This window comes from Trichoplax adhaerens, genomic scaffold (genome assembly GCF_000150275.1).
Source record: "Trichoplax adhaerens TRIADscaffold_1 genomic scaffold, whole genome shotgun sequence".
NCBI classification, from domain to species: domain Eukaryota; kingdom Metazoa; phylum Placozoa; class Uniplacotomia; order Trichoplacea; family Trichoplacidae; genus Trichoplax; species Trichoplax adhaerens.
Window position 1 is genome coordinate 11060550 of NW_002060943.1, and position 72089 is coordinate 11132638.

Here is a 72089-nt window from a genome sequence, read left to right on the forward strand (position 1 = left end):
CTTCCAGTTGCAATAATCAGAAGTGCCTGATAGGAAAATGGAAGGTCCATTCTTGGGCAAAGGTGGAAATGTCATAGACTAAAAATTTCGTTTTTGTTGACCTTATTAACTTCGATTTTTACCCTAATTTTTTTAAATTATTGTATTGTAGTGCAAAACGACTAACCAAGGATGTGCTCAAACTCGCCAACTCTACTGTTACAATCCTCAAAATCATGAAGAATTACGATTTACAGACTGTGATAATTCCATTCGTCCTGAACGTATTCGTTTATGTCAGCCGATGGCTTGTGGTTAATTCCTGTAATGGCAAATATTGCGGCTGTAAAATGAATCATTATTACCGCTAAATTACGATTTCGGATGTAATTTTTAGAAATTAGAATTTTGATGATTAGCAGATTTATATATACCTATATATATTAGAATAACTGTATTACCTTGAATTTGTAATGTATACGAGTTTAGCGGACGAAATTTAAACTAGAAGTAATACACTTACTTTGTATTAGTGATATTTTAGTCATTTTATAAAAAAAGATACGTTTCGTTCCTATCCTATTGATGTTATAAAAGAGTATACGGAAATGCGACATGGTTTTAAAATACGTAACACATTCATGTCGCCAATGTTATTTAGCACTATTGCTCTGTTACGTTAAACTTACTACAAGTACATTTTATCGCTGAACTTGTTTTATTAATCGTCTGTTTTTCGCTATTAGTGAGCATCTTCTATCGAGCTATTTCTTAAAGATTTACAGAAATTGTAAACATTTCACTGTACTAACGGTATTGTACTACAATTGTAAATTTGGGGGATACTAAAATTGATTTGTAAAAGGCACTATAGTCAGTCAGTACCTGCATATTTTTGTAACTTCTACATCAAGCAAGTGAACCATTAGAAAGTGTTGTAGTGTTTTATTATCAACAGAACTTTGACTAAACTAACTGCAGGTACGTGATAAACATCTTTCTTCATGATTTTGTAGTTAATTTTTAATTAGCTCAGTATAATTATGAGTAACGGTAATGTAATTTGATAGCCGTAACCGCATCTTGTCAGTAAAATCTCGTAAGTGATGTGATGTCAATATCACAAGTTGAATAAATCATATCATCCATGCCTTGATTCATCTTGTACTCTGCGTAATAAGTATTTGATACATTTGAACAGACTTAACAGAATAGTAGTTGTTACGATGGTTGTCCAAGTGTTTTACCTCCCTAGACGAAGGGCGATGAAGTTCAGTAGTGAAATCGGAATTATGAATACGATTATATATTGTAGCTCAATGAAGGGCTTGCATTCGTTCATGATTCAGCATAGCCCTATGGATTGCTAAATTATCGCTATTATTATCATCCATGATAGCATACACTGCATTGCACTGTAAATATCTTAATTTCTTTGTATGGTGTTCCACTGCTCATGCTATGCCACAGTGAGCCAACATATCATCAAAACACTTTGTAAAGATTTTGAAATTTACAGTTAATAATTTTAAGTAAATTTATAATCTTTGTGTTCACCTGACTAATGAAATAAGTAAATGCTCTTATACAGTGCAAATATCTATTCAATAATCATCCCCTATAAAATCAAGTTACAAGTTATGCTGTAACTGTTTCTAGTGAATCAATATCGTTGACGACTATGACTATGCATGCACAGCACATGTTGCAGGTGTTGTACCAAAATTTGTAGTCATAACATAGACATAGACATACTCTATGCGTACAGAAATAGCACTTCTCTTTCGTTGAACTAATTTTAAGCGAGACATATCAGTTAATATATCTCACTCGATTAATAGAGTCCAGTTGTTATTGAATGGATTTATTTGTCGGTATTTGCATTACCTAAGTTTTAGATATACTTCTATGGGTTAATAATCACTATTTCAGGGATATTTGGACGTATATAAGCGCCGTTAATTATTGAATATTGGTTACTTTTATTAGAGTCAGGCAAACACAGTTTATATCCAAATCTTTAATTTTAGTAACTTGGCAAAATGATTGACCATGTTTTGACAAGTTGGAGGACTATCGTAAGCATTGGTAACATGGTGCTGCTGAGACCTTCAAGATAGACTAGTGATGGTACTGTACTGTACACCGAGTGTACCGTATTGTATGAAAGTAAGTGACTGTGAGTACTGTACAGCCTGACACATCGTGCTGTAGCGACCTGCAACTGTCATCTCCATGATAACAATGGTTACCACTGACTAGTGACTGATTCGTACAGTTCGACACAGTGAAGAGTACGTTGGCAGTATGCAGCAGCAAGTCAGTAACATCAGTCCTTACTGCCAACTCGATCCTAAGAAATCAATATTTCACTGAACATTTCTGGCAAATTGCTGAAAAGCTCTTGCTGAAAGTACAAATTCAATCCCTGTAAGTATCTTCAATTTAGGTGCGCAATATATTAGAGTCTACGAAAGAAATTGCCTATAAAATAGATTGAAATAAAGAACTACTAGTTGCGTGCAAGGAAGAACTATCAAAATAATGAAGTACTGTACTGTACTGTAAAGCAATGAATCATGGAGAGATGACCTCGTGTCATGGTGATCAAATCGATAGTCATGGACTTTACTGCCTATGTAAATTGATCGCAACGAATTAGAATTCCCTTTTTAACCGGCCATGCAGTCATGACTAGTCGTTAGGTAACTTTCTATACGAATTTTTCTGTCATTGGGGCAGGCGGTAATAGGACTAACTACCGTATGTTGTCAGTACAGTAGTTTGACGATCTAACAGAGCGAACGAATATAAATCGTGATTCATCCGTACTGTACGAATGTCAAATTTTCCACTACTGAAAGTGTAAACTTGCATAAACGAGGTTAAATACTACCCAGTATGAGCTAATAGGTGGAGGATCGAAGAATCTATGACGATCGTATACAACTACTAATTGTACATAGAATTTAGTTCATTTATAGGTACAATTTGCTGTCAAGGCAGAGCATAACCAGTTATGCTTCAGTAATTAACAATCTTGTTTGTACTCCTTTCTGATAGTAGTCTCTTTCTGAAAAAGTAATCCTGCATAGACCTAAAATGCCCAGGCACAAGGTATGTAATAGGTATATTTAACGTAATCATTTACATTTACAAATATGATATACTTGCAGCTTTTGAGGAATCATGGTTCAAAGTCTTGTTACGTTATAGATCATAGCTATGATGTATGACTCTTGTACACAATTAATGAATTTATTGCAGAGAAAAGCGCATAAAAACGACCGCAGGAGAGATAATAGAGGCCAGCATTTTGAAGCCATAGTGAAAGAAAATGAAAAATTTTTAAGTTACTATACGGTAATTGCATGATTAAGATAATTATTCAATTATAGATTCTAACCTTCGTCAACAATCATCCAGCACGAATGGACCGTAAATTCTTTGCGTACCCTGCTGCAATACAGTGCAGTAATGTTAATATTTTTATCCATCTTTTATAAATTTTACGCTGGATACAATTAACAGACATTGAAGTTAATAAATGAAGATGATACTCCCGCTTTCCTGGCTACTCTACGGGAGCCATTGCCAGCAACTTTTAGAATAACTGGAACAAGAAAGTATGCTATGTATAGTATGCCATCGTTTATTGGATGTTATACTATAGACTAATAAATGGTATTGTTCTTATATTGCTTAACAGTCATGCTAAGGAATTGCTGCAATGTGTACGAACACATTATTTCGATAAAATGGAAGGCACCATGATTGAAGACAAGGCAATTCTTCCTCCACAACCAATACCTTGGTATTATTATCAGCCTATACTTCATTCTATCGAAAAGAAATTAGCATTAATATTACTACCGATACTGTAATATATTTATTTCCATAGTAGTGCTGCCCGTTATATCAAAATGAATAAGAGATTTACTTATATATGTCTGACATATACTTTCTTTCTTTAATTTTTCTAGGTATCCTGATGAATTAGCATGGCAGATAAATTTAACTAAAAGCACTATTAAAACATCGAAGGAAATGATGAAATTAAAAAAACTACTAGTAGATGAAACTGCATTGGTTAGTCGTGATTCTAATTTCTCACATAGCGGTTTTTCTACGAATGTTGATCACGATTATTATTTTCGCTTAGTATCGAGTTAACTACTGTTTACAATCCTTACAGGCATAAGTTTTATGTTTAAAAGTCTAAATCTGTATCAAAACAATCTCATACTGTAACTTCATAATCCAAAATCTTAACATTTTAACCGATTTATAGGGCAATTTTAGTAGACAAGAAGCTGTCAGTATGATTCCTCCTTTGCTTTTGGATGTACAACCCCATCATTATGTATTGACTATTACAATATAATAATTTAGTTAGCACTTATATATATATATATATGTTTAAATAGATCTCAACTCTTCTGTTCTATACTGTATCTGCTATTCATAGATTTTAATATTGCTGTATCCTAGGTCCTTGACATGTGCGCCGCACCAGGATCTAAAACTGCTCAGCTAATAGAATTCTTGCATCAAGACTCAAGCAAAATTATTCCTGGTAAGCACTATACTGTATTGTTAATCTTATGTACTACATACTGCATTGCATAACTTCCAAAGGATTACCAGCAAAAATTCATTTTATACAACCATAGATGGATTAATTATAGCCAACGATGCTGATAATAAGCGATGTTATATGCTGGTCCACCAAAGCAAGCGATTAAATAGTCCATGCTTTATGATCACAAATTATGATGCGTCAACGATGCCAAACATCTACATATCGAAGGTAACTAACATGAATTATTTACTTCCTGCCATCTACTATTAGACTGACATTTTTATACTGCTGAGGTCAGGATGGTATCAGTAAAAACATCCCGATAGTGTATGATAGAATATTATGCGACGTGCCCTGCAGGTTGGTACATTTATTCGATAAGGCATAGTATACATACAATGTGCATAGCGAGAACCGTGCAATTAAATTATGCAATCCAATCGTTAGCGGTGACGGTACTCTACGAAAAAATATCATGTTATGGAAACGCTGGAATCAAAATAACGCTTTAAGTCTCCACTGGTAAGTAAAGACGTAGTCAATAGTGTATTATAACTAATAGAAGATTACGTAATTCTTGATATTAATCAACAACATTGTTTTATGACTATATTAATAGTCTACAACTTAGGATCCTAATAAGAGGAGTAGAGTTATTAGCTCGTGATGGTATCTTAGTTTACTCTACATGCTCGTTTAATCCAATAGAGAATGAAGCCATTATTGCAGCTCTTTTGAAGAAAGCTGGAGGTAATATACGACTGTGGTCATATCGTATACTTAAGCGATTCTATTATTACTATTAGCTTTTAAATTGTGCGTTTAGTGGTTGTTATTATTTTACTCTAGGCTCAATCAAACTAGTGGATGTATCTGATAAACTACCAGCTCTTAAAAGACGGAGTGGAATGAATACTTGGAAAGTAATCTTCTTGACTAATGATCATATTTCAACGTGGAATCGTTTTTCCCGATATTAAAATTACTCATTATCAATTTCTGTTAGGTTTTAAGTAAGCAAGGAAATTGGTATAACAATTTCAGTGATGTCCCAGTAAGTGATAGTGCAATGATCAAGCCTAGTATGTTTCCTCCGTCTGAAAGCGAAGCACAAGAAATGCATCTGGATAGATGGTAGAAAAACTGAGTCATTAATGATCTTTTCGATCTCAAGAATGTTAGTTAATATATGATTTTAATTTTATAAGCTTAAGAATCCTCCCACAAGATCAGAATACAGGCGGTTTCTTCGTTGCCGTACTGCAGAAAGTAGACCATTTGACATGGCTGTCAAAATCTAAATCAGTTCAGGTAGTACTGAAACTTTAAGGATTGAATGATTTAATTTCGAGCGATTTTATAATGGAGGTTGTAAAATTATAAGAGTAACGTCCAACCACATTCATGAGTAGGCCATTACTCAGATCCCAGAAGTGAAAAGTAAAACAGAGGACGTAACAGTAGATGATCCGGCAAAAAAGCAACCCCCACAAGGGATGACAAATAACTCCGAAGACGAAGCAAAAGAGTAAATATATATATTCGTATGATCGCTCCGCTAACTAGGATAGCAATCGCAGTCGGATCTCAAAGATTGCCAGTCTTAATGCATCACTTATGCTGTACAATCATCAGAATTTAATATTGTGATTTAATTTGTAGACCTCCGTCTAAGAAAGCGAAAGGTAATTTTAAAAATTCATTCAAAGAAGATCCTTACGTATTTATCTCTGAAGCCGACCCTATTTGGCCTGATATCAGGTTACAGCTTAAATTATTCACCTAGGATGTTCAGGCTAATATTCTAAATATTTTAATCAAAATTAAGCTACTCGTAATCAACCTCTGTTTTACTTTTTTATATTTATAAGAGTTACAACCATCATGTATCTCGCATTCTAATTGTGGTACCTTCTTAAATCACAGTTTATAATTAATTTTCTAACCACTACATTGCTTCCAATTTTATAGTCGTTTTATATTTGTCATTTATGCAATACACAACTAAAATTTTAATAATTTATACAGAGACTTTTATAAAATGGAACACCCCTTTCCGATAGACCTGGTATTTACCCGTACAAAGATCGGCAAGAAACGTACGTTGTACCTTGCGTCATCTGCTATCAAAAATATTTTAGAAAACAACGATACCCTCCGTGTAATGCTCAGCTGAAAATTTATGATTCATGACAAAGGAAATAAATAAATAAATATGAACTAACGTCTTTTATAAAAATTGCGTTGTTACCATGCAGGTTATTAATACTGGAGTAAAGATATTTAGTCGCAGTGAATCTCCGCATGTCCACTGCAGTTTTAGAATTAACCAGGAGGTACAATGCTTCTTCCTTTCATATGATCATTATTAATTACCTAAGGTGTAAATGTCATTGAGTTTTTTTGTATAGGGCATCGAATACATTTATCCTTATGTCCAACATCGCAAGATTTCTTTAACTAAAGAAGATGTGATCGTATTTTTAACCCAAAATAACCCATTAGATGTTAGATTTTCTCCAAGTACACATGGCCAGTTACTAAAAACAAGTATGAATTGTTTAGACCTATCACAGTTTTAGATTAATTGGACTGTTTAGTTTAAACTATATCGGCTGGTAATCTTTAACATGATATGTACTGTCTATTATAGGTCAAGGGTGTTGCTTATTTTCTTGCAATAGTAAAAATGAGTGAGTAAAATGATCTAAAATATGATCAGCTGATAAATCTAGAAATAGTTTTACGATTTCCACGAAGCTACTATTTTAGCGATAATTTTTAGTAATAATCAAGATTTTACTATCAATTGCGGCATTAGATCAGAGGATGCTACTGAAACTAATGGTTTCATAATATGTGGATGGAAAGGAAAATTTTCTGTAAGGCCTCTTATACCGAAACCTGATCATACTCATTATCTATTGTTATGCGGTGAAGTAGGATTGGCTAATGAACCAAATCAAGCTATTTTGGAAAGCTCGACAGAAGAAGCTGCTAATATTTCAGCTCTAACTGAAGTATCATCAGAATTAGATGAAATGGTGACTCCGGAAAGTTAATTCCTTTAATGAGTATCAACTATAATTTGGTTGCGCAATCTCTATCGATAGTGTCGTATGTATAAGCAATAAACTTCTATTCATTACATGTTATCTTGATAGCTTATGGAACTTTGACCTAATTCTAGAATTTGTATTTCAATTTACATTACGACATCACAATTCTCTCATCAAATTATGTAAAATTAGCGATGCTTTGATTTATGTTTGTGCTAGAAATGCATCATATCAATGACATCAATTCTGTAGCACATGCACAGTACTTCAATGCGGCAAATTCTAAAAATTTTTAGCATTACTAACACGAAATTGAAAGAATTTGTAAAATACTGTACTATATTTGCTTTTTTTACTAGATTGAAGCAATTTTTAAATCATTTATGGTTAAAAGAAGCATTTACGTAACAATGTGTATTCAATAGAAAATGTAACTATCATTGATAAATGATAAAAATATAAACTAGCGATTAAGTATGAACACCCGTAGAATCTACCAATATTGACACTTAAAAGGAAATAGGATGAGAGAGCTTCTACCTACTCATTGAAAAATCATTTCTGCTGATAAATATAAGTACGAAAGGTTTCAGTTAAATAGATTGAATTATTGATGAACGCATTTACGGAATTCTTGATTCTTAACCGATAATGTCGGTACATTAAATTGAACTGAACGACATCCTATAAATCTGTAAACACTGTTACGACGACAATGAGAGGTCTTTAAATCAACGATGTTCAGTTAATTCGGCTTCGTATAATGAATAACTTACTATTTCTATTCGAAAATATTCCTCTTTATTATAATATCAATACAGCGAATATTAGATCTAATGAGAAAAGACAAAAATTAATACTGACGAATATTTCAAATCCGAATGCCTATAATAAATCGTATAAAGTGAACAAGTATCCATTGAATGATGTTAATAAATGATGTAAATGCTGCTTTCCGTAGGATTGCATCACTTTTTAATCCTATTTACTACTATAACTATGAAAATCTGGACATTGATATCAACATAATTAAAATTCGTACGGCACTAATACTAAAGATTACATCCTGCGAAAAATATCTTTCATATGGCGTTAATAGCCAACATAAATACTTGCTACCATATAACCTATAAGCATTTCAGTAATCCTGTTTAATATCGTAATAAGTAAGCATTATTCTATGAATTTGTTATCCTATGTTTAAAGTAGCTGTGCATTTTTGGCAATCATAAACCGTAGCCTGTTTGACCGTCTTAATCGTAATTACATGCACCCAATACTACAAACAAGATGGAAAAATAAAGCTGTTGACGTTCCCATTTTGTCAACAATTATAACTATTTTAATACAGTATTGTCGAATACGTATCGATATAAATGAGTTACAAGGCTCCGTAGTTAAGATAATTTTAAACAAACGTGGTATTAGTAGATATCAAATATGAAATTATTTATGCTTGCATGCACCATAGCATCCGCTCTTAGTTCTATCATCGATATCAGACATATTTGCGAAGGTTGGCTACCTTAATCTAGTTATTTTTAAGTGTCCTAAATTGCAAGTTATGACATTTTCTATGGTTGTAGTCCCCAAATAGAAGTGTCAGCTATTCCTTTAGACGATTGTCACGGTAGGAACCACTGTGAAGAGTAAATGACTAAATTTAGTGGTAAACGTTTATACATGAACTAAATTTCATGAATTGTTATGATTCATGCATGATAGCTGCTGCCGAAGGGTATTTAAGCTCGGCAGATTGTTGAATAAAAGGAGTTCTATAGTTGTTTAACTTAGAAGCAAAGGCATCAAAATTTTAGTGAGGTAGTTGAGAGATACTGAATCCCAGAGATCATAGTAATTTAGAGATTCGTTTTACGTTAACTTTGTCACGAAGTTAGTTTGTGACAACGACTTGAAAGTTCTTCCAAAAAATTCTTATACCCATCTACTATTCCTGGTACCGTTTGGAAGACATACTGTAGATGGGCTATAAATCCAGTACTCTTGATTTTATTCGTTATACTTATGCTATGACGGTATAAACTCTACCCGACGTTATTAGTTATATTCATGTTATGATATTTACTGCTAATGTGATGACTAACGTCAGTCTTAATTGTCAAGATTTAGATATAGCTCCTTATTTAGTGTAATTACTTTAAATTAGCAACTTGTACTTGAATATAAGTACTTAAAAAGGGAGTATTTAAGGCTGTGTAAGCTAAGCACGAGCAGGAGGAAGGTTAGCGAAGAGTTATTGATTAGATCTGATCTCGTTACTCGTTGGTAACATATCGCTATTGATTTAGTTGTAGTACAGTTACTCGTTGATAACTTCTATTTTCTTGCTAACAAATTGAATATATTGTCGAATCTAAAGTCTGTTTGTTATTAACATTATTCATGACTAAAGCGAACCCTTTATTATGTTTTATCCTTACATTTAATATTCAGTTATAGAATCTATAGGGCAAATTCATTCATTAATGAAATGGCAACTATGCTGCGTCTCTTTTATCTTTTCATATAAGTAACGTAAATAATATCTTTGTAATCTTATTAGTTATAATTAATCTTGCAATTAAACTTAGAACTGAGAGACTGTATAATCAGTATATTCATTGCGTTTACAATAAATTTTAAGTTTCATCGTAAACAGACATCTGTTTTTTCTTATTGATATTTACTTTATTTGTAATACTGATTAAATCCTATTTAACCTTTCTATTAATATCAAGCGCTATAAAAAAAACATTTATCTTTACAGTCGCTGCATAACTATTGCCCCCCATTGATCATATTTTAGTTATGTTTTAGTTACAAAAGCAGTAACCAGGAAATAGTTTATACGAGCCTATTACTTACTTTTGCACATTATTCAATTTCCATTATCCCAGTTCATTGAACAGCAGCAAACTTCTAATAGGTAAATTTCATGATTTAGCAAAATATTTTTGCGTCAATATTAATTAAAAAAATGAAAATTTACTAATTCTATTTATTAACACGATCATAATGACCAATTAAATATTTTGATCAAATTTTCTCTTCTATAAATAAATCATGTATTACTCTTAAGCTAAAATCAATTACTAAAAGTAACCTTATTGCCTCTATATACAAAATAAAAACAATGCTACACCACATTATATATGCGGATAGTGTAATTAATGATTTCATTATAGCAATTTCTACAAAAAGCGACGGCAGATACAGAAGTATCTTTCTTTCAAATTACTAATAGAAGTATAAACACATTCAGAAATATTCACCTTCCTTTAACTAGCCGAATATGGTTCCGATCTGCTCATCCAGTACTAAAATCTAAGCTTACATTTTAATTAATTAAGCACTTATTATTCATCGATGCCCTTTTTTCAACATATGAAATTAACTGGATTCCTCATTTTAGTTCTACTTGCTAATTTTCCTGCAATTAATCTTGTATCACTTTTACATAGTCTAATCATAATTAGTTACTATACTTTAATGGAAGCAATTAATTTATAAGAAATATGTAAATCAAATATCAATAAAACATTTTGCGATATTACTTAAGGCTCAAATAGGCTCAGTCAAAAAGAATTCTAATCTGCTGGCCAAGCACTAAAAATCTAGACCCCTATTCGATCAATTAATACCGTTCGTGAGTTAGTTTTTTTGCTATATTCCTAATTGAAAAAAACAGCAACTACAAGATAAAATAGTATGTCAGTAATTTTAAACGATAGTATGATACAAAACTGAAAGCTCACCGACAGACAAATAGAATTATTGATGTTTATAATCTTGGAAAACGTAAATAAAACAATCGGCGATACAAAATGTAGGATAAAATCTAATTTAAACAGATATATATAACACCGTTAAACCCTTGTATAAAAAGTACACTAACTTCTTTTGCAACAAAGGCTTGAACATGTATCGTACACAATAAACTATTCCTGGATCGATAACATTCATTCAGGATAAACGATATTGAAGGTTCGCAATTCTACTATCATGCACTATTGTAATATTACAAATATCTAAATATGCCCGCAGGAAATAGAAATCTTGTCTATGACAGTCAGGAGTCATAATTTTTGACATATCTGAACTAGACATTGAAAATTCTCGAAAGTGAAAGCCTGCCTTGTAGAAATTTAACTTTAAACGTTGTAGTCTTGAAATAAGTCATTCTGATGAAGAAGAAAGAAATAACAAATGCTGTATGATACCCATGTCATAATAGCTTTAGATTAAGGCAACCATTGACGTATTATACTGTAGCTGCGTTAGATGAGCTCAATCATGTAGAATAAGCACAGCATCAGCTCTATACCTACCAGTATACCATAGAGAACTGAAAGAATGATTATGCTTTGAGATTAATCATCAATTATTAGATACTGTAGTATTCTATGTCAGTTTCTATTATAATTACAGACAATCGATTTTAAAAATCAAAAACTAATACGGAAGGTATACTTAACAAATAACGGTCCATTTGTTTATTTCTTAAAGCAACAACGTTTTGATTGAATAACAGTACAACAACCTAAATCTAAGATTATTACTATGCTATAGCAGTATGATAACCTATACAGCATCACGCTAGGTTGATGATGATCAATAATTAGTCAATCTTTATCAGGCTGAATTTCGCTGAGAATACGATCTCTTTAATTCTGTAAAGCGGTAAGCGTGATTGCTTTAATATGATGGAATGTCAAATAGTATTCGGTCAACGGGTATCTCGTATACCTGAATTAGCATAAAAAAATTCTCTATTGATTGGAATTCGCATTTCCAATGAACATCTAGTTTTCAGATTGTTCCTATAATTTAAACTATCATCTAACTTGTATCCCTACCAGTTTGTAATCCCATGGTAAATTATTCAACCGATCTAAAAATTTCGACAAGCACTTGTACCTATCCAAATCTATGAGAAGGTAATGGCTTGTTTCTCCTATTGTATTTTTGTCATCATAACTTAAAACTCGTACTCTTTAATCTTAATCAATCATCTACCTTTGTGAAGTGAAATACTCGACAAGTTCTCGTTTGATTCCACCCCATTTCATATCAATGTTTCAATCTCCTAATTTTTTCTCTTGTTGTAGTCATTCTAAATTCTGAACTACATTAATATATCAACCCTAATCCATTCTATTTTAGTGTAAAGTAAAAATTATCCATACTTTTACTAAAGACTGCTAGTATCATGTTTTGTAAAATATCTACGGTATCCTACAGTAGCCTATATCATGCAGAAAGCCTATGGTTGTTGCGTTTTATATCATTTTAACGATGTGTGTATATCGCTGCAATCCTTGCAACTATTAATTGTAATTGAAGCACTATCCATATTTCACGAAACAAACATAATCAACAAAGAATTTGGATCTATTTCCTTACTAGTTTGCCTCAAATGAATGCTTTCTATCAGTTAAGCGTCCAAATTCTTAGGCGTGCAATGCTGCCTTTCCAATCCGACAGTACCTATAATAGTTTATTTTTAAGCGGATTTTTCCTATATCATTCAACCGTATTAATCCTTGAAGTATGAACATGTTTCTTGCAGAATAAAAAAATATTTACAAGAACTGGTATCTATGCTTGTCTACTTCAAGTACCGTGGAGCTTTTGTATTGGTGATTGCATATTCTATCTTTATCATTCTAACGATTAAGTATCTAAAATTCCAATCTCAATTTATTCTTAAAATAAATTACATATTTAAAATACTATTCATACTTTCATAATATAAAAATAACTAATAAAATACTTGTATCTACTCTTGTTTGTTTCAAGTGGATGTATTGTGCCTATTTTTACATTTCTTACATTGCAGTTATTTTAACTCTAAATTAGAAATGACTTTCATCTTAATCTATTTTCTTATGCTGTTTCTTAGGATGTAATTGATATCCGTGCCGAAATGAAAATACCGGAACAGGTATTTAGATCTGCTTAAGTTTAATTCTTGTAGATGTTGATGCATATTACAGTTGTTATATTTTCCATCATCTTCGTCATTTTTATTCTTAGAATATAAATAGATTTCGCACATAATGTAGGCAGGTTAGCAAAGATAGAAAATATACGTAATATTATAATATTACTATAGCTTCTTCGTTCAAGCTGATCGAATTCAATCTACCAACCATGATGAATCTATAACAGCTAAAAATCGATCAGATTATAATTTAATTGATTCTGTGCTTTAGTGTAAAGAAGTTAAAGATTGGATGGCGCCTGAATATAATTATAGACAAGGAGTAAATTTCTAAGGATCTTTTGTTGACTATTAAAGCAACACTAACTTTAAAAGAATCTGATATCCGTAATAAATTCCATAACAAGTTTAAAAGCTATGCTTAGTCTTGGCAGTATGGCATTAGAAAAAACGTTCTAATTTAAGCCTTAATTGCACTCTACACAATGGGCAATCTTAATTCAGAAGAATTATTCTAATTATATTGCCATAAAATTGAAATGTATAAGAGACGTGTATGAATATTGAATAAAATAAAACTAATTTATCCCTATGCTGTATAGATAGAATAAATTATTCACAATAATATCAGTAAAATATAATGATAAGCATGATGGTCAGGAGCAAAGAATGAACAGATTCTAGCCAATATTCTTTACAATGACTTTATTTTGAAATCAAAAATAACAGTGGAAAATAAGGATCTAATAACACTTCTATACCGATACCCTTATTGCATAATATGATGATGAAGAAAAAAATAATTCTTAAGCTTGAGGTCACAATCATTCCATTCCAATATAGCTTCATGACGTCTACCAATGATCACAGATGTCAACAGTAAAATATTTATAGTTCTAATCAGTCCCTGCTGTGAAGTATATGAATCACGGTATTAATCAAAATTACAATTCAATCATAATTATTTATGATAGATCATCAGTTTATTTTCATCATTCTATCCATTTAACACAGTCATCGAAGATAATTGCCAATAAAATGAAAGAATCTCCTATTATGTTTGAGTTAATAGCAATTAGAATTCATTGCATCGAAGAAAGGGAATCGCGAATAACAATACTTTAGCAAGCAAGAGGTGTATCTAATTTCAATGTCCTCGTAGTTTTATGGAAATAATATAAAACAATCTCACCTACACCATGATTGATTGGTTAGCATAATAAAGATGGATAACTTGAATACACAAAATGACAAATAGAAACAGCTGCGAATATACTTTTTAAATGATCTTCTCTATCAATTTAAAATCGATCTCATTTACTAAATATTCTTTTCAATAGGAAAACGTCAAAAAATCGATTCCCGTAATAATCTTGTTAATTGAATAGAGATATGTTAAAGTTATTTTGTTTACCTAGTCTTTTACCACGGTTACGTTAGTCAATGGTTTAAATAGAAATCTAAATTTGATACATATGTATATGTTATGACTTTGAATGTCTTTTTTCATAATAAATGGAATTACTTTTTATAGATGATATTTAAGTTAGTTATCTTTATCAACTAGAATTGGGGCGTTGATTATACAAGAAATAAAGCTACTTATTTATAGCGACGTAAATTTACTCACGTTAACATTTCATGATTACAATTGCAGGGTAACTTATTTTAAACACTCTTACTCGATATCGTTGGGCGAAAAAGATATAATTCACAATTGTTAATCAGTCTGAGATTTGCAGTTGGCAAACTTTCACTTTTAGCTCTACATTACCATCTTTTAATTAAAGAAGCAGCTTTATTGCGATACCCTATAAGTCCTAACTATGTGGAAGAATTGTATTGCAACCCTGATTATGGTAAGTTTTAAATAGATTTTTAATATAATAACGTGTAAATTGATTATTGAAATAGAACGAGTTGCCTACAGTTAGTTACTGGGAGTTCTCGATGTATTCAATTGACAACCCGATTAATTTTTATTTTCTCCACTATCCACTATTGAGTGGATAAACTGTACTACTCCAATCAGTCGACTATTCGTACAATAGAAATCTCAACTAACTGTAATGAGATACAACTAAATTTACAAGATACGAGTATATATAGAAAATGCTATTGATTTTCTTTAGCATTGAAAAGCAAGCATTAAATATGCCTTACCTATTTCAATCGATCTGCCGCTCATAAAACCTAACCTGATGGCTGATGCTTATGATTTTCCAACTAAAATGCCCAAGTACATTACCGTTAATTTTCCTAAACACCAGTTAATAATCACGATATTAATAAAATAATATCGATGGTGATAATTATCAAAATATTATTCTCGATGAACATACCAGGTTAATACTTATTGAACTCATATTATAGATTTATAGCCCAATCTGTTAATAAAAAAAACATTACGAATACGGTACAGCTACTCTCAGCTATTTCTTATTACTCGTTTAGCTTTTTCAGTTATCTTGTTATTTAATTACGCAAATTTTCGACCAAACTATAGAAGTGTACGTATGCTGCATACTGTACTATAGTAAAATTGAATGCGAATAGCTAGCCAAACTATACAATAATACTTATTGTATTCACAGTAGATAGATAATATTCTAATACAGAGCTAATTCTGTAGCATCGCTATAGAAATTCAGTAGCTCTGATCATCAAAGTTTAATGATTAATTGATAGTTCAAGGATTACTTTTGGATCAATCCGGATATACTATATCATACGCCTATGGATACAGTATGATCGCATCATTTTTTACATTCTGGTTCACATAGGCAATAATACTATTGTAATTTATTGTCGATTACAAACCAATGATCGAAATTTGTTCAATAAATATATGAGGATGTTGACCAAATTATCACTAAAGGTTTGGTCAGTACCAACTCAAGAATGATTCCTGGATCATTTTGGATATGCTGTTCTTAATTTCAATAGTACGATGGATCATTTTTGCAGTATATGTCTATTTCATCCTAATATGACGGCTTCCTTATTGACTATAGAATTAATCCCTAGCTTTGAACAATATTTATATCATTACCTTACCTTTAATATACTATCGATTAGACCATAAACAATATTCTTTCCAACCGCAATATCACCAATATTTGCTATTATAGCGAATGATGGTAACATAATTTTGCATTTCTGTTATTAAGATATTAACTATCAAACATTTCGCTCACCCATCTCGTACTAAAGCGAACTTTTCATGTTCGTATAATAAAAGTACGGTAACATAGCAATCATCTTAATAGGCCAAAAATCTGGGAAAGTCTTAAGCTGGAAGTAAAAAATCTAACACAATCCCAATATTCTATTTACTATATCAGGCAGCCCTGCTGTCCTTTTAGGTTTAATGAGTCCGTTGGTATATAGAGAGGGAAACTAATTGTAGGTGTAAGTTTTACATTACAATCATTAACATGCTAAAAACGAACTTCCAAATCATTTTTAACCGACTGGATAGACTAATCACCTGTACACCTAAGACTATCAATTTCAATTTTTTATACGACTTATACTATAGCAACGGTCCATAATATACGCTAGTTGAAATACTGTAATGATTGCCATTCTTATTGGATCTATTTCTTTAATTAATTATTGAAATAGAACGAAGAAAGATTAATTATACATGCTTTAATCCAGGACAGAATTTCCTAGTAAAAGTTACTTGAAAACTCCTGATTATGTGATTCTACAGTGTAACAAGAAAGATTAGTCTATATCTTTCATTGACTGGCATGTTTCATTGTTGTATAGGCCATAAACATCCCATGCCTTCACAACCTGTCGAAAACTAATGAACTTAACCATTAGGATACATGACAAGTTTTATTTTTTCAAGTGTCCTTCAATATTGGACTGTCGTCTATGATCAATAAGGCACAGGAGCAAATGATAACATACTTGCACACGTATTAATCAACGCTGTTGTAAACTGTCAGCCCTGCGATAGTATAGTAAGCCCAAGATACAGATATTTCTACGGCATCACTTATAGCCAGTAATAAGAATGGCTGTACTCTTTCTCTCCCTAATTAACGCTACATCCTGTAAGCACTTGTTTGGCTATTTTAAGGCCATTACCGACTAGAATTGAACTCCAAGTAGGAGCAAAAAGTGAGAAAGTAACTTCTATTCTATCAACATCATCGTCCTACCTCTCAGCCGGCACTAGTCCACTAGAACTGATCTAAAGTAAAAGTCACTAAGAAATTGACAATGAAGGAACTGCGCTAGACAGCGTTTCATAGAAAGAAATCCAGAAAAAAATGACTAATCTTTTTATTAATTTAATTGAGATCCGCTGGCATAAATAGGTTTTCAATGTTATTACAACAATAACCGCGTGAAGAAATATCGTATAACTTTCGTCAATTTTTTTCCAATCTAAATACCAAGACATGCAAATTGTTTCGTTAAGGACTTCGTAAATACTCAATCTAGTCATGAATATTGCAGTATTTCTAGAAATTAATGAAGCATTACACGCTAGCTATGATTTTAACAGATTTTCGAAGAAAGACTCATTAATCATTTTCGATCATAAATTATTAATTTTACACAGGATTTGAGGCTAGCGGTCAAGATTAATGCAAGCACTGACAAATTTACTATTTTTTGTATCTCGATCAAGTTCAAATTTAGGAATAAATCCAATAGAATCAGAGAATAGTAAGTGATAGTAGAATTCCGACGGAAATAAAACCCAGTAACGGTCCACCTGTAATAGTTTCTAGGACTCTACTATTGAGAATAGCATTAATTAGTCCAATACTATACATCCTCCATTCTTCATGATATTTTTTTACTATAACAAAGGCCAATTTTATTAAAATCGCTGGATTGCGAATTGCCAAGAGCTAAGCGCTAGGAGCTATTCAAGGCATTAACAATAAAAAGTTAGATACCAACGAACGTTATGGCTTTAAGCATACTGATATTAACATTAATAGGCTGAGTGATATAATACACGGATGTACGCTATGCAACTGAGATTAGTATCGAAGATTATAAAAGCTAATCAATTACAGAAATCGAACAGCTATGCTAATAGGGAGGATACTTCCTTATTCATTTTAATTTAATGTTTATTAATACGATAAAAAAACGATGTGGTAAATCGGAAAGCCGTTAACTTTCAATTAATTAATTATTTATTACGGTATCATACAACAATCACTAACAGATATGCGTTGTTACTGTAAACTTAAGATAGATTTCAAAAGGGATCTAAAAGCCATTATGTCTTTTGATGAAGAAAATTAATAAACGTGGAGATCTCATAACTTGAAATCTACTTTAATGCATTGTTGGCTACCGTAAATAAGTGTGAAGGGAGAGAAAACATAACAAGCCTCCTTTCATGTTGCTCTATTTTAGATTGCTTAGCTATATAGGAATATAAAAGAAAAAAAATCCATGAACAGCCTAACTAAGCACAGATCGCAATACTTGGATACAATTCACTCAACAGTCTGTGTTGGAATCATTTTAAACTTCTATGCTTCTAACAGCCGTTTACTCTAGTCTAGTCTGCTATCAAACTGCTATATTTTAAATTAAGTAGTAATAACTAAACTTGATGAAATTCACAACTGAAGGGATGATCGATTGTCTTGAAGTAATTAGGCGCTCAATTCGAGGTAATTATGCTTTGAGTTGCTTCTTTTGGGGGTTGCTAGCAATAAAAGTTATTCATTGATAATGAAATAAAACCACGTCAGTAGGACTTCAGTAAATTTCTTTCCTCCTACCTAATACTTTGAGATCGATTGCTCTTGATATAAACCATATTTTGTTTGGTTTAGTCATTCCTACTTGCCTCTAATTTAAATTGGCAAGCCCACAGTGGCTATCGCGAAGTAATTTTACCGCCATTTTCTCCCCCAATTTATTATCGACAAGAATGATATAGAATCATTGATGACATTCGAACCGCCGTGAAAGAGGCGCAACGAAATTCACAGCCGAACACGGAGATCAGAACAAATCTTTCCCCTCCCCTCTCTCCCTTTTTGTTTTTTACTTACATTAAGTTCTGTTACGTTCTTTATGAGGTTTTTAGCATAGTAATTTCATCGATACAGCATGAATAAGAATCGATTTCCTATTAGAAATACCCGTATAACGTATTTATCCCTCTTAAAATATTATAACACTTTGGAGCAATTAGTCACGCCATTAATATAACCGAATAGATCAACAGTTCGGTCTCAAAATAATCAATAATTAATTGCATTCTTTCAATCTCCATGTTCAATTTGCAATATTGTACAGTATACTGTAATTTATCCCTTAAAGCACAACGGTGTCTCAAACAGATCATGTTACAGAGATGCTGTATCAGGGCTACTAAGTAATCCATGGCTATACCTTCCATTCGTTTATTGTATCGCTATGGCTATACCATGGCTACAATAACGCCATCACAATAATTTACTCGCTTTTTCTGATCCTGTTAATTAATTGTCTGCCTTCTCTCTTCTCTTGGAATGGTGCCGCTTTAGTGCACTGGCCTATCCTTTATTTTTGATTTAATTTGATACTTGTTGTTCTTAATCACTGATTGCTATCCCTGCTTGCATTACTAAGACAACCATATTTGTTTATATCGTTGAATCGTTCATCGCAAGCAAAACAGTCAATATTTATGGCTCAGGGGAATTTACCACTTGCCGAGAGCTTGCTGTACAATTCTACCTTTCCAGTAATTTTTCCTCATTTTCTTATCATCACGGCAATGGCATACTACGGTAACATGCTTTCTACACCATATTCGGTTTGCTAAAGCTAGCTACAGTATTGTTAGTTTAAAATACACGGTGATCAAGTTTTGTCGTTGACTGATGGCACATAAGCAGCTCGATTTACCTGGACTTACTCTATTTCGTGATGGTCTCCTAATAGGATACTTGTTCCCATATATCTCGTAGTATATTACTGACTTTCGTGCTAAATACACATACTTAATATGTCTTAGCCTAATAAACTGGCCAATCACAGGTTGACGTTTATTGGCACTATACTTGCATACAGTAAATATATATAATATATGTTGACATTTCTTCGCTTACTGGATCATTCTTTTCTTTTTTCTACCTTTTTCTTCTCTCTCATCCTGCTTGTTAATAAAGGTCTATCTCTTACACATCACCTTGTGCTAGCTCTCTATAAGACCACAGGATATTATACTTGTCATGGTCCTCTATGAATCCATCTTGACAGGAACTACAGTACATACTAACGTAAAAATAACAATTTCCAATTTTGTATGAATTTTAGTGATTTTAGCAATTGAAATTGGCCTTGTTACTTTTCATTTTCTGTTTATCAGTAAATCGTCTCCATGTTGTCTGCGTATGTAATATTCTTACACTTGTATGCTGTTTTGTTTTAATTGCTGCTATGTATCCCTCGACTCCGTTATGGAGAATCTACATAACTGCCGAATAGACCAAAACGTTTTAGGTATAAAACTCCCTGTCATAAAATTGCATCCAAAGTTATACAAGCAACACTTTCCGTTTTTACAATCAAGGGGAAAATGGTGTGATAACTTGATTCTATTCCAATTTGAAAGAAAGAGTTGGCAATAACTGCAGTTATAACAACGATAATTCTGATGCATGAGGCGGTTAACATGAAGTTTATTGACCCTTAATAGCCGAATTTAATGATAGAATATTTAAGCTATATTAGCAATATTGACATACTGTGCATAAATAATAATGGATTGGATTTTAATACTGTATATCAAATCGAGTTCACTGCATGGGCGTAGACTAGAGATTCTGCTATAGGCTATCTCGATTTCGGACAGTTTGCATAATCCAATACATACTACGATGATTTATCTCTTATTTTACCACCAATTTTAATCAACAGTTTCAATCATGTACTGTATGTAATTGCGAAGTTGTTTCTACTGTGTGTCTTAGCTATTTAAAAATAATATTTTCTTAATCCAGTATGCAGCTAACGATTGAATGATTGCAAGAGTTGACAAAAATTATTTTTATATCACTACTTTAGCTAGCATTTCTACTCGGATTTGTTCAACTTCAAAGCCAAGTACCAGATCCACCAGGTCAGTATTGGAATTTGCAATCGATAGCTATAAGGTATAATTTAATCCATTCGTCCATTTAGTGCGTAATATTTCTAGACATGGATCATGATCGCTGTCTGTCTACACTTTGTCTTTATATTGCGCTGTTGCTTTATGCCATGATAGAATCTACTATTAGGATAGGCTGTTGGAACTTTGATTAATTAGTATGCTCTTTTAAATTACAGTATATTCACATTTTAAACACCTACGTTCTTATCTCCCATTTTCTTATTAGTCATTCGTTATATTCGGGGAAAGAATATTTTATATTGGGAGAACTTAACATTGCATTGTGCCGTATCTGGCGCTAAACCTCTCACAGTCCAATGGATGAAAGATGATCATGTTATTCCTTCAAAAGGACCTGTTCACTTAGATCAACATACAACCAATTGTCTGGATGATATCAATTGCACCATTGCAACCCTACGTGTTGATTCTCTAAGTTCCAAAGAAGTAGGAGACTATATTTGTGCTAGTACCAATAAAGACAATAATGCCTCTGCTCGAATTTACGTCAAAAGTAAGTCTAGAATAGAGGAATAGACAAGTATACTGAACACGTAGAACGCTGGTTATAAGATCTTTCGACATTTACTTTAGAACAAAGGATTTTTAATGGAGTCTCACAAGTATCAAGTTCTGTATTGGTAGAAAAAGCATCGCTGATTCATATGCAAGCTATCGTAAGCCTCTATAGCATATTGAGCATAAAAAAATGCTATAAGACGAGCAAATCATTCTTATTGAAAGATAATCAATTGTATCCATTTTAACTTCTTTTATAGAATTATTTAACCGTCGTTCTATTTCATTAGGTTCGCGACTTATGTTCTAGAAAAACTCATTTTCTATTTTGTAAATTAGATAATTATCAGATTATACCAACGTAAGTATGTTCAATAAATGTATTAGATATACTCGTAAGTAGAATTATCGTCCACGTTCCTACACTTTTAAGCCATCGTAGTTACAAAAATACTATATAGAAAGCAGATTTACTTTATCTGTGGTGCTTATTCAGGTAGTTAACTATTCTATTACTTAAAAAATAAACTGTATATGATGCATATATATAACATAGGTTACATACATATCTCTGGTTGTTAGATAGAATCTTTTGATACCTTACTTAGCTATTAGAAAAACCAGCAGAATGAAATAGTATTTGAGGATTAATCTACCTCATTAAGTTGAGTCCTATTACATTGCACCAGCACTATTAATAACTTTTACTAAATGAAAGTCAGCACTATAAGGTAACGCCAAATGCATTCATTAATAATATTATATGCGTTAATTATACTATTTTTCATAGTGAGACAGTCATCATAAACTTTATTGCTTTAACGCCATTTGAAGTACGAAAGGAAGATTTAACCAGAAGGGACAGAACTACGCAAATTAATGGCATTTATGTCAATATTGATAGCATAGGATATCAAGAGATTTACGGTAAGTTATTGATCGCCCTCCTTGGATATGCAGTATACTACTATAAATGGGTATAAAATTTCTATCCTATCCGATACAATAATATTTTATGGAATCTAACATTTGAAAATAAATACTTGATAGATTTATATGAAGCAGAAAAAAATATTTCCATCTTTGACTTCTGGAATGCGATATATGTCCCCGTGCAAAATTTTGAAGTAGCTCAGGGTTTCACTGTTAATCTTCGCTGCCAAACACAGCCAGTACGCCATGGCAAATTGACGTGGTGGAGAGGAGATACACAATTGCATAATGTGCCTAATAAAATCGATATTTTCCATGGAGAAAATCATACCGTTTTGACTATTCATCAATTTGAGGAAATAGATGACGAAATTTACACATGTGCTATTAAATCGATGAACAGAGTAGATAAAATTCAAGTTAAAGTAAATTATAATCCTGAAATTAGGCGTCCCATTGTTCAGTCTTACCCTGCAACCGTTTTTGAAGGTGAAACTGCTACTGTCCGCTGTGATGTTAATAACAACGTTCCAGGTGTTACTAAAGTTTTATTGCCAGTCCAGTTTAGCTGGTTTATTAATGGAGAGGAAATTTTTAACAGTATGTATGAGATGAGCTATATTATACAAGTATCATTTTGAGTTTTAGCTCTTTTAATCAAACTAGTCTATAACAAATAATAAACATATCAAACAATTCAAAAATGCATTTTTTATTATACTGTAAATTAATAGAGTATTGCATTCATCATTATTCGATATATATGTTTCGTCAATTTTGTTCGATTTCTACTGACTCATATTACCGAACATTTAAAATATAGGCCGTCAATATATTATAAAATATGAAAAATTGTCATCAGAATTAAGTATAATAGCGATCCAATTTTCTGCCCAGCCTGTAAACATAACATGTGAAGCGAGCAATAAAATTGGAGGTTCATCAATTAAAACTAAGATAACCACCTTAAGTAAAGGTATTGCTGATTGCTATGATATAGTTTGACAATGCAAAAGCTACTAGCTTTATATAGCAAAACATCACTGTGACCAGATGTCTCGGTTAATCATTTGTGTTATAAGCTGTCAAAGAAGTATGCCAACCGTTAGAGGAAGATAGAGTAATTTGGCCTCTGACCAGGGTAGGGGAAAAGGCTTCCTCAAATTGTCCTCCAGGAGCTGCTGGTAATAGTTACTGAGATATACGAGTACTTAAACTAGTATGGTTTAACATCCACGTTGTCATTGTAAACTAATAAATCATCAGGCATAATATCGGTTAAAATATATTGCGCTATTGTAATATCCAAAAGTCATTCTTAATATCAATCACTATAATGGCTAATGATAAAATCTGTAGGCGTTGCTGTCCGTGAATGCATTAAACGGTCGGATGGAGAGATTCTATTTGGTGATGCAGATTTTACCGATTGTGTATCAGCCGAGTTCGCGCAACTGCTATCCCAGGTATATGTCCAAGAATATTATAATTATGCTTGTAGTACTTTATAATTTACACAAATTAGTTACTGTTGCTATTCGAAAGTATTGTAGAATGTCCTTACTTTTATCTATTATAAATGATCTTGAAATTTGTGTAATTGTATTGAACAAGTAAACTTGATTACAGACGGATAAGAATTTGACCGTAGAGGCTGCTGCTGGAGCCGTTAGAAAACTTGTCAATATTACTGAGTCTTCGAATTCTATGTTGGGTGGCGATCTAATCGCGACCAATTCAATAATGAAAAAGATTGCTGACTCTGGAAACAATAAAAATGATATTCCTTTAGAAGAGAGCGATGTGAGTTCTTAAAGTTTATGATTGAGTGGCACTTTTAAATTACATTACCTTAGGCAAATATTCAAAGTTCTTTCAATTGATAAAGACCCTTACTTTATTACATTTATTTGGTTGATGATAGAACATGGTTAAAGTTGCAAATAATGTTTTGAACCTCAAGAACTCGATTGCTTGGCAAAACGTTCAGAAGGTAATCTCCATCTAGATTTTAATTACAGTATGATTAAATGATTAATTCAAGATTATTAAAATTTTTCTGATGAAACTCTTAGAAGATGGGTTTATAATCAGGATAACGATCCATTTAAGCCAGTATTTGTATAGGTTTTAAGAAGTTATATTAATCGTACAAGTTTATAGCTCATTTCAATGAGCTGTAAGAGAGTGTAATAGCCAACATTTCGTGAAAATTCCGAGTAGAATTTGTACTAATACAAATCATAAAATGTTGCTGTTACCTTGAAGTCATTTGCGTGTTACAAAATATCAAATGTTACTCTATCTTATCGAGGCGGATAATTATTTGCGGACTAAAAATCGCGCAGCACAACCGTTTCAACTAATTTAAAATAATTTGTTTAGATTATCATTCACTTTTATTCTATTACATAAGTAGAAGATTGTATCATTTAATGAAGGTTTTATATTTTCTATTACGTTATGATTTGGCAATTAGAAACAAGTAGGTTCGATGACGGTGACTGAAAATTTAGAAAAATTTGGATTCAATATCAATATAACTGTCAATAAAAATGTAACTATCGATACAGAAAACATAGGTAAGGGCTTTCTTTCCGGAAAATGAGCTTGTTATTCTAATAAGATATTTATTTGTATGTGAATAACTGCTACACATAAGATAATATCTACTGCTGAATACAAGCACATATCATTCACATTTTAATTTCTGTGATCAATACAGTTTTCAATGTCATGCTAACGATGAAATCGTATCTCAATAGTAGATTCTTGCTACATTTTTTATCAGTCTTTCAGGTTCAGTCGATTCCGGGAGGAGAAAATTCCACTGTAACTTTTACTAATCCTTCTAAGGATGATAGTACTCAAATGGCAAGCATCAAATTACCACGGGAGCTATTCCTAAATAATAGTAAATATCTCACTACTGCTACTATGTAATGAAAGTCGTATACGTGATAGTGTGTTTTATTCCGTAATTGAAAATAATGAATTATAAATTTTCATCACTGTAGTACATAAGTTATTATTAGAAGTACCCAATTAGTAATATTTGGTATTTGACTTATTTCATTTAGGTGATAGAAAATCCGTCACAGTTGTTAACGCAGCTTATAAATCACTAAATAGGCTTCTGCCAAACAGTGTAGCTTGCGATGATAGGTATATTATGTTTATGTGTAAGATCGCTTTATCTAATATCTTCAAAACAAATTAGATAAAAAATTATTCATATATAAACAATCAGTGATCTGGGATTCTTTATTATAAATTTGACCTGTAGCCAAAACTTAGGGAACGTAAAAACGTGCGTTAACTCTATGATCATTTCAAGTACCACTGATGCACCTCAACACGACAATTTTGCTGAACCTGTGGAAATTACTTTGTCTCACAATACAGTAAATAGCTCGTGATGGTTTCAGACAGTTTTTATAGATGAAACTGTTTCAAAATACAGCGTGCCGCCTAATTTGCTACTACATTTTATTTCAACATCTAGCTTTATACTAAAGATCGTTTCGAGAAAGTGGATTGTGTATTCTGGGATAAGAATTTGAAGTAAATATCGAACCCTAATCTCTATATTCTAATTAAAAATCTTTGCTTGTGATATCGTATCAATTTCAATATTTCTGTACTATTTAGAATATAGAAGCAGAATATGTATACATAAAATACGGGTTATGAATTCTGACATTGCTATAGTATAGCCAGTATAGTTTATTAAAATTAACCAATATAATTTAATAGTTCATCTAGATCTGGTGATTGGTCAACTGAAGGATGTGAAACTGCTTATTTCAACGACACCGTCACCATTTGTAAATGTTACCACTTGACGAATTTTGCAATATTAATGAGTCTTTCACCTGAAAAGGTCGTATAAATCATTAGAGACAACTTGAGTGACTTTAAATGTTCTTATATTGGATCCTTAAATCACTAATCTTAGTAAATTTACTACATAGGTACCAGAAACCATTGCAAGGGCTCTTACTATTATTACTACTGTTGGTTGTTCCTTATCAATTACCGCATTAACAATCACAATTATTGTTTTTATATATACATGGCGGTAAAGAGTCTTATTTTAATTTTGACGATTTTATTCTACATCCACATCTACATTAATGTACATAGTAAGTGATTTAATAGTAACCATCCTTATAATACAATATAGATACCTTAAAAGAGTCCAAGCTGTATTCCATCTTAATCTATCTTTAACATTGCTACTGGCAAATTTACTTCTGTTAACTGGGTTGGATAAGGTTAACAGTACGGTAAGATGTTATAAAAAAATGTCAATTATCTGAGTTGCAGCTAGATTAAACCCAGTTTTTTTATATTAACGGAAAAATTGACCAATAATGATCTTCGCTAGATATAGGCTATTTACATTAACTTTAAGCTTAAGTTAGATCACACAACTGTGATATTTCTTATTATTTTAAACTCTTACCATCAATTATTGTTATACGCGCATTATTAGAATTTCTGCATTGCTGTAGCATTTACGCTACATTTCCTGTTTCTATCGGCGTTCATGTGGATGTTGATGGAAGCTGCCAATATCTACTTTATGGTCAACGACGTTTTTAGTAACCGAATGACTAAATTACGCTACTACATCGCACTTTCCTACGGTGAGCTAAGCTACAAATCTGAGTGTTATGATAGCAACTCGATAAAATTGCTTTAATTGAGGCAGACAGCAACATAGAGACGTCGTTAATTTGCAATTTTACTACAAGGTTTATTTATATTGATAAGTTTTTTTAACAACTATACTCAGCTTCCGTTAATTATTTTGATATTCTAAATTAATAAAAAAACTATGTATCAATACTTTTGCTAGGACTTCCGCTGCTAACGGCCACTATTGTTATTGCTGCTATTGGTTCAACATTGGGTCTAAAATACTATACAAACAAATATGCGTAAGTAAAGAGATTATCTCAATCATCATAATCATTTTATACTATTTCTGTAATGCGACAGCCATTTTAAGTCGCAAACTGATAATAATTCATGCTTAATCTAAATGAACCTTGAAAAGAAACTAGAATTTTAATCCATATATGAATATAATACTTTAATGGACTTTGAAATCGATATTTGATGGTGAAGTATACCACCCAGTACCGTATCCATTCAGTTATATATTATCTGAAATACATTTACAGCTAATAATTAAATCTTATAATCTCTATATACAAGTTAATATTCGTATAAAAGGCAGCCAATCTACCGCATAGACTTCATAAATATAATAATTGACATCTAGTAAGAGATTATATATTATAAGTTGTAACCTTATCGTAATTTTTTATTTCCGAGACATTTAAGTGTATAAGTAACGTTTATGAGTGTAAGTGCAGGGTGCTGAGTTACAGAATCGGCAATTAAAGTTTCATTGATCGTTTTCAGGTGTTGGTTATCGGTGAATCCTCCAATAATAGTAGCATTTATTGGACCAGCTGTTACTATCATTCTAGTAATTTCTTATCTATTCCTGTCTTCATTTCTATAATGTTATACTTTTTCTTACATACTTTATTTATTCGGTTATAAACATATTAATTACTTGCAGCTAAATACCATAGTATTGATTATGACAGTCAAAGCTGCTTTATCAACAAAGAAAATTCAGTCATCAAAGCAGAAATATGTTAAGGCAAGGTACGTCGTATGCTATAAGAGTAAAAACAGAATTTAGTACAATAAGTAAAGCTATATCCGTCTTATTATCTTCGATAACTGCTGATGATTATTGTAAAACAATACTATTATCGCAATATACTTTCTGCTATCGTACTATTCTAATGCTATGATAATCCCACTATAATTTGACTGCAACAAATGAAAGAGCCTATAGTATTAAACCACCTCAAAAGAATACGTCCAGTGAAATATTAAACTATAAATAAACATCTAATATTTACTTTTTTCTCGGCCCATTTTTTATGTGTTGCAGGACTGCAATTAAGGGTGTGTTAGTGTTGACACCGTTACTAGGAATTACATGGATTATAGGTCTGTTCTCCTTCAATAATGATTTGATCGTCTTTCAATTCTTGTTTGCAATTGCAAACTCACTACAGGTAATTAGCAATGTTCATACTTCTACTGAGAGATAGCATCTTTCATTATCGAATTGAAATCATCACAATGCTATAGATTTTATTTAATTAAGTATTTAATATCATCTTAATATCAACCTGTATGATTGACTCCGAAATTTCTTTTCAGGGCTTTTTGATCTTCATTCTGTACTGTTTCAGAAACCCTCAGGTAAAAATGTCATCGTATATTCTTTCTTCCTAAACTTAAGCTTTTGCATATATATTTCTCGTTTCTGAACGTAAATCATTTTATAATTACTTTGCGTACTGTAACAACCAATATAGATAGTATCAGGAATATTTAATCATTACTTTATAATAATTTATATCATAAATTTCATTGCAATCGGCTATCAAAATTCAAATGATAGCTAAGACGAATAAATGCATACAAAGCCATAGAGCTTAACACAGCACTATACCAGGCATGATATAAATATATTCGACCCTTCCATTTTTGTTAAAACCTGATGTGTATCTGTAAACGAATATATATAACTCTTAACATAATGCAACGTTACGATCATAATTTACACAGATGCTCGTACACCTTCGTTTAAGATCGAGCTTGTGATTAGACATACTAATATAGGTAGTAGGTCGTATTAGTCAAAATTGGTATGGCATGCATTTATCTGCAGTATAGTATAATTACAATATTCGATTATGATCATACTGCATATAGTTATCGAAGACTATAAAATACATTAAAATATCTACGACAATATTTTCATATAATAAATCACAAAAGGGGTTACTATTGTGCGTAATTAATTAATTACTTCGACTTAAAAGTTCTTATTTATTCGGGTTTAAATCGTTCATATATTACCTCTATATATTAATCCTCGTAACTGAATACGAGCTGTTAATTTTTGATATATACGGGTATGACGATATTCTCACCATTGTATTGCTAAATCAATGAGACAAAAATCAGTACCTGTTTACAAATTACATTTCATCTGCTTAAGATAGATCATCAAAAATTTTGTATATAACACGCGTATATAGTACAGTATTTGTAATCATCTTTAACATAAACTCTTGCTGCCCATTAAGGTTATGTGAAATGATCATGGTACGATTGGTGCATAGCCCACTCGGATTTATTTACGTGTTTAATAAAAATTACGAGTCTATTTTAGTAATCTTCTTTTATGATTATCACTTTACCATACGAGCTCTACTGTACATTGCCATTAATAATATACCGTCATTGAGAGGTATTCTATGATAACGTACTCGTTTTGTAACTCAGGAACGGTATTTCATGCTACTTTATAAATTAAATTACTAAGAATTTATTGGCAAATTCATCACGTTTTCTACGGTTTCGATATTAAAAGTAATAATGTTTGCCCTAGATGGATGCAATATTCGATAACTGGTTTCGATTCACCTCTTGTATATAAGTATATAGATAACATAAAATTAATACATTCTTTTCACGTAGGTAAGAACTGCCTTCACAAAAAATCGAAAAAATGCCTTCATATCTTGGGTTTTTAATTCCGCAACAAGGTCAGTATTATAGCTTGTACTATTTTGTACTGTACACGATAAGTGCAATATGGCTTTGACGAATGCATATTTATGGTAGTTTCTATCGTTCTTCTTTTAGGAAATCTGAAAGGAGTACTTCTCGTAAAAATATGAGCTCTGTCTAAGCGAGTAGAAAATAAAATTCACCCATTGGAAATCAATGACTATACTAAAATATTTTTAGCCTGTTTATGAATGATGCAAAAGAAATAACTCAAATAACGAATTCTTTTATCTTATTCTTATACTAAATTCTTCAAAGTTAAACGATATAGCATAATGCAGTATTATGTAAATCTATAAATATGAAGGTATTCCTCTTTGGCGTCCGCGTTTGCAATTGTTAACGTTTAGTTAACATGCAATAATTGAATAAACATCGTACGAAGTTACAAATGCTACATTCTAATTGCTCAGTACATTTTAATAGCTGCAACTAAGAATCTCTTAAACTAAAAAACAGTATTAATTAGATCATCAAACTAAAATAGTACTCTTTTATCATTGAGTTTTACAGTAGTTTCATTTTTTCACTATCGATGCACCTTTATGAAGAATCTATTAACAGCATCTTTCAAATTCCCTTAGTAAGTATGCAAAGGTGCAAATACACCAAATTTAACATCAAAAACTGCAATTTATTGAAGATTTAGAGTTTGTATTGCAATATAGCAATGTATGAGAATAGCTGCGTAAATTTAAATATGAACATTATGAATATTAATACGTAATTAATCATGTATTAAATAAGAAAATGTTTCTATTGAAGTTTCATTAGCTTGCATTTACGCGTGCAATATATTCATATGTTAGTAAATTTGAACACCTTTATAATTTTATACGATTTATATCTTCCCTTCTGAAATCGACTCTAAAAAAAGGAAAAAACATAAATAATTATACGCACAAATGATACATCAGTGAACTATTTACATATAATGGAGTCTACCAATGAACGAAATAAGGATTCGTTTCTATTACCGTAACATTAAGCTGTTGCGAACATCTGCAGGTGTTAATCGCCATGCAAGTGGACCAGCATTAACGCCCCAATAGTCTAAGATTTCATTCACCTGTTTAGAAAAACATTTACTAAATGAGTTCCAGTACTATCGAAACTCGCCTAATCGCAGCGTAGAATTAGGCGTAATCGAACACTTTTAATATTGCTTAATTTGGCAACAAATTAAGATGTCAATCTTACATTTTCTAAATTCAAGATAATAGCTATTTGCGATAGGCGAGCAAATTTGTCTCTTATAGTCCACTGAGTAACAGAAGTTAAAAACGACACTAGAGCACGGAGTTCTTTATCGAATTGCAGTCCACCAAGCTAATTATAGCGTAAATATGAAAATCAATGATCGTATATCTATAAACATAACTACAGTATTACTGTAATAACCTATGTTGAAGGAGCATAAATAATTATTATAAAATTTTTGATACTAATGGATTCTCTAGCATCTAACCCTGTTGAATGTAGATCTGAAAATAGCATTCTCTAATTCAGTGGTGATTTCATTTGTTAGTAAACTGATCAAAAGATCAAAATTTGCTGTCGATAAATGTTCCTATCAAGATTTTATTAATAAACGTATTGTAATAATTGAGTACACGTTTCGAATGATTAACTAATCTTGTCATATCTAAGGCATAGCACTTCTCACCTTATAATTTTGTATGTCTTGCGATATGCAAGAGATTAGATTTTGTACAAAAGGATCATTTAATTCATAATTATTAAATGTCTCCTAAGAAATTTTTATAGAAAGATATTAGTTACCATCATAATTAATCACATTTTTTGAAAAGTCAAACTTTAATTTTATTATCTATTAAATTGAACAAACCTCAGTAATATCGTGACTGGCAGACGTGAAACCATCGATATGTACTTTAATTTTTGGCATTATTACCGATACACACAGTTGAGTACTTCCATTCTGTTATAATACAAATGTGAAGAAATGAAATGACTTTCAGAAACGGTGACCTTCAACTGTAATAGCAATTTAGCTACATAATAAGATCTTATTCAAGATTGTAATAAAGCTTACATTTACGATAGCCTTGAACACATCACTTGTGTCACGTAAATCGTTTAAACAACTCTAAAAACGGGCAAATTACAAATTATTTCAAATTTCTGGTCTACAGTCATCCACATCACACAACTGCAGTAATGATATTAACGCCTGAAAAATTGCATACCTGTATTTTATGTCGAGAATTATCATCCAATTTATCAAGAAAGGTACGGAAATCAACCTTCAGCAATAAGAACAATAAAATTAATTAATAATGTACTACAAAGATATTGCGTTAGCATTTTCATCGTATTCTTAACCTCTAAATCTTTACATAATTTAATGACATTTTCAGATGTGACTTCAGCATCATTCAACGTAACCTAAATTTATGTCATTGAAGTAGATTTCCATCAAATTAACCATCCTAAATTGGAATTTGCTAATTCAAAAATTTACCAGATATGAGTTTTTAACTTTAATAGTTTCAGTCAACGCAGGTTGAAGTTTTCCTTGCAACATTCCTGTTAAATCTATGCTACTGTATTATCAGAAGCAATATAGAATGCTATACATTACCCAAAGATACAAAAATTTGATCAATAATCTAAAATATTTTGCAGCTAACCTTCCAGCTATGAAACTAGATTTTATTTTTCCACTTAAGATGCCATTAAAAAAATTCGTTAACAAAGTTCTAATGTACGGAATCAAGCAGAATTACGAAGCAATAAATATTATGATCGTAAAATCCTTCTACCAATAAGATCTCTTATATATCTAGATTCGCTCACGCGGCATTATTTAACATTGCACCAATGCCATCGGTACTAGCTGTGGATAATGATCTCCTGAAAAGACCAAAAAATTTATTGCTGAAATGATTATTTTTGCTTAATGAATAGTTATTGTACGAATACAAAGATAGTAGCAGGATTACCGTATAGATTTCTTTATAATGAAGAAAATATCATCTACATAATTAGATGTAACCGGGCCAGTGATATTATCGTAAGATTGAGAAAGTCCTACGGCCTATTTTGATATCATACATATAATAAATATAATCTAAAGTACGACAGCATTTTATATAAACAGCTATTATATGAAAACCTTAGTAGTAATCTCCTGCATATAAAAATTTTCTAACGCAATATAATTTCCAATTAGATCCTAATTGTTGAGCATAAAGTTACTTCCAATAAGATATAAATCAGAATGGCATTAAATTGCACAAAATTATCAGACTAAAGAATGATAGCCTGAATTTTTAACCATAACAGTCTTTATTTCATACCTTCGTTCATTACTAGTGATATCTCCGCAATTATAAATTACTTTACCTGCATTTTATGACTTAGTTCACAATCACGAATTATTAATGATATATCAGCTTCTAAAAAATAAATCCAATCTTCAATGAACTGCACTATTAAATCGAATCTTTCATCCTAGTTTATTAAAGGAGTACCTCTAGATTCAACACCATCCAGTTCCGCTGCGCTCTAATTACGTAATATAGTAACAAAAATTGCTATATTAAGCGAATGACATTTACCAACAATGTTAAACTATTAACAAAGCACCTGTAAATATTTTCGTATGAATGAAAAATATAGTTCACTTCTTTGGCTCATAGCAGCGACTTCGTTTAATACCACATCAAATTCCCTCACATCAAATCTAAGTTAAAGAATTTGTAGCTCATAAGAATAATCATTTGATTCACTTGAATACAACCCTGCCACGATACTTTCACAATGAAATATAGACCAAACATAAATATGTCGGGCTAACCTCTCATTAGGATTCTTAGATACCCTATCGGGAACGCTTTTAGACGATCTTTTAATACTAAGAACCTTTTAGTAAACATAAAAAAGTCCACCCAAAGTATCAGAATATAATTTAAACAATATATATCGTTAGAAATGCTTGCCAACCGTCAAATTAAACTTTCTGTTATTTTCAAATGCTTTTAGAATCATAGATGCACGATTATCACATTCTCGCTGATAATTGATCAAATTAAAGAAATGTTCAGCAACGCTAACCAAACTCTAATTTTAATACAAATTGCTATTAGAATTCTATGTAAAAACCTGAATTGCCTGAATAATTGGTATCATGTTACCAAGACCTAAACGACATAAGAATTGAATAAACATCAATACAATAAACTACGCGTATAGCATATATTAGTATCTTCATTGTCAAATTAAGAATTGGTATGTACACAGTAATACCATAATATGTTTCCACAAGAGGCTGGTATTTCTCAATTATTTTCGCAATCAATTCGTATAGTTTCATTAGCATATCGGCATATATCATCTTTTCTCGTTGATCTAGAAAATAGTTTTGGCATCATTTAGTCGTTATAGACTTTCTTTATTGAGTACTGAAAGGAATCAAAGAGCATACCATTCGTAACAGTAGAAGCCAGACCTTCTATATGTTGTTTATAGTTATCTGATATCTAAACATAAATAGCACAGCAGACATAAATCTGACTACCACAAATACTTCTACGTTTCACCGAGATATGACTTAGATAGATTACATATTAATATCTTCAATTAACTACCTGCGATTTCAAATACTGGGATATCTTTCTCTTTCCCTTCTCTTTCATACCCAATAACGGAAAAATTTTAAGAAACCTGTATCAAATATGCACACATTCAAATTTAAGCAAATAATATATGAATTTCTTTTCATTAATACAGAAGCAATTTAGTTTACCTTTCCACTTCCACGGTGTTGTTAGAAGAGACCGCGGTATCGAATTTCTCATTGACAATACCTTTTAAATGCTCTTCCGCTTCACGAAGGAGATGAAATGCACCACCAACACTGCCCTCTGCATTATTATGATGTATCAAGATTATAGGATACAGAATTTATAGAACTCTTCTTCAATTCAGGCATTAATAAAACGACATTTAATCGTATACCTTCAGCACTGTCAACGGTTGTAGCTTTGACAAGATTCTCATCGAGACTCAGATATCGGTTAATATGGGCAGCAGCCTTATAGAGTTTAAAGTTTAATTACAAATATCTTTCTATTTCACTTAAATTTTATTCCGTTGTACGTGTACATTAGAATTGACAACATAAGAAATAGGCAACTTTTACTAAACCTGCTCATAGTCTTCTATCTTTAGTGCATTCTGTACGCCATCAACACAGTTCTAGTTAAATTACATAAATGTTTACTTTAAATATTTATCTCAATACATTCAATAGTAGTTAATCGACGATTTATATAGTTAAGCTGTGTGCCATAGTTAATTCGCATCATGCACATTATAGCGTTGATAGCAAAATCTGATAATAATAAATTTTACGATTAAACATACCTTTAAATCTAAAACGTCATCGACTCTTTTCATGGCCGAGTTTACACGATTCTGCAAAGAAATATAGCATACATTATGCTGAATTCCTTTTTCTGACTTAATCGCTATTTTAAGCATTTCACTTTACTCGTATATAGCCATTTATAGGATTTTAAATGTATATTTGTAAAATTGTTGCAATACCCAAGTACTCTATTTTTGAAATTTATACAAATTGTACCAGATAGCATTGTAATGTACGTAGTATTTAACTCTTAGTCATACTTCACATTATATTGTCTTAGAATAAGTACGTACTTATATAACAACACTGTACGTAATAAACTCACTAGAAATTGACCGGTAAATAATTCAGAAATTAAAATATACATACGCGTATATACTGGCCGGTAAGCCCGATCATAAAATTACTCTTACTTTAACATTTTCTTAATTTTTTATGTAATTCTTCTGTTTGATGAAAAATAAAACAAACCTTAGCTAAGTCCAATTTTCGCACTTTACTACTAACATTTTCAGCCAAGTCACAAGTATGCTTAATCAAACCATCCAATTTTACCGTATCCTTAATCAAGTAGTCAACCTTAGGCCTATAATATATTAAAATTAACAGTAAGGCCTCAGAGATCATTTGTACGTGCTCTTTACAATACCTTAGCTATGCTATATAACTATCGCCATGTAAGCTTTACGCCACTAGTAACTGAAAGAATAATTTATATATAATTTTATGATCAAACTGACACAACATCTTGTAGCAATGTCAGCTTTCGTGAAACTTCTGCTTGACTTTCCAGGCAACTGTCCAACTGTTGGTTGAGTTGTTGCTATTTCATTTGACATAGCATTAGAAAGATTGATAGATCAGTAAGAATACGATCCATTGATATAAGAGAGCAATCGAGCATCATTTCAATTAATTCAGTTCACCATTATTGAAATAGAAAATAGTAATGACTGTACTACTAAGTATCAAAATTAGTATATCAAGTTAATAATTATCATAACAGTTATATTTCTTATATAATTGAGATTAATTTTACTTCATTTTAGCATCCGCTTACGACATCATTAAAGCATACTCGTGCTGTACAAGCCAAGGTATATGAACTATAGTATAGAACGAGTGCTAAAATGGATTTTTAATTCATACGTATCCACAATAAATTCTTTTACCAAATAAATACTAATTCCATGCAATATAGGCTTTAGTAACAATTGATATTTTCTTCAGCAATATATACGTATCTACTTATTCTACAATATTTCTTTATAAAATGATGTAACATCGTGTGGAATGAATTAAGTTAGCTATTGGTATAATGTTACGCTGTTATGGCAGATATCCTCATCTTACTGTAAAAACAGTATGCGTTTTTGATATGAATGAATAATACTACTTCTGTATAGAGCTGTAACACTAATATTAAAATGATATTGTATCATTTCTCCTGGCGACATGACTGCAACGCTTATTTATCAACTCCATCACCGTATGAGTGTGTTCTTCATGTCGTAAAAATATTCTAACATACTCTATCAGTTGGTCTATAATTCAATCTAAAGCATCTCTATAGAAAGTGCAGTGCCATTTATAGTACTGTAGTAGGAAAATTATCATATCATTTCATGATTTGTATTGCAACATTTCGGTATTTATTTTATAGAACCTTAAATTATACCGTCACGAAAAAATGAAATACTATACAGTCTTGATATCAGTCGATAACTGTATTAAATATGCTCAAGTAATTGTCACGTCATCACCATTTTCCAAGGTATAGTCGTATTGATAAAATAAGGTTAATGAACAGACGACAAACCGATTATATACATATACGTATACAGTATATGACATATCTATTACTATAGCCATTCATATGACATAATAATCATAACAAATTTAAAGCAGTAAATACCCATCGGACTGTACATTTATAAGAATTGATGTAGTACTATTCTTTAATACTAAACTGTAAAATGCATGTCCACTGCAGAGCTCTCTTCGGATACATTAAGACTGGAATAACTACGATGTACAGTATGTGCATAATACATTGAGAAGCATAAACCCATTCTCATCACAAGAATTTATACATATACGATGGCAACTACGGTACAGCCATTTTTAACTAGTACTTAAAGACATGATTACAAATGTGTATATTCTAGTGTTCTACTCTATTGAGAGTATTTCATACATAAAGTTCTTCTTATGCAATTTCATCTACCTCTTTTAGCTCCAGTTCATTGACAGCTCTTTGAATATCTTCTACAGCTGTTAAAAGATCCACAGAAGACATGTTGTCCTCCACCGAACTCAATATAGTAAGCTACAGTAGTAGTTTAGTTGGACTGTCCAACCATAGTACAGTACTAAATGAAGTCTACAGTACCATACTAACTGTACCGTACTGTACTGTAGCAGATCCGGTGTACTGTACTGTAGGTGTACAGTACAGTAGTCCTACCACGGTCTTCACCGTCAGCAGTGTGTAACAGCAGGTAATCAGGTTATGATGACATCATTTTTGCCAGAGTGTCAAACTTTACTCAATACGGGCAATAATGATTTATAGTGTTTAATCATACAGGAGGCAGTGCTATCGTAAGCAAAACTAATGTCACTAGTGTCGTATTTTGATCGCACCTAACTTGAATCGCACTGTAACCTGCTTTGCAAGCCCCAACCCCCCCCACCACTATCAAGTTCAAACTACTGTCGTCATCATCGTATTTTCTGGTAGTAAATACTGTCCAAATAGAAATTCTCATGTTAGGAAATCCAATGATTGTAAAATTGAACTGCAGTAGTTCCAGCTCAATGCATCGTTGGAATTTGGATGCATTTGAACTGGAACTACATGACAGTTTACTACAGTTCGTGACTTGGAAGAGAAAAACTCTTTTTAGAGAAGTTTTTCTCTTAGAAGTCCCCGCGCCCTGACCATTGACGGAATCGACGGTATGAATATTACAGTACAGTACTGTACGTAAATTGAAATTCTTTTCTTTTTCTTCTTGTTGTAAAATTGTCAATACGATAGTCAGTAGTGCAGTGTACAGTACAGTACAACCGTCCACTGTCTGTACTGTAGGGGACTGTACACTGTACAGTACTGTACTGTACGTGTCAACGTCTGCCGCCCTACTAATACAGTAGGGAGAAACGGGGCTGTAACGGTACCAAGGCAGAACGATTCTCCATTCTTCGTCTTTACTGTTTTAGTATCAACGTGACGTTCCAAGTGATATAGTAACAAGTGTATGTGAGTCACTAGCGACAGTATTCTATTGTATGTTTGCTAATATTGCTTGGGTCAATTCGGCCAATATCGTCATTGCCAACGCCATTTTTAAGGAGGATTATCCATTTCAGTTTTTACTCCAATCGAAAGAGCACAACTTCTTGATACAGAATAAGAACAATATCTACTTTTGATGACAACGCACTCATTTTAGTGTAGGTGTAGTGTTGTACCAATTTATTGGATGATACTGTACACAGTGGACAGTAGACAGTAGACTATACCGCAAGTAGAAGAAGGAATTCGGGCTGCCTGTATGGAGTTATTGATTCAGAATTTATTATAATACTAAGTTGGAACAACGCAGTGAGTGACGGTAATCTCGACTTGAAGACAGAATGCCTCGAGCCACGACAGCAAACGAATCTACTTTAGTAGAAATTAAAAGTAAAGTAGGTCCAGCCTATTGATAATGATAAGTCATTCCAAGCTCATTAACTCACCAGCCTTGATGATGCGAAATATTATGTCAACTGATTTCTCTACTTGAGTACAAGGATGAACGATTAGCTTTCTCTTATTGTTAATGGTGAACTTTATTCTAGACCAATTATGTGCTACTGGTAGTAAAATTGCATCAATTATATATTCTAAATTTGTACCGTTATTTAATGTAGTGAAGTACTAGTCAATTCAGTGCTGAATATCAAAAGCGTCGTGTATGTAAAAAAAGTCGATACTGTTGAAACTTTCAAACCATTATACTGTACGATTCGTAAAGTAATTATTACGCAGCCTGCCTAATCATTAAAACGCAATAGAGTATATAAAGTACTACTCTACCTTCCAAGTTAATAGATTTGATATGTACAGTACAGTATAGTACATTTTAGCGTGCTGTAGATAATCATTCCCTATCAATTTGATTGTAATGACATAGAATTTTGTCAAACCTGTCTGTGTGTGGCCAGTATTAAAACAAACAAAACAAAACGATGTTATTAGACAATCATGGACTACACCCATACTGATTTTAGTTGTCCTTTTTTATTTGCATCATTTTAGTTCGATGCGGAATTCCGCCGGTTTTCTTTCGATAAAAAGCAAATTACCTCCTTCGATGATTTTTTCGACTTGATAATGCGTATGCATAGACTACGAGAAAATGATTACATTTTAGCCTACACCGATCCTGTTCATGGAGACTTTCTACCAATCAATAACAACGAAAATTTCGCTAGAGCGGTTTCCACTGCAAAACCTCTGCTACGCCTATGTGTGCAAAGAAAAGGTATGACCAAAATTACCAGAGACGTACTTTATCGTGCTTAATGACAATCACTAATTTATATTATGATGGCTCAATACAATATAAGCGCGTACAATATTATGCTCGTGTATGTCGATCCTATATTAGCTTTCTAAGTTCTACTTAATAAGAGATACTTCATTCCGGCTATTAGTCTAGTTTATTTATTTATTTATTCAACGGTCTTAACGTATACGAATGACTTAACTAAATTCGCGTCAATAGTGTCATCAAACTGAATTTTCAACTTTTGTATTGTTAAAATCCTTAGGGGATCAGATAAGAATCTTTGACTCTCATAATAAAGGAAACAAGAAATCTAAACTTAATTCATTACAGATTAGTTTACCATCAGATTTTAGAAAAGTATCTTCAATTGTTGATGCTGATGTTCTTCCGGTAACGCAGCGCCGTGTTAAATTGGTTAGAGGTAACAGTAGCAAACCGTTAGGATTTTATATTCGTGACGGTATTAGCATCAGAGTAACTTCAAATGGCATCGAGAAAGTTCCTGGAATATTCATATCACGTCTTATATCTGGAGGACTGGCGGCTAGCACCGGACTACTTGCCGTTAATGATGAAGTGTTAGAAGTCAACGGTATTGAGGTCGCTGGCAAAGTAAGCGAGATACAGTTGTTTCTAAGTGTAATTTTAAATTATAATTTATGACACGATAAAATAAATGTATCGCCGAGGTTGTGAACTTAGGATTAGAAATGTCATGAATTCCCAGATTTACCTGAAGTAATCTTGATAACGAAAATCTAGAAAACCATACTTTAACTGTGTTAAAAATCTTTAGCTGAAACTGCCATTCTCAACTACTGTATAAATACTGCGCAATAAGTTATGATCATTCTATATGAAAATTTCGAGAAAATCTAATTCTATTGTTTTTACTAATAGTGCAATAAGCCTTAATACAAATGTCAGTAATATCGTGTTAATATTACTGTACAATCTATCTCTGTTTAATCTGAACTATGCAAATTTACCGAAATCTGTCATATTGCAGAGCTCAGTTGGTTTATTAGTAATGATGATAAAGTAATTTGAGTATAGGATGTGTACCAGTATATTTAAGTCAAAGTTAATATAGGTGTGAGTCTTTCATGTATACCAATACTACTGTATGTACTTACACTACTCTATGCGTCCGTGATATTATTCCCCTAACCATAAGCGATAAATTTGTTATGTTCTAATTGCTTATACAAGTCACATTTTCATAATTGTATATTCACAGAAAAGTATCGCAAAATCAGTACTTACACCTCTGAACCTTTCTCAGCCCCTCTAATCTTGCAAATTATCGCTAGTATGCTACGATAAAGTACCCTAGCAGATTAAATTAGTAAAATTTGGGGAATGATTTATAGATAATTACTTTTCGATCTGATTACGGCTGAATTTCACAGGGAAACTAAGCTGTATCGCCCTCTGTTTGTAAACGATTTTCATTTAATAATTATACTTTGCAGACTTATTACATTATTATTATTATTATTATTATTGTAAATTAATGCTACAATAATAGATACATTCACATCCAAATTACGTATTATACAGTATGTAGTAGCTGTATATGATCGTTTAGAGGTTATTAAATGATGAGTTATACGTTTATCGTATGTTTCTGCAGACACTAGATCAAGTAACTGATATGATGGTAGCCAACAGCCAAAACCTAATTATTACTGTAAGACCAGCAAACCAAGAAGTTGGAATAGCACTGCCGCAAGAGGAGCCGAATTATGGTTCAGTGCCAACATCTTCGAGATCTTCGGCACGATATTCTTCTACCCCCAGCATACAGCAGTCCATCGAAAACTTATCAATAGAAAATAACGGTACCTCTCAGGAAGCAGCTAACGCCAACATTAATGAAGATCTAGACAGAAATTTACCTCAACAGGACGAGAATATACCAGCCTATGAAAACTATCAATCGCCATCAGAGAACTTTAATCACCAAAGTGACGATGTTCTACCAGAACGCAACGACAGTGACCAGTTGCAAGATCAAACTAATCACGTATCACAACATGATGATATGAATCCCAATAACTATGATAGTCCCTATGAATCATCTATACCAAACAACATTGAGCACAATAATCGCTACGAAGATGACGAATCAGCAGAAAATTATTATGATGTCCAGGATAACGAAGAAAATGATCCTCACGAACAGCTACCTACTCAGAACCATCCTTCGCAGGCTACTGAACCGAATGATGATCATATTGACTCTGATGACTATAGTGGTGATGAAGTATAAGTGAATTGTATAACTGCAGCCACTATTTACTGTACTGCGAAGATGTTTGAAATAATGAAAGTAAATTCGATAATTGGCTATCGCAATGCATAGGCCTGTTGCATTATTAATTAATTATCGACCTATTTTTAACAACCTGATGTAATGATTTAATATATGTGATTTCGGTCAAAATTTTGATTCTTACTTAACTAGATGAAAATTATGGTTTACTTAAAAAATTTTTGATATTCTACTAGCCAAATCCTGGAGATGTATTATTCATTAGATATGATAATGACGAATGTTGTCACAGTAGTTATAAAATCCGCTGTGAATACGCGTGCTTGCTTGGTAGAATATCAAATACTTCTATGTTATTTATGTTCTCCCATTTCATTATAATTAGAGTAGCATTTGGTATAAAATTCTAGTTTTACGTTTGGCAGATTTTATTGACTAATCATAATTTTCTTTCGGTGCTATATTATTTACGGGATACTGGTATTTGAATGAGATAGTTCTCCACAGTATATAATATTTGAAAGACTACTGACCACTTTGGTACAATTTTTACTTAAGGTTGTGGGCAGCGTTGTCTGCTTCTTCCTAAGGTACGGTGTAGCAATCTGTTTGTGATTTCATGCTATTGCCATTTAAATTCTCAGCACGTTGCAGAACCATTATTAGAATGCTGATATTATGACTCTGTAAATTTTTGACCTCTAATTTTGTTGCATATTTAGGCTCAACTTCTTTTCTGTCATAATTTTTTTTAACCAATTCAGTATGACAATAATCTATGAATTATTACTACTGCGACCTATGAATTGAATATGTTTCTTAATGTAGCATGACCTACTCCCCAAGGAATGTTATGTAGTGCTGTGATGTACTAGCGGACCTGGCATAACTACCTGATCGGTTCTAGAACATATCTTTTTAAATCGAAAATAAAGTTTTCACGACATTTATTGTTTTAATTTTAATTTTAAATATTGATTACATAACTGGTAAGAAATGAATATGAAATAAAGGAACGGTAATAATCATCGTTGCAATTTTTGAATTAAACTTTCTCACATTTTATAGCGACTGAGAAAGCGACTTGTGGACAACTGTAATGCGAAGTTCGCCATGCGTACAGTACCATAGTAGCATGTACTGTACCTGTACAGCTGTACTGTATTTGTAAAATATGGTCTATCGATCCATTTTTGATCAACCTACAGTACAGTATAACACGGGTTATCTACTGCACTTTTTTTCATCAATGTATTATTATACAGAAGTGATGTGATGCTCGATTGCCAATGCTGTTCAGATGGCCAATTGACAGTACAGTAATCAATTAAGTAAAGCGATTCAACTGTATCAAATAATTTTCTTCTCCATTGTGTGGCTGACAGGAAATATGGATCAATCAATACACAGTACAGTACAGCAATTACATGATTACAGTATAGGACAGTACTGTAGTGGTTACAATACAATACAATAGCGTATACTGTACTGTTAACTAGAGAAGAGACTGGATAACTGACAAGTGTCTCTTAATTAAAACTGTTGGTGCTAAAAATCTGCGTGGAAAAGGTACAGAGTTCATAGGGGCGTCAAAGCACTGGTAGTGGTAGGCACGTCCATACTGTAGGGCTGGAGGCACGCGGGCTCGTTCTTTGTCAGTTTTTTACCGTACTGTACACTGTACACTGTACAGTCTAGTACTGTAGTCAGGGACTTGTAAAAGACAAAAACTACAGTACAGTACAGTATTCTTTTACAAGTCCCTACTGTACAGAACGGTAAAACTACTGTAGTCTTCTGTACTGTACAGTACAGTACAGTACAGTATTCAAAAGTTTTACAGTACTGTACTGTAAGGGAGTGTACTGTACACTGTAAAGACCATAAGGATACTGTACTGTACAGTGTACAGTACAGTATTCAAAAGTTTTACAGTACTGTACTGTAAGGGAGTGTACTGTACACTGTACAGACCATAAGGATACAGTACTGTACAGTATTCAAAAGTTTTTACAGTACTGTACTGTAAGGGAGTGTACTGTACACTGTACAGACCATAAGGATACACTGTTCAGTACAGTACGCTGTACAGTACTGTACTGAACACACACGCTCTCAGCGTGAAACTGTTCATAAAAAGTGAAACGTACGGTTCCTCTGCGTCGCCGTAGTAGCTGGTACGCGATTGATAGTTTTCCTACACTACACTACTGGTTCTAGCGTTACCCGCATTTCGTCAATTTCAACAGTCAAAACGGATTAGGGTGCTCGCAACTGGCACACTTTTCGCCTCTCAATCGAACGAACTGCTATCTTAGTTTTCTTAGCTTTACAACGATTCCGATATTTTGAGCTTTAAATAGAGTCATGGATACTGGTGCACTCGTTGGCATTATTATAGGTTGTGTAATAGGAGCCATCCTTGTACTATATTTGTTTATCAGATGGCGTGGTACCACTATCGGTGGTTATCAAACTGGGGAAGCAAATGAAATGACTAAGACTGAAATAAAGCTTGGTATGCAACAAAGTCCTGACGCTACTGGTGCTCAGCCACCTCCAATTGATAGAAAGAAGGAGTGGTATGCCTAAGTCTCAGAAAGGATTGATTCAATGTAACAGAACTCTGGCAAATACCTAATTTTAACGTTGTTGGCTGCGTTCGCATTCTCTTGTTTTCTTATACTAGTTATTTAGCGCTTAGTTTGATGTTGCTTGGTTCAGGTGCCTCTTTACTCCATACATACTGGCCGTAAATTGATCGGTTGATTGGAATTTAATTTTCAGTCTTGTCCACTTTTGCACCGTTCCAATTAGCATACTAATTATGATTATCTTTTATAATACTTAAAATGCTTGTCGCATCTATTTTGCTTGGTAATGCACTAATTTGTCAATTACCAACTTTTACTTGAAAGTGATAAACTATTAAATTAATCGGACTAAAACTTAGTTGCAGACTTGATTTGCAGCGAGAGATAGTGGATACTTAGAATTTTCGTGCTAAAACGTCGTCAATGTTTTATTTTATCGGTCAGTGACTTAATTTTACCTTTTAAAAAATGAATGTGATATGGTTTAATTTAATTTCTTAGGCTTGCCGTTACTTATGTTACTACTAACTTTGACGGAACCTTTCTGATAATAGCGTTTCAAAGCGTACAGAAAAATTATTGTACAGTACAGTAGATATTTTAAATTATTTGATTTCTTTTCTATCGGAGAAAGAGGCATCCTGTAGCGGTAGTGCTTACTTATCGTATCATGTTTATTCATCTTAAATCGGTTAAATCGTAAGTTGTGATTGTTATTAAACGATATGTGTTTCCTCATGTAGTAAAGCCACTACTGTACGTAAACTGTACCCGGATAGAATGGGATTCAGACACCATCAGCTAAAATAAACTTACGTTTTATTATTACTATTGTACTGTCACTAATGATTTCATATATTAAAGCATGCCTGTATTTTGAGATAATTTGCTCAGCATTTTAGCCGATCAGTTCATTTTACGATATACCGTGCATGACTATATTTACTGTTGGCACTAGACTTTGTACTTACAGAACTATGGACTGAAACGTACAGTGCTGTGCTTTTATGGTATTTCTAGCAGATGAATCGGGCTGTTATTAAGTTCGCTTGAGCGATAATAATAACAAACAGGAGTGGCAAGAAAGCATGAGGCAATGAGTACCTGATTTTGCAGATTAATTAGACTTTTTATACTAAACTGTGATACTGTACTATGAAAGCGTTGATGGATCTCGACTCTGGAGTCGGTAGATACTGACATCATACTGTACAATGTGCATACATACACGTGTATCCTTTTAATACCTTCGTCTTTATGAACAGTCTCTACGGTGCGGCCTGATCATAATGATTACACATCCCGTCCAGCTAGCTAGACTTGTAGCTCACTTTGTTCTATAGTCTCTACAACAAGCAATCATCGGTTGTAGCTTCGAAATCATGGATAGCGAGCCTCGAAATTAATCATTGATTAATTAATTAATCTTAAATAGTACTGTACGCTAAGGTACTATTAACCTTGCAATAACTGAGATGGGTGGATACCAAGGTACCTGTTACTATTGTGGGGTGTTCCAGAGATTAATGCTGTACACAGTTGAGTTCAAGCAATACAGTTGTAATCTAACACCTACAGATTATATACCAGGATTATAAAATAGCTTATATCTTTAGTAACTTTTGCTAGCTGTGGACTTGGACTTTGACTAGTTGATAATGGTGGTGATTTTTGAGCTGGAGGCACGTGGACCTGTAGTTTTACCTAGTTTTACCCACATGCAGTACGGTACAGAAATGCTTACTGCACGGCCTGGCACATACTGTACAGTACAGTGAACACTGCCATGCCACCACAAGGCAGAACGGTACTGAACGGTACGATAGTATTCCATTACGCTTACTACTGTATGAGGTAACGTAAAAAATCGTCGGACAATGAATTAGTGTACTGTATGGCTGACTTGAACTTCCAATTTCAAATTTATTGGCTGTAACTATAGCTTAATGTGTCATTGAAATTCGGCGTTTATCCATGATTAGGTTTAAGGATTGAAAATTGTGGGGTTTTGTGTATAACAGTAGATACTTTTGAACAAGAGAGATTTAAAGGTACGCGCTTAAATGTATGATTTCAAAGAAAAAGGAAAAAGTTTCTGTGTACGTGCTTTCTATTTGTTTTTAACAGTCCCTGAGTACAGTACAGTACTCTACTCTACAGTGTACAGTGTACAGTATTGTACTGTACTGTACCAACGGTAACAAATTAATTATGGACCAACCGCCCGAGACAGTACAGCTGTACCTCAGTAGGTGATCCAAAGTTTGGTTCGTCAAGACCGCTCACGCGTTTTGTAGTAAAGTACCAGTGTCCTGTAGCAGTAGCCGTATTTTATGGACATAACTATAAACAGCAGAGAATGATCCGATACTGTTATGCTACCGGCAAAGTATGCACTGTAATATAGTGATTAAATGATGTAAATCTGCCTTCGAAAATCTCGGATACAGTGTCAACTTGGTGCTACAGACTACTGTACTAAAAGAGACACAGACGGTGTGATAGTCTGTATCGCTGCATGGATGAAAAGGATTTAGCATTTGTTCGTGTTGGACACCGTGTGAGCCGTGAGGTGTCGATCGTACCATGGACTTGACAACAAAAGTCGATAACTGCGGCATACCAACCATGATCCAATCAATGTTTTCTTGGCCATTTTTTTCTCAATGAGCGAAAAATTTTTCTCTCGATTGGCAGGGGACTTTTGTGAAAAAATCATCACCACATAGTTTGCATAGGTTCGCAATTGTGTTGTATATATGCAACAGTCGTTATTTTGAACAGAACCTCTCCTAGTCCAACAATAATACGAAAAACACATCTACTACGCACACGCTACTCACATCCTACGAGATTCTAAAGCCGAGAAATCAAATTGGCAAATCCTAAATCAGATACAGTAACTAATAGTAACCATTATGAATCGATCATTATTGCCTTTAAATTCAGGGACGTACAGTATATCACACCGGTATTATAGGGAATATAGCTCATTAAAATGAATGAATAGTCTTAAATTTACAATCACTAGATGATAGAGACCATCAGATCCACAACAAGAGATGATTACACACTACATGCGATTCAGTAAACTGGAAGAAAATAGTTATGAGTCGATCTTGCATGAGTATTTTAAATAAGTTCAATACATGAATTCAAACTCGCTATTTTCATGAGCCCTATACAGTATTGACAGAATATTGAACAATAACGTAATCGAACCATTTCCAATCTTGGTCATATTTTATCAATATCCCAAAACATACTATTTAGGATTAGTTATAGATATTAAGGAAACATTCTTGTAAAAATAATAATAATAATAATAAATACTTGTCTATTTAATCGATTTACGACGTTAGGGAAAATTTTAACTAATAAGTATAGATACAGTTCAAGCAAAGTGAATCAAATCAGTTAACGCTAATTTAAGTATAATATGTAAGATATGCGTTACAAAAATGCGAGTAGGTTTAATTGAACATGATTTACGAGAGATAGAACCGAAGATACCATTTAAAATTGGCAGACACTGCGACAGTAGCACTAACGATGCTAAAAGAGTAAAATATAGCGAATAATATTTACTCCCTACGAGTTTAGTAGATCACATTAATGATGCTTCAAAAGGTCCACTGATGGTGTTATTCTTCTTCAATTAACAAATACAGTACCACATGTTTCGAATCCGTTTACTAAACTTACCGCAAATATACAAGGTAATAGACTCGCCTTTAATAGTCGTGAAAATTCAGCACGTAAACCGTCTCGTAATTTTGACTGCACTACTCAATTACTCCATTAACCTACGATATTATTAAAAATATAGTATCCACACAGCGGTGAAATGCAATATCGTAGGCTAGTAAATCGAATCATGATAATAATTAAATATATAATTACGTAAAGTATTGATTATTTTCCACTCAAAAATTTCATTCAAAGAGCCGTCGTCATAAAATAAATAAACAAAGTTGGTATCCTCCCAGGCGAAATATTTTACACCCGTAATAATCCTACCGTATACGCGAATAAAGCTCAAACCATTACTAAGTCGCCACTGCATATCTACGTATCGCTTTACCATTACCAAGATTAGATTGAACCATTAGTAACCTTATTCGCATAATAACGCACAATAGTAAATTTGGTTCTTTAAATCTACAAAAGGCCTCAATTTCAAGCGTACTTAATATCTTCAAGTTATTGTAATGACTACAAAAAATTGAAATATTCATTCTTACGGTTAAATATCGTACGTTTAAGATCATAACATAGACAAAAGAAAGCAGCACAATTTTTTATTTGCTTATAATATCGGTGATTTAGTGCGGCATTATAGCATGGAAGAGACTCCGATCCAGAGGGTTTTTTATACCTTTGTTATCGCTATACAAGTGAGTAAAAATTAAACCATTAAATCCTTTCAGTATAATTCTAATTACTAATCATTTTATTGTAATACCTTATTGAATACGGCACTTGAAATTAATTATTTTACATAGTTTTATGAGAGTTTCATAAACAGAAGTATTTAATCGAAATTTATAACCTTCCGTTTGTACTACTTATTCCAGCTATCTAATTTTTGCCAATATAGTACTAGTATACGCTTTTGACTATGAAAACTATTAGACCGTCTAAGCGTGATAGCTGCCTACTTGCGCATTAGCTTACGTGATTACTCTCGAATTACGATAATTCTAATAGCGAATTGAGCTCTGTACAAATGTCATATCAAACTCTAATTTGTTGTAAAAATATCTTTACTTTGATATTTGATTCTTATCCAATAGTTGCTTCTTTTACTACATCATACTTCAACTGATGCTCAAACAACTCCAACTCCTAGCCCAACCATTCCAACTAGTAAGTGATTAATAAATTTACTTGTATTCAAACTTGGCTTAGACAATAACACATTTCCTTAACCTGGAAGATTACTTGTCTATCACGCTCCTTAGTAAACTATGTTAATACCTGCTATTCTCCTTTTAAAAATTCATGAAAAATTTCAGTGTGTGTGTTATCACATAAAATCTTTCAATCATATTTTAATTCAGAGCTTTCCTGCCCTACTAACTACTGTCCAGTGGGTCTTACATGCGAATCAGATCAGCAGTATAGATGGTGTTGCTACACTGACTTCACAGATGGAAAAAAATACTGCGAATGTCCTAATCGATTTCCTCAGAATCCTTATACTTGCGAGGTTGCAAGAAACTTCGGTACATCACAATGATCAAAATCATAGCATAAAATTTTTAAGCTTCTGATCAAATCTTACTACCGTACTGAACAGTACATCAAACATAGTATTCGCTATTCAAGTACTCGATCTTGTAATAGTCCATCGCAATGAGATAGTAATTACTGTCGAAGGTGCTAAACACTATTTAATTTATTTCATTCCATATCATATTAGATGTATGTGGCCAGTCAACAATAATTGCCAGTGATAGCAGCCAGTTTATCAATTACACAATGAATTCTGGTGTTAGTCAAACAGACTGTTTGTGGACTATTAAAATCCCTGATTCCCTAACGAATTCTAGCCTTTATATGGAAACAGTCTCTATCAATTTAACAAGTTTTGACAGTTGTCGGGATGTCTGGCTGGCTTTGTATGCTGGAGATATCGGAAAAACTAAATTATTTTGCAGTTCAAATAATCCTATCATATTTCGAAACAATACGGTTCAAGTTTGGTTCCGCGGACTTAATCGTCGCACCTCCCAAGGGTTTAGTCTTAAATTTTCTGCAAGTACGTCAAATTTAAATTACACTCGCAGATAATAACCAGAGATTAATTATCAAAATTTAAAAACATTATTTTTACATTTGATATATAGTTACTGATTCATGCCGAAGTTCTCCCTGCCTTAATTCCGTCACTTGTATTACTCTGGTAAATAATTCGTACAGGTGTGATTGCAATAGTGGCTATACAGGAGCACGTTGTGAAATAGGTACAGCAATAAATTCAACCTAGTATCTTATACCTACACCATAGCTAGATCAAGTTTCAGAACTCGATATTATTTTACAATTGATAATCTTCCGATAAATCTATTTGATATGCCGTATAAATAGCTATAATTAGCGAATCTTAACAATTGTCGATTAGTATTAGCAAGGCGATATATAATATAATATCATTGCAAAACTTAAAGAATTATTCTTGAATTTATTACTTTCGATCCAGTTCTAAAATTAGATATACCTTTAAGAAGTGAAAGTATTCGTGTTACTATATCTAATAATTTATACATTATAACATCATTTAAACTTAGAAATCAATATAACCAAGTAAATTACTGGCACCGATACCATTTTAAGTTAATCTTTATGCGATAATTAAGAAAATTCTTAGAAAATATCAACTTGAATAATCTCATTATGAATTAATTTTGATTCAATCATTTCTATTATGTACACCGGTAAATTCATATTGTACTAATATATATTTAAAATATTCATTCTACAATCGCTATACGAGATATGAACTCATGCCGTAGTTCTCCCTGCCTCAATCTTGCTGCTTGTACTAGTCACCAAAATAGATCGTACACATGCACTTGCAGAGCCGGATACTCTGGAATAAATTGCGAATCAGGTAAAATGGTAAATTAAACTTAGCTCTTTGAATATAAATTACGATCGGATGAGGTCTCAAAATTCGCGGCTATTTATAATCAATAAAATATTATACTTAACAAATATATACATAAAACCTATGTTGCGGTTATCCTTTTCTAAGGCTTATACCAGCCTTAGTGAGATTGTAGACTGTATACTGCAGGCTACGATATATCTAAAATTATTTACATCTAAATATGTGATGTATTTCAAGCCTCTTTTAATTTCTAAATAGATATCAATGAATGTGCCTCCAACCCTTGTCAACATTTAAATGCTACTTGCCATAACAATGTTGACTCTTATTCTTGCAATTGCCCCTCTGAATGGACTGGCACCAATTGTGAAGTCGGTAGGGTAAAACTGTGATTTAATAATTTAAAAGCAATTCTTCTACAGTACAAGCAAATGTAGAAGTATTAAAGTTATGAAACAACATGAAACAGATGGAAATTTATGTCGTACGAGTATACCATGTCTAAATGGAGGAAATTGCTCATTTGCTGGCATAAACGCATATAATTGTAGCTGCCAAAATGGTTTTACGGGATTGATTTGTAATCAAAGTAAGACTATCCAAATAACAGTAAATTTCGTCCTAGGATCGATTTACAAATACAGTACTGTATTCATTTCTTTAATACCATAATTCGGCTTTATAAGATAAGATATAGCAATCGCAGTCATATTCACATCATCTGAGTAAGCTATAATGAATTTTCTGATTCAGTTATTAACATATAGAAGTACACACACTATACATATATGTAGTACTTAAAACATACGCAACTTTTACATTAATGGGCTACCAAAAGAAAAGATCGGACTTTACATGTACAAGTTCGAAGTGATAAATCAAAATTTTATTCGCAGATATTAATTTATTAACAGTAAATAGCACTATACAGTACCTAGTCTGAATCACTGGAGTACTGTAGCCAATATGTAATTGTTATATTCTATAAATTTATTTTCCTTCATTTACAGGTATTAACGAATGTGCATCGAGTCCTTGCCTTCATCCTAATTCCTCTTGCATCGATGGAGTAAATAGGTTTACATGTAATTGCCCCTCAGAGCGAACTGGCACATTATGTGATATTGGTAAGATTCACTATTAATCAGTTAAATTTGAAGTTACTAATAATTACACATTTGGGTTTTTACACATCAAGTAAATTACTCATACTAACTAATTCCTGATACTCTTTCTGAAACGTTATAATGAGTAATTTCATTCTAAGCGCGAACTTCTGCCGTAATTGGCGGTACAAGCTCAATTGCTCATGCATTAGTGTGTGCATTTATTTATGTACTTGACCTTTGGCTTTACGGGTCAAAACCGCTAGCAAAATTATATTACTAGTGCACGACATTATTTCTAAATGAAGGAATTAATCGTTTAAAAACCAATAATAAATCAACTCCTATCATATTATTATAATTGTAAACAATTACAAAATCATGTTGCAATGTCTTAAGAGCTATAAATATTCTACAATCGCTATAGATATCAATCCGTGCCGTAGTTCTCCTTGTCTCAACTCCGCTAGTTGTAATAACCGACCTGATGGATCGTATGTGTGTAGTTGTACAATAGGATATTCTGGAATACATTGTGAATCAGGTAAAACGAGAAAGACGATAAATTAGACTTAGTATCTCAAATATAAATTATGATCGGATTAAGTTCTAATAAAAATTATTACAATTACACTTATCTACAAACTTATATCGTACTAACCCATATGTCGTAAAATACTTAATCTATAATCGTTACAGATGTCGATCCGTGCCGTAGCTCTCCTTGTCTCAACTCCGCTAGTTGTAATAACCGACCTGATGGATTGTATGTGTGTAGTTGTACAATAGGATATTCTGGAATACATTGTGAATCAGGTAAAACGAGAAAGACGATAAATTAGACTTAGTATCTCAAATATAAATTATGATCGGATTAAGTTCTAATAAAAATTATTACAATTACACTTATCTACAAACTTATATCGTACTAACCCATATGTCGTAAAATACTTAATCTATAATCGTTACAGATGTCGATCCGTGCCGTAGTTCTCCTTGTCTCAACTCCGCTAGTTGTAATAACCGACCTGATGGATCGTATGTGTGTAGTTGTACAATAGGATATTCTGGAATACATTGTGAATCAGGTAAAACGAGAAAAACGATAAATTAGACTTAGTATCTCAAATATAAATTATGATCGGATTAAGTTCTAATAAAAATTTCCCATAAAAATTATTACAATTACACATATCTACAAACTTATATCGTACTAACCCATATGTCGTAAAATACTTAATCTATAATCGTTACAGATGTCGATCCGTGCCGTAGTTCTCCTTGTCTCAACTCCGCTAGTTGTAGTAACCGACCTGATGGATCGTATGCGTGTAATTGTAGAGCAGGATATTCCGGATTACATTGTGAATCAGGTAAAACGAGAAAAACGATAAATTAGACTTAGTATCTCAAATATAAATTATGATCGGATTAAGCTCTAACAGAAATTGTTACAATAAAGCACATCTACAAACTTATATCATACTAACTCACACGTTATAAAATATTCTATAATCGTTACAGATATCAATCCGTGCCGTAGTTCTCCTTGTCTCAATTCCGCTAATTGTAATAACCAACCTGATGGATCATACACGTGTAATTGCAGAGGCGGATATTCTGGATTGCATTGTGAAACAGGTATAACGAGAAAGACGATAAATCAGATTTAACGCTTCTATGTATTCTACACTTAGATTAAATTTCAGAGTTCTATGCTATATTATATAATTAACAAATTCATATACGCCGTACAAATACCCATATATATACCGTATGTGTATGCATTTCTTACCAGCAAATTTTAGCAAATAAGGATATAGATAAAGTCGAGTATAATTTAAGTAATTGATAAGTTACAATCTCTTACTAATGCAGAAATCAATGAGTGTTCATCAAATCCTTGCCGAAATGCAAATGCTACATGCATAGATAAATTAAATTCCTATGAATGCTCTTGTCCATCAGATCGTACGGGTCTGGCCTGTGAAATAAGTAAATTCACTTGATTTAAAGTATTTCATATAGCGATTAAGATAACTGATTATTTAAATTAATTTTTACCTCCTAGACATAAGTATATGCAGCCCAGTCAATCATCCATGCAAGAATGGGGGAACTTGCATAGTTTCATCTAAAGCTAATAACGCCTATAATTGTCGTTGTTTGACTCTCTATACTGGCAAAAACTGTGAAATAAGTAATCTGTTTTATGTTTTAATTTGAAAATATTTTTAATCAGTTATTAGTTGAAAATGATAATTATCTTTGCACTCCTTCTAAATCATTATTATTTAGAGTATGATCCGTGTTCATCAAATCCATGTAATAACAGTGGTACATGTTTGAGCTCATCAACCGGTATTACCTGTAAATGTTTGATTGGCTACACAGATCCAACATGCTCGACAGGTAAGTTAAAATAAATAATTGAACTTGTCAGGATAATTCGAAGATTGTAGTACATCCAAGCAGACAAGAATACTTTTAGATAAATTTTACAATTGCTACAACTAAAAAGTTTTGTAGAATTGATGATGTACAGTAATCAACTATTATCCTATTAGAACTGAATAGATGCGATGATTATCCCTGCTTAAATTATGGCACGTGTCAACACCTCGGACGCAATAAATTTACGTGCCATTGCTCTGAAGAATATACTGGAACTCTATGCCAAATTAAAGGTGCCAAATATCTACTGAAGAAATCATAAAATATCAATTTATGTATAATCATTACATGAGATATGAAATCTAGATGTAATTTATAATCTTAGTATCTTCTATCATGAACATATTGAAAACTTTGAAGATTCGTAGACTTATTTAAATAGCGCTGGTATATTTTGGACCAGATACTTCTTACATTTTTCTATCTTGCATTCCTAAAATGAATCATTATCCTAAAAATTTTGCAAATTTAATTTAATGATAGGTAATCAAGGTACCATGGGTAAAAAATTTGCTTTTCCAGTTTCTAGTAAGAGTTTTTTCGAGATTATAATAACTTTCCACGAACCAGGCGTGGTAGATATTAATGCGATCTATAAGCACTTTCTTCCATACCAGATAAAGTCCAAATCTGCTGCTACATTTACCGTGAGGGATATTAAAAGGAACTTTTCTAATAACATTAGCCAGCTAACACGTAGAATAGTTGAAATTGAAGATCAGTCTATATTTACAAGAAACTTTGACGAAGTTATCTATATCAATTCTACAAATCCAATCAGTGTATCTATTCATGACATGGGTACAGAAATATTCCGAAAAATTGTTTTAATGCTGCCTAAAGCAACTGCCGCGAAGCAATACATTATCCCATTAAATTCAATAATTAACAGCGGGTCTAACTTTTATTTGCTGACTCTGGAGGAAAATACTACTATCGATATTGACTATTTCGGCAATCGTGATCAAATGCAATCAGAATGGACTACCCGACCTAATTCATATACACTGATTCCTGTTAATGCTACAAATTCGCTTAACAATACTGCTAGAATTACAACATCTAAACCTATCTTTGTATTCTTAGCAAGTACCAATCATAATCCAGATATGACATCAACTCCAAACTTTATGGCTGGTCCTACTATATCCTTGCAAATACCTCCTATATCATCACTTGGGCAAGATTTCATCATGACAGAATTGCAAAATAATGATACGCACATCAATCTTGTTACGCCGTACAATGAAACTATCATTACTATTAATGGCAATCAATTCAATATAAGCAAGATTGGCGGCAATCTTCAATTTAAATTACTGCTTGCAAGAAAATTCGAGATAATTGATCAAGAGCATATTCTATTACCTGATACGCTTTATCTACAATGTAGTAAACCGTGTTTACTTCTTTCTAGCCGTAATACGGATATAAGTTATGTAAATATGATGACAACAGTAACATCATTTGTTCAAGCTATTAAGCACTTTTCTAACCGTTACTGGATTTCTAATGTTAACTCCTTTATAAGTGGCTTAACACTTATAGTACCAAGTAATGAAACTAATGGTTTACGATTAAGGCAAGCAAGATTAAACTCCAGTAATTGGACTGTCCTTAATGGAATTGACTATTCTATTATCAAGCTAGATAGAAAACTAGATCGTCTAACCGCAAATAGTGAAATTTATCACGTTAATCGTAATGTAAAATTTAGCATGCTGCTTAGTCTAAGTACTGATTTCGTGTTTACATATTTGCCTCGCTTAAATCTATTGCCACATAAAATTTATTGCGTCAAAGATAATCCTTTGCCAGGAGATAAGTTTGATAATGATTGTGATGGGAATATCGACGAAGAGATTTTTAATGGGGTAGATGATGATCAAGACGGAAAAATTGACGAAGATACCCAAAGTATACCGAGCATTAGTTTATCATCTTCAATTACCTCGTATTCATGTGCTGATATTGCTGAAAGCCTTAAAAGTATTTCTGACAAGCCAAAAATAATTACACCGCCATATTGCCCTCTATATATTCACAATCAAACAAATAATGTTAAAATTACTTACGTTGATTCTAGGCCAATCCTTAATGGATGTCAATACGAATTACGCAGGACGTGGTCATTTATAGATCACTGCAGGAACCAAATTATAAAAACCCAGACTATCAATATCTTACTTGCAAATTATAATATTTCTTGGCCAGAAGATATTAGAAGTGATCGTTGTCCGTATAACAGCAGTAACGATGATGATAAACCGCAGGTTCGATTTTTAACCAGAAATTGCAGACAAGATGTAATGAAGCTGGTAACCATAACCCACCGAAATATTACTCGTCTTTATTGTAACCCATCTATCATTAGAACTTGGACCCTTCGTCTTAACTTTTTTTGCAACATAACGAGAACGCACAATCAAACAATTAGTCTGTTAGCGGAAAAAGGTTAAAAAATTTAATCAGTTAATAAAAAATCTACTGATGGATGATTATATTCTTAAATGTAAAATCTTAAAGAAATATTACCTTTTTCGTAAGAAAATTTAAACCATGAGGCAGCAAGTTATTGCTAACTATACAAGTATTATTAATTAATTTCGTTGGTATGAATTGCAGAGAATTATTACATATTCTCTATTTTATTATCGGTACTTTCCAATTTAGATCCGTTGACTTGTAAGTCTCTCTGCTCTAACAATGGCACTTGTCAAAATATACGCAATAGTCATCGCTGTCTATGCCAACCAGGATATACTGGTTCATCCTGCGATGAAGGTGAAATGTAGCCAAAAATTCTTAGTCTTAACATGAAGATTCGATATAATTCAGAGCCATGATAAGTTGGATAACTATAGAACTAAAATAAATAACACAATATCTCTAACCCTTGACGCTAACTACCAGTATCTTTCAAATAGAAATTAGCAAATGCGCCTTACTCAAACCATGCAAAAACTACGGCCGGTGTACGGATCTGTTTAACGATTACCGATGTAGTTGCAATCAATATTATACAGGAAAAGACTGTGAGGAAGGTAAATTTTATTTTTCAGTTCTAACCTATATTTTTAAATTCACTTCGATAAACATAGTATATACCGCGTACTGTGGTAACTTCCTATAGTACTGTAGGTGCTATATAACCATAACGGTAATACCTTACTGAGTCAATTTTTTTTTTAAACTTGATATAATATTTATCATAGATATCAACGAATGTCGCCTTAATCCATGCCAAAATAATGGCCGATGCATTAATATTGAACGAGGATATCGATGTACTTGTCCGCCTAAATTTGAAGGGCCAACATGCGAAAAAGGTAATTAGAATTAGAATTACGAGCCTAGTTTGATTATCGATGGTCCATTGCATTTGTTCGTCAAACATTCGCAGATTAGAAATATACCGATATTAAAAGTTTCTTCCTTGTCGGTATCTCATTTTCTAATAGAAATTATTGGAGAAATCACGACTTGCAAAGCAGAAAATTCTACCGTGTTCTGGAACGAAACTCTAGCTGGCCGCATCGCATATGCTAAATGTCCACCTGGTAGTGCAGGTATCATTTGGATAATCCTCCTTTAGTGTTCACATATAATGTATATGAGTATACCATAATTGTGGGACTCTATCTTAGCTAGACTTGATTTATTGCTTATAAAATATCGATCTTGGCGATGAATAAGCAATAGCACTCTCCGTCTAAAATTAAAGTGCTCCCATAACTAATTCCTGTATACTCGTTATCATCATTTTCTTTATTAGCACATTTGATTCTAATGTGCAATGCGTACCCTTTTGCTCTGTTATCCTTTTACTTTACTATTGAATATGATTTGAATTATTTACAAATTGGTAAAACAAAGATTTAAGACCAGCTATATTTCTAAACAGATCTATCGATAAATCACCGTGCTTATTAATATATCTAAATCATTGCCTATACCTACCATTTCTATTAAATGGAATAGAATTTATTGACTGATAGTGTGCAATAAGGTAGCCACTTAGTGCTTATCACGAGTAAATAGCACGATTTATCTAAAAACAAGATCATAATTTGCCCGCATATTCATCAGAAGTGAACAAATCTTGATTGTGTATCCGATCGATTCAGTATTAAATCTGTAGCCCCATCATACCTTTATATAACAAAGAATTGATTAATTAAATATAAATTGTCTCTGCATCAATTTCATTAATTTTATGTTTCAGGTTTAGCAAGCAGATTGTGTAAAAATTCTTCAACACCTGCTTGGGATATTCCTGTTTTTACTGCCTGTACATCACCTAAATTTAATTCATTACAAGATAAAGCAAGTATCAAGCTAAATTGGAATTTATTAAAATTGCTTTAATATTTTTATCTAATTGATCATTTATCTATTGCGACTAGATCGCGAACTTACAAAGTAACAAAAGCAATATTGGTGAAGTTACCCGAGAATTAGTTAACATTACAACAGTTTCTAAGGATAAACCTTTATTGAGTGGTGATATTCTCGTAGCAACAAATATATTAGAAAACGTTCTAAATGCAACTACAAACGATAAGCAGCCGACAGATGATGAAGTTGAGGTTAATAAGCGATCATCATTGTTTTGTATCTTTAACCTCAATCTCTTCATAAGCTTAAATTACTATCCGATTGAGTAATTTTAAAAGTATATTGGATCAAATTTGATGCTGATACCCTTGAATTACTTCAAAATTTTCAAAATGTCATTTTTTCGTAGTCTTTTATTGAATCCTCAAGTAACATTGTTCATCAAGCCAATAAAGAATCGTGGAAGGAAATTGACGATGTAAGGAGAGTAATTTAAAGTACTGGAAGGCGTTTATCGTAAATTTTATGTGCACAGTAACAATATTTTGTAAATATCTAACGTAAAAGGTATATATGATATTTATAGTTTTTCATCCTTTCTCGCTCCTTCTACAAACACGTTTCAATATTAAATGATTATCATAACATTTAACTCAGAAAAAACCCAGCCAAGGGATTATGAAAGTCACAGAAATAATTACAAGTTATGTAATGAAAAAAGAAATGAAAGAAAATGAAACCAGCTTTGTGGTTGTTTCTGAAAACATTGGTAATTATCAATTCATAACATTGTCCTTTTCAATTCGAAAGGATTCTTTGAGTTTAGCAAATAACTTTTGATCCAAATTTATAGCTTTATTTTGTTATATAACAGCCTTGATTCGTAAATCTTGCCCGCTACGATAAATGTTTTCCAGCAATCAGTAAATTTCTTCGTTGCGGTCCATTATTCTTTTAGTTGCTATGATATAAAATGAAATTGATTTTTATACCTTTTATTTACAGTTTATCTAAGTTTATGATAACTAATACCGCAATGACAGAGAAGAATTTCTGTATTTATAGTATCGAAATAAAGGTAGCTACATTATTTTAATATCTGAGAAAATTGTTTTATTTTAGTTTTAGAATCTAAAGTAATACCTCCTACGGCCAATCAAAGTTATCAGTTTCGGCCATCAGCTCTAGGTGGAACTGGAAAACAAAAGGATACTAGCAGTATTACGCTGCCAGGAGGAATTTTCCAACGAGAAGGTACTGTATATTTTAAAAATTTTAACATAGAAAGTATATTTTGATTACTTTGTAGCCTTAAATCATAATAATTAAAACCTAATTTGATCCTATTTCCAATTCTCTCCATTGCAATCTAATAGGTTATAATGGTTCCATCAAGGTTATTAGCTTACTGTTTACCTCTATCAGTGATATCTTGGATACTAAAAGCAGGTTTTTAAAAGCTTTTGAAATTGTACGGCATCAGATAAATGACTCGATTTAGCGCAGCTTATTACATATAGACATTTACGCACTTCACTTTTATGCAGTATTTACTAGTAAATTGTCTATACATTCATTAAATTAATTGAGAAACAGAATAAAAAAGTATTAATCACGTTATTTTATTTCTAGCAATAAAACTCCAAAAGTCAATTCGGATATTATTTCGACTACTGTGGATCCAAAATTAGACAAAATATTGAAAAATCCAATCGTCATTGTTTTGCAACATGAAAATTATGTAAATTCGATTTTTATTAAATTATTGACTGAATTTGCTGAGTAGACTAATTTAATATAAACACAAAATTGATTCTTTTCATTATTTCCACTATAAAGACATCTTCCAAAGATAACACCTCTTGCGTGTTCTATAACTTTGATATCAGGTTATTTTAATTAAGCAACTGGAACTTAAAGCTTATTCTATACAATATCTTGACAATATTAATTAAACGAAGAAATATCTCTTCTGTCAAATTTTTTATGGCGACTAATTTATACTGAAGAAAGATCACAATGTCTACGGTCACGCTGAAATTAATGTCAGTTAATACACTTATTAATACTATTTAGCTCTTGGGATACCAGTGGATGCAAAGCTAATTTCACCAACGAAACACATACAATCTGTCACTGTGATCACTTGACGAATTTCGCAGTCTTAGTTAGTCTCCGTGGAGTTTCCGTAAGTTGAAATACTAAATTAGGCAATTTTTTATTTATGTAGCAAAATTAATTTCATCTTAGGTCACTCTCCTAAAATCTAGCAATCAATGGCTATACTATACATCGTAGATTTATGGCTTATCGTCTAGCTGAAATCCTATAGTGCTGTCGCTTTACTTCTAATATTAATATTAAAAGTTTATGAAGCCTTTCTTCAGAATTAGATCATCATAGTATTGCTTGCCCTTCAATATTGAAATGATCGCTACGATTCATATCTTTGAATTATCGTTAGATAAAGTTCCTTTCAAGCATTATTAGTCGCAGCAGATATGCATAGATTTGCATGTTTGGTCTTCATATTTTTAAAACATAAAATCTATAAGTGTACACTACATATTTCTAGATCAAGTAGGAGCGATTAATATTTAAGGATGCGACAGGATAATTCTAATCACATTACTTTACGATACACGGCATAAATGCATATAATTTATGCGTATAAACTGATTATCTCAAACGCTATATATTAAGGTTTATTAGTGGCCAAAATAGCACCTTTCGTTTCCAGCACAAAGTTATTAATATGATAATGTCAGTAACAGCCACGGACAATTCGCAAACCCCACGTACTACTCTTTTTTCAAATACTCGCGCTATTTATTTACTGGTATATACTCTTGAGCGAATATCTAAAATCATGCTTGTGCTATCTTTAGATTATATTATGATAACTTAACCTTACATCATTAAGACAAACTGTAATGCGACAGAAGTGATTTAGATTATGAGTTTCAATTACTGGCCCTACTTGCTATTCAAGTCAAACAATGTTTATACAGATCTTTTATCCTTTAGTTCATATATTATAGGCTATATCACGATATAAGATTTCTAAAGTGTTTGTTGTCCTATTCAATTCACATTTTGTTCTGAACTGGATTGCTTCCTGCAGGAAAATCCGGAGATTCGATTATCATTGGAAATTCTATCTTACATAGGCTGTGGGCTCTCTATCATTGGCCTCCTCATTACTATCTCCGTTTACACTTATTACAGAAGGTTAATTATTACAGGAAATATCTTATTTGCCTAAATATTTATTTAGAACAACTCGAGTTTTTTCGAATTTTAGGTTTGCTAAATAGGTATTTTTTTCGTTTAATCTAGTCGCATAAAGTCCCCAAACACGGTAATCCATTTAAATTTATTTTCCTGCTTACTACTGGTCAATATTATTGTTGTTGCTGGTTTGCAAAGAACAGAAGTAACGGTAAGTATAATGCTAAACATACTAATTGAAAGAAAAGGCATAAATCGGTTTCAGCTTATCATTTCGATATTCCCTAAACTAATCCTTAGACGTATCATTGCTACCTTAATTAATTAACACAAGCTCAGCTGCAGTAATGAAATCTTTTAGGATCTCTTCATTCATAATTAATTGCTATCCCTAATTATTTATTTAATTAGTCGAATAACTTGCTTCATTAATACAAGCTTTACTGTAATTATGGAACCCTTTACGACCTCTCCGTTCTTGTCGTATTCTTAATAGGTTATCTGCATCATTATGGCTGCTTTACTGCATTATCTACTTCTTGCAGCCTTCATATGGATGCTAATAGAAGGCATCAACTTATATCTTATGCTAGTTAAAGTTTTTGGAGCCAAGATAAAACTATACTTATGCTATGCGGCAGGCTACGGTAAATTATTTTTAGCATTAATACTTTAATTTATAAACGACTATTTCATCTAGACAACTTAATGAAAAGATTAATTTCATATCTTAACAAAATTTTAGCTTTTGAAAGAGTAAATTGATATAAAGATATTACAAATTCCTCTTTCTTTGACTAGGAATTCCGGCAGTTATTGTTGCTGGCACGCTTCTTTCTAGTGGTTTGACTATCGGCTTGGAAAATTATACTATGAACTCCACGTCAGTAATATCTAATACATATTACGAATGTATTATTGAATGTTACGGTCGATAATAGTCACTAACTAGTTACTGATCAATTTTAATACACGAATTCTATAATTTAGGCTTCGAATCAGTAGATTAAATGTCACTTTAATACAAGATTGCGTCCGTTAGTTACAGCAATCACACTTTCTTTAAAATTTAAGCGAGGTCAAATTAAAAAAATCTCACCCTTACAATAAAATGATACTCAATAAGCGATAGTATTTCAATACCAAGCAAAAATTAAAATACTAGCAAGCTTTAAGATTTTATATTTTTAGGCAAACCTTTTCCAACTAGTATTATAAATTCCCAATTTACTAGCGCAATTTTTTTATTTTGGACAAAGGGTAGATTAAAATGGTGTTAATATTTTATTATATTTCAGATGTTGGCTAAATAACGATCCACCTGTTATTCTGGGATTTATGGTTCCCGCTGCAGCAATTATTTTAGTAAGTATACTATATGCAGCAAATGTGTATGTGTATTTGTACTCGGTATTATATATAAGAGGGTGATTACAACTAAATAAATTAAATGATTTTCTCTACTCTACTGATACGCAGTAGAATGATAGTGTATCTATTTCTGATTAAAGCAAACAAGATTCTATAAGTAATTAATTGTATTTATTTAGTACATAAGAGAAAAAGTTACATTATGAAAAAATAATTTACGTGTACATATCTTAATGCTAAATGAATCTTTTATTTTAGGCGAATTTTATCTTTTTCTTTTACGCACTAAAAGTAATGTTATCGCCGACAAAGATTAGTAAGAACCAACAAGATAGAAGTAAAATCAAGTGCGTTAATAAATTGCGCGTATGAATTGATAGTTGTTATTTCTATTTTACTAAAGCTTCATTTTTAGTATCTGAATTGTATTGCAAACTATATTTGGATAATTATCTTGTGCGGCGAATTAAGTATGCTAATGTTAAAATAAATTAGAGTTGGCTTGAGAGGTTCTGCTGTACTATTACCCCTTCTTGGTGTGGGCTGGATATTGGGATTTCTAGCTGCGAATGAACATTTAGAATTTTTCAAATATCCATTTGTGATTGCCAATTCGCTACAAGTAAATGAGATGCTTTATTCGTTAACGTTTAATAAATATATAGATCTACGTGATTTATTAATTTTATTTACTTTAATCTAGGGCTTCTTCATTTTTTTATGCTATTGTATCTTCAATACACCGGTATTTATGCTTTATATCTTTGTAGCATTAATAACTACTTAATTATGCCACTATCCGGTTTCACTTAACAAGATATCATGAAGTAATCCCGTGCTACTCTAACTAGAAAATTTAAATCATACCAATAATTTTCTACTGTAGTACCCTTAACATTATAATCGAGACTGTTTATGATATTTACTATATAGAAAATACTAGAAAATTATTAATTTACTTACCCAGTTAGTAATTTGAAAAGTTTACTAACTTCACTGCACAGATATGTCTTAATACGGTTTCTTAATGCGAAGGCATTGGCTACGAAGTGATGTAGCAATGTTCTACATTTTCTGTTCATTGGTATTTGTAAAATCCTATCTCAAGCAAATGCCACCAAATAATATTTAACAGTTATTTTAGCATGTTCTTACCGCAGAAAATATCGACTGAATCTATAAAGTTACTGAAATATAACTGAGACTTGATACACTTAGTATATTCGTCATACTGTTTCTAATCTGCTTCTTTCTCATTTAGGTTAATATACTCGTAAATAGTTTCACCCATATCATGAACTTTCCATTCAAATAATGTCTACCCTACTATCTACAGAACTTCATTTCATTATCATAAACCGATATGGATATTTTATGCTCAAAAATCTTGTAGCGACATACTGATATTTCGCAATTAATGATGCCATATAATAATATATATCTAATCAAAGTTTTCTAGGTTTACTTAAAAATAAATATATTGGTAGTTACCATACCTTAATCCTCAATTACTAAAATTTACCTTACTGTAGTCACATTTCAGTACTTTGATATACTTGAAAACGATCATAAATTATTTTCCTATCATTAGCAGCCTTTTCGATGACGCATTATCATTTTAATAATGCTACCACTATTTATACCTGAGATAGCTCAACTTGTGTAAATTATAAAATAACTTTTATCTTAACATTGATAGGTAAGGGAAGCAATAAAGAGCAGCTCGAAGGGATCTAAAGTAGATTCACATTCTGGTGGAATGCGCTCGCGTTATGAAAAGTAAGTTATTAATTCGTAAGGTTTCTAAATGTTTCCTTATCTACGATGGCTGAATTATAATCTTCACCTATTAGATAGTCGTAGATTAGAGATAACCTAGAATATTACTTAAAATTTTCTTTTTGTCATATTGAAGCTACCATGTCACTTAACTATTTATTGAACCATTTCTAAGATAATCTTTATTAATTTATTAGACAAACAAATGGGCTACCCTCAAGAATGACTAGTAGTTCGTCGCTATCTACATTCGGCAAAGACGTCATTAGCATGAACACAAAGCAAGCTTTAAATAAGAAACATTAATTTTAACTTTCTATTTTTCTTCTAATATAACATAACTTCCAGTTTGGTACGGTTTATTACATATGCATGGAAACAAGTGAATTCGTAAATGAAAGTGTAAATCTTCGATTATTAGAATGTTATTGCAATATATTTGCGTAGCTAGTTGCAGTATTAGCTATAGTGTATTCATTGATTTCTAAGATAAAATGGAGCAGAGCTTTTCGATGGACTATTTTAGTTAAAAAAATTACGCCCTTGACCACATTTTTTTCTGTCATGTATTCTATGCTTGTTGTGATGTTTCGAATTAATGATCAATTTTAAATTTATGGATTTTTGATTTCGCATGTCAGTAAAATGACGAATAGAATTTATAATGCATAGGATTCATTATTTGCATACGTTATTCTACTTCATGCTACTTTATACATTATTATCTATAATGCATAAAATCATAGTGTAATTATTTATACTTGCATTTGAAATGAACCTACTTTAGAATTACTGCATGCTGTTATACCACCTGCTAAGTTTATTATTGTTTAATATTATCACGAACATAGTGAAGATAATATTATCTATATGGACGCACATAAATTAGGCTAATAGCAGTGATTGTTTGATTCCGGAACTGTCGTAACTGTAGTAAGAAAATCATTTAGATGTGATTTATGATCATTAAAGGAACTGTCTGATCTTGATGGTATCTTTTAGCTAATGCTGGAATTGGCTCCTTTTTACATAAAAAATAAACTGTAATGTAAGCAATTTGTTATCAAATCAGATCATCAACATGAACACAAATCTATAAGAATTTATTAATCAACAGAATCATTTTCATAATTAAAATTAAAACTACCTTCTCAGCTGATCTAAACTTAAGCTATTGTAATTTTATATGTTAATGTTATTGTCTTAGTAGTGTATTAAAATTAGATATTAATCTATAGTATAATGAAAATGACATTTACGTGGTTCATGATGAATTTTACTAGCTCACAAATGTTTGAGCTGCTTAATTACTTTTTGAACCGCTCGATTTACTGATGTTGACTAAAAATGATTTTCGTAGACTGGCACAAAATTTTATATTGCAAATTCACTACAAAGAGAAACATTATTGACATTGTCTGCAGTCGACAGAGAGAATGATCATCGAATTTAGTTATTTTATGATCATAAACTCTAAGAGCTACCTTTGATGTGAAATATCAATGATGCTTATATTATTACTACATATACCCATGTACGATTACAACCTGTCATTTATATTTAGTTTCAAGATTATACAGTAAATGGCTGATTAATATAATAATATACTATTATAATATGGGATATGAATAACTACATTATGAAACGACAATGACTGTTTCAGTTCTTTCTCCATTTTAAGCTGGCATTGCAATCAACTCATTACGACCCATAGGTAGAAAATATTAATGATCATTAGCTTTTTATCTCTAATTCCTCTTACCCATTGATAAAACAACTTTTAAAATGTTGTCAACACAAAAGCTGACAAAATATTACAGAATTTGTGCATAAGATCCAGAAATGTTAACGACTTAAGGCCATTAAATATATTTTAAATATTACGGCGACCTTTTCATTTCATACGGTATAAATGGTAATTAGTACAGTATACTACACAATTAATATTTCATATAAAGATACACAAAATTGTTGTCTAAAATATCAGTAACGATGTGGTTAAGAAGCCATAGTAGCATTGTCAATTTATAGAAAAACTTTAATATACGCGTGTGCCTAACATAGCAAATAACTAATATTGGATGTATTTTGGAAACATGGAGAGTTGCAGCACCCATGAGAAAATATCAAATTTTATAAAGTATGTAGCACCACATAATTCATCTTGACCTTTATTAACACAATAAAGCCATTGGAAGAATTTCACATCAACTGTTGTATTGAATCTATTCGGCACGGTAAATAATTGTATCACCAGTGAGCCTCCCTTCCCACCAGGTATTCTTCCCGTTAATCATTATTGATTCTTACAGCATTTAACCGAGAGTGAAATACAAAGATTTAAAAGTAGTATATAGAGCGAGTCTACCTAGTAAAGAAATTGGTTGATAATCTTAAACTACCTTAACCGTACTCCGTCAATATTAAATCATATTTTAGACCATATGAGCGAATGTAAATCTCCTACAACTAGGATTGATAAGTTGATCGATATTGTACTGTTTTCAATGCATGTGATGAAGTCATCACAGCTCACAATTCAAATCCTTTAAATTATGAAACTATGACGAATGTCTTGACTCAATTATCGTTTTAACTCAAATAACTGTGTGACCTTAACCAAGTATTCTATGCCGGTACATCATTCCATCTATGCCGGTATAATATTAGTTGGATTTTAATTAAATTACCCTGATAAAATGCTATATTTATTTACTTAACAGATAAATTAATAACGAGTGATAGAAATATTAAATTAGTATGAGCTGAAATTGGGAGGTGTCAAAATCTCATCACTTTGCTGCTCTAAATGGCTATCATTTAAATTATTTTTATTTGACGAAAACTTGTTTTTTATTGTAACTTGTCGTGTGCATTTGTACTATATCAATTTTATCGCCATAATATAATATTACATTAAAAGATAATGCAGAATTATGAATAATGAATGATTAGTGATGTTTGACAGACATGAAACGAAAACTTGAGTGGTAAAACTCACTACGTTTTACTACTCTAAAGTTACTATTCTTTAAATTATTTTTGTTTCACTTGCACTCCCCTTTTTTTGCCTATTTGCTAGCCTAGTAGCCTACTATCCTATCCTATCAATTTTATCACGGTCATAAAATGTTGAGTTTACTTAACAGATCGAGAATTTCCGATAATTAGTGACTGCAATATACTGTAAAGGCAAACATAAACTGAAGCTTTAAGCCATGTATAAGCAATATAGAGATATATAATTTCTTTCTTTTGCTACCTTATTAAAGTCACTATCATTACATGAAATTGTTTGATTTCTAACTCTACTTTTATTTGACTGCCAGCCTCCTCTTTTATCCCATTCATTTAATCGTGACGACATAATTCTATGTTTACTAAAGAGATTACGTAATATAACGAATGATTCTAGTAGATGGTGGCTATAAATGAATACCACTGCAAGCTTAAGCGGAAGAATTAATGACTTGACGAATAGTTCTAGTAGATAGTGGCTATAAATGAATACCACTGCAAGCTTAAGTGAAAGAATTAATGACTTGACGAATAATTCTAGTAGATAGTAGCTATAAATGAATACCACTGCAAGCTTAAGCGGAAGAACTAATAACTTGACGAATAATTCTAGTAGATGGTGGCTATAAATGAATACCACTGCAAACTTAAGCGGAAGAATTAATGACTTGACGAATAATTCTAGTAGATGATGGCTATAAATGAATACCACTGCAAACTTAAGCAGAAGAATTAATGACTTAACGAATAATTCTAGTAGATGATGGCTATAAATGAATACCACTGCAAGCTTAAGCGGAAGAACTTATTACTTGACGAATAATTCTAGTAGATGGTGGCTATAAATGAATACCACTACAAACTTAAGCGGAAGAATGAATTACTTTCCCTAGTCTAAAGTATAGCAAGTTGCCATTACTAAATTATTTCCTTTAAGCTTGGAATTTATTTTGGCATAACTACCCTGACCTCCTACTATATGGATGAACTTCACTTGTGTCCTACCGATAAAGTGACGCGTATGACGGGTGACACTTTGGTGACGATATCATGGACGTCAAATCTGCAAACATTGACTCAAGAAATGAGTCACATCCTTGTTGTAACACATCGCATTCTTAATTGAGCGTCATATCGCTGGAATGTCATCCTAAAGACGACAACCTGTAGGAGGTACCTCAATGGAAAACAATCATATCGCTATAGTTCATTATCACTTTAGAGTTACAACAATAGACGCTTTGTCTTGTATTATATTCAGTAGACCAATCATAATATTAAATAATAACCATGCTGATAGGAATAACGAAGACAATATTGAGCTTAATGGCTGGCCTTCTAAATCATCTCAATTGCCAAGCAATATCACGCAGACTGTCATTTATTTCGATATTTATTGGATATCTCTTAGCAATTTCAGAGTTAAAGGCACTATCAATAACAGCACTGGTAGGGGGAAATATTGAACGACAGGGCACATGGTAAATTAGTCCGGGCTTAATTTCTATCGGTAAGCAACTTGGTTGAACGTTTAGGATATAAATTTCAATTTTCGAAATAACTAAACAAGAAGAATGTACAAGCAAGTTTATAGGTAATAAATGAGCCTACTCAGTGATAACTAAGACAACTTTTCTTTTTACTCAATCCAACAGCTTGGTTGCAAGGTGGAAAACAATCTGATTAGGGTGAGTATGAGCATCCTGAGATAAATTTTGCTGTCATTTATATTATAATAATGCAAATGAAAGGCTACTAGCATCGATGAAAACTAAATCTTTTATGTTAACAGGAAAAAACTACAAGAATAATCAAGCTGCAACATTCTTATAGTTGATCATTAGCTTATCGGGAAGGCAAAATAAGTAAATTAGGTAGGGATACAGTAAACTACTTTACCGTGTTTATTTAAATCGAGGTAATAGAAAATCTTCTACCGATGTATAATAGAAAAATTGAATTTGTTAATAAGAAATTAATTTGGCTAATAGAATCGTTCGTATAATATTCAACGCCAAGCAATTTAAACAAGCATGAATTTAATAATAATCTTATTTGGTTCTATTTGATAAATGAACCTGTTTAAAGCTTAATCCAAACCAATTCTTGATAAATTCTTGCTACTACTAGATTCGTGAAGCAATTTCCTTACCAATTAAAAGACAGATGGCGACGAGTAGTACTTCCTGTTTACTTTCATTCATTTTGGTGATTCTTTGTTGCGTAAGTACCGTATTAGACCAAAGAAGTTCAATTTTGGCTATATATTCATACAGTTTTACTAATACAAACAACGAAATGCTATAAGCTTGGATGTTAATGGCTATTACAAAGTCTAGAAATAACAGAAAATAGTCAATTGAATGAGTAAAAATTAAGTTATAATGCATCCCAGGTTTTTTTTCAAGGTTAGCAATAGCTAACGCCCACATACCATCTGGTATAGCCATAGTAATATGAGATACCAGTCGTTAAAAAGCCAATAATCGTCGGCGAACAAATAATTTAATT

General features: G+C 32.2%; 8 protein-coding genes across 8 annotated transcripts in view; 7 read left to right on the forward strand and 1 right to left on the reverse strand.

Annotated features, from left to right (window-relative positions):
- Nucleotides 1–298, forward strand: part of TRIADDRAFT_52613 (uncharacterized protein) — a gene marked incomplete at both ends in the record, with an annotated part of 4529 nt that extends 4231 nt beyond the window's left edge. The window contains 2 exons of the mRNA XM_002108255.1: nucleotides 1–62; nucleotides 152–298. The exon at nucleotides 1–62 is cut by the window's left edge and continues 140 nt beyond it. Coding sequence (XP_002108291.1) covers nucleotides 1–62; nucleotides 152–298 — 209 coding nt within the window. The remainder of the gene's footprint in view (nucleotides 63–151) is intronic.
- A 2933-nt stretch (nucleotides 299–3231) lies between these two features.
- On the forward strand, nucleotides 3232–7623 carry TRIADDRAFT_19981 (uncharacterized protein; the record flags this gene model as incomplete). Its single annotated transcript, XM_002108256.1, has 19 exons — nucleotides 3232–3342; nucleotides 3511–3605; nucleotides 3689–3793; nucleotides 3963–4068; nucleotides 4271–4342; nucleotides 4471–4555; nucleotides 4653–4789; nucleotides 4860–4921; nucleotides 5009–5083; nucleotides 5181–5311; nucleotides 5411–5484; nucleotides 5568–5695; nucleotides 5770–5872; nucleotides 5974–6089; nucleotides 6224–6322; nucleotides 6590–6722; nucleotides 6820–6897; nucleotides 6973–7136; nucleotides 7383–7623. The coding sequence occupies 19 exons, from the start codon at nucleotides 3232–3234 to the stop codon at nucleotides 7621–7623; spliced, it is 2115 nt and encodes a 704-aa protein (XP_002108292.1).
- Nucleotides 7624–21128: 13505 nt separating this feature from the next.
- On the forward strand, nucleotides 21129–28106 carry TRIADDRAFT_52615 (uncharacterized protein; the record flags this gene model as incomplete). Its single annotated transcript, XM_002108257.1, has 19 exons — nucleotides 21129–21131; nucleotides 21617–21671; nucleotides 21931–22218; nucleotides 22299–22381; nucleotides 22514–22584; nucleotides 23014–23150; nucleotides 23274–23756; nucleotides 23980–24132; nucleotides 24239–24340; nucleotides 24516–24622; nucleotides 24786–24959; nucleotides 25081–25149; nucleotides 25636–25738; nucleotides 26237–26321; nucleotides 26443–26560; nucleotides 26662–26720; nucleotides 27343–27445; nucleotides 27655–27808; nucleotides 28021–28106. 19 exons carry the CDS (start codon nucleotides 21129–21131, stop codon nucleotides 28104–28106), a joined length of 2433 nt encoding a protein of 810 aa, XP_002108293.1.
- A 670-nt stretch (nucleotides 28107–28776) lies between these two features.
- TRIADDRAFT_52616 (uncharacterized protein) lies at nucleotides 28777–30957 on the forward strand (the record flags this gene model as incomplete). The annotated part of the gene is made up of 5 exons (XM_002108258.1): nucleotides 28777–28844; nucleotides 29140–29266; nucleotides 29415–29456; nucleotides 30744–30811; nucleotides 30912–30957. 5 exons carry the CDS (start codon nucleotides 28777–28779, stop codon nucleotides 30955–30957), a joined length of 351 nt encoding a protein of 116 aa, XP_002108294.1.
- Nucleotides 30958–31660: 703 nt separating this feature from the next.
- Nucleotides 31661–37048, reverse strand: TRIADDRAFT_19977 (uncharacterized protein; the record flags this gene model as incomplete). The annotated part of the gene is made up of 26 exons (XM_002108981.1): nucleotides 31661–31703; nucleotides 31814–31905; nucleotides 32037–32165; nucleotides 32305–32406; nucleotides 32503–32586; nucleotides 32686–32778; nucleotides 32893–32946; nucleotides 33120–33245; nucleotides 33322–33403; nucleotides 33452–33559; nucleotides 33657–33713; nucleotides 33803–33897; nucleotides 33976–34035; nucleotides 34206–34313; nucleotides 34449–34545; nucleotides 34660–34716; nucleotides 34819–34911; nucleotides 35099–35210; nucleotides 35287–35341; nucleotides 35447–35525; nucleotides 35608–35725; nucleotides 35820–35895; nucleotides 36009–36059; nucleotides 36228–36278; nucleotides 36703–36817; nucleotides 36972–37048. Coding segments are annotated over 26 exons (2214 nt in total), but the record flags the coding sequence as incomplete, so codon positions are not given.
- Nucleotides 37049–40540: 3492 nt separating this feature from the next.
- TRIADDRAFT_14573 (uncharacterized protein) lies at nucleotides 40541–42504 on the forward strand (the record flags this gene model as incomplete). Its single annotated transcript, XM_002108259.1, has 3 exons — nucleotides 40541–40766; nucleotides 41056–41405; nucleotides 42430–42504. Coding segments are annotated over 3 exons (651 nt in total), but the record flags the coding sequence as incomplete, so codon positions are not given.
- Nucleotides 42505–52229: 9725 nt separating this feature from the next.
- TRIADDRAFT_4054 (uncharacterized protein) lies at nucleotides 52230–59169 on the forward strand (the record flags this gene model as incomplete). Its single annotated transcript, XM_002108260.1, has 7 exons — nucleotides 52230–52281; nucleotides 53292–53408; nucleotides 53815–53931; nucleotides 55266–55382; nucleotides 58467–58625; nucleotides 58769–58885; nucleotides 59057–59169. Coding segments are annotated over 7 exons (792 nt in total), but the record flags the coding sequence as incomplete, so codon positions are not given.
- Nucleotides 59170–71962: 12793 nt separating this feature from the next.
- The window catches only part of TRIADDRAFT_52620 (uncharacterized protein), a gene marked incomplete at both ends in the record, with an annotated part of 10383 nt that continues 10256 nt past the window's right edge, over nucleotides 71963–72089 (forward strand). Inside the window, one exon of the mRNA XM_002108261.1 lies at nucleotides 71963–71986. Within this exon, the coding sequence (XP_002108297.1) occupies nucleotides 71963–71986 (24 nt within the window). The remainder of the gene's footprint in view (nucleotides 71987–72089) is intronic.